General features: G+C 33.5%; 3 protein-coding genes across 5 annotated transcripts; 1 reads left to right on the top strand and 2 right to left on the bottom strand.

The window, feature by feature from the left end:
* Positions 1 to 120: 120 nt before the first annotated feature.
* On the bottom strand, positions 121 to 13,255 carry LOC134238088 (tRNA (adenine(58)-N(1))-methyltransferase non-catalytic subunit TRM6-like). Of its 2 annotated transcripts, none has more exons than XM_062720212.1 (12): positions 13,097 to 13,255; positions 12,039 to 12,169; positions 11,418 to 11,524; positions 10,938 to 11,029; positions 10,075 to 10,158; positions 9,775 to 9,899; positions 2,783 to 2,828; positions 1,943 to 2,258; positions 1,751 to 1,836; positions 1,319 to 1,421; positions 939 to 1,025; positions 121 to 268 (listed from the first exon to the last, which is right to left on the bottom strand). In XM_062720212.1, exons 1-12 carry the CDS (start codon positions 13,228 to 13,230, stop codon positions 158 to 160), a joined length of 1,422 nt encoding a protein of 473 aa, XP_062576196.1. In that variant the 5' UTR covers positions 13,231 to 13,255; the 3' UTR covers positions 121 to 157. The 2 variants fall into 2 exon arrangements, with proteins under 2 accessions (XP_062576196.1, XP_062576198.1); XM_062720214.1 differs by lacking the exon at positions 121 to 268 and adding an exon at positions 409 to 533.
* A 1,384-nt stretch (positions 13,256 to 14,639) lies between these two features.
* LOC134238087 (peroxisomal ATPase PEX6-like) lies at positions 14,640 to 31,334 on the bottom strand. Of its 2 annotated transcripts, XM_062720210.1 has the most exons (20): positions 30,052 to 31,334; positions 28,352 to 28,527; positions 28,109 to 28,149; positions 27,835 to 27,974; positions 26,252 to 26,403; positions 22,471 to 22,591; positions 21,737 to 21,809; positions 21,449 to 21,526; positions 21,079 to 21,096; positions 19,956 to 20,107; positions 19,071 to 19,172; positions 18,412 to 18,488; positions 18,152 to 18,290; positions 17,845 to 17,965; positions 17,637 to 17,721; positions 17,116 to 17,177; positions 16,798 to 17,023; positions 16,121 to 16,198; positions 15,339 to 15,478; positions 14,640 to 14,936 (listed from the first exon to the last, which is right to left on the bottom strand). In XM_062720210.1, exons 1-20 carry the CDS (start codon positions 31,288 to 31,290, stop codon positions 14,737 to 14,739), a joined length of 3,420 nt encoding a protein of 1,139 aa, XP_062576194.1. In that variant the 5' UTR covers positions 31,291 to 31,334; the 3' UTR covers positions 14,640 to 14,736. The 2 variants fall into 2 exon arrangements, with proteins under 2 accessions (XP_062576194.1, XP_062576195.1); XM_062720211.1 differs by lacking the exon at positions 21,079 to 21,096.
* Positions 31,335 to 63,460: 32,126 nt separating this feature from the next.
* Positions 63,461 to 69,546, top strand: LOC134238094 (uncharacterized). The gene is made up of 4 exons (XM_062720220.1): positions 63,461 to 63,595; positions 65,991 to 66,135; positions 66,394 to 66,464; positions 69,206 to 69,546. Exons 1-4 carry the CDS (start codon positions 63,466 to 63,468, stop codon positions 69,445 to 69,447), a joined length of 588 nt encoding a protein of 195 aa, XP_062576204.1. The 5' UTR covers positions 63,461 to 63,465; the 3' UTR covers positions 69,448 to 69,546.
* Positions 69,547 to 72,089: the final 2,543 nt, after the last annotated feature.

Genomic DNA, 72,089 nt, shown 5'->3' with positions numbered 1-72,089 from the left:
ATAAGCTTTTCTGGTCTCTGACCAGTAGAGCAAAGATTGTTGGAAATTCAATGCTAAATTCTGAAAATGAAATGCAAGGGTTATCCCACTGTTTAATACTAAAACTTAACATTTTGTGCTTAATTATTAGATTTATTATAAAATTGCTAACAACTGATCATGACATTGTGGCAGCTGCGGTTGGTTTCTTCACTGTCGTGGTGGCTGTGAGAAGATATCCACCTCCAGCACTCATCTGTATCACAGGGTGTGTCCTCATTGGTAGGATCTGTAATATAGAAAAATCATAAACAGACTGATATCTGATAGAGATATCTGATAGACACAAATATCTGTATCACAGGGTGTGTCCTTATTGGTAAGATCTGTAATATAGAAAAATCACGTAGAGACTGATATCTGATAGACACACATATCTGTATCACAGGGTGTGTCCTCATTGGTAGGATCTGTTACATGGAAAAATCACATAGAGACTGATATCTGATTGACACACATATCTGTATCACAGGGTGTGTCCTCATTGGTAGGATCTGTTATATAGAAAAAAAATCAACATACAGACAGATACAAGTATCTGATAGATACTAATATCTGTATCACAGGATGTTTCCTCATCGGTAGGATTTGTTATTAAAAAAATCCCAAATGGACATTTATCTGATAGAGATATCTGATAGACAAATAACTGTATCACAGGTGTGTTTTAATTGGCAGGATTTGTTATATTTAAAGAAAAACTCACATAGACGAATTTCAGATAGAAAGACACACATATCTGGATATTATAAAGGGAACTAGAAACCCACTGGCATTAACTTGGAAAAATTCAATTTAAGAGAATTTCATGGATTTATAGATTTGAACTTCAATACTTTGTGTGCAGCCTAGATCTAGGACATAGTCACAGTTTCCCTGAGACGGTCTGTGGAGGTTACCTGATATTCCCTGAGCCAGGTTTCTGAGACCCTGTAATTCACCAGACACCCCATCTCTCTCAGATAGGCATAGGCATCCATTACAGCCTGTTGGAAAATAATAGATATAGATACATGTAGAAAACATGACATTTTTTAAAATGATACATGTGTGATATAAAGGACAATTATTTTATCAAAAAGAGTTTTAATTAGAGAGATGAGATATCACACTGTAATCAGCAGCAACCTCTTTATCCAACTCAGGATGTCCATCTCTACCTACATGTATATTCTGTTGTCTATTACCTTGGGCATAAATTCTAATACGTTTTTATTTTCTAATTAGCCCAATCTGGAAGGTCTGATAGAGATACCATATAGAGAAGTAAATAGCCTACCTCCTGATACTGACTGTATACAACAACAGGTCTGGATGTGGCCACATATTCTATCAGGGTAGTAACCAGTGGAGTCGGGTTATATTTGCTGGCTACGATCAAACTAATAAAGACATTGATGTAAATCAACAAGGAAGTGTAACTATTAGAGCTGGCAAGGTAAGAAAAAAATAATAAAAACAATGTCGGAGAGAGAGAGAGGGGTGGTAAATAAGGGATGTTCTGAAATCAGCAAAATTGAATTCTCAATGTTTCTCAAAACTGTTTTTCTTTATACTTATTATATAGAGACCATAATATATTGGATTAAACATGTGTAAATACATTATTTATTTATATTTCTTAATTGAGGGGGTGACCACTTCACTTGCAAATCTGCTTTGTTGTCTATTTTATCACTCTGTGATCAAACAAAATATTTTGTCCACTCACCAGTCAATATTGCATTTCAGCAGCAGATCTCTGGCCTCAGATAACCTTTTACTATTCAAAACTTTGTTTGCTTCTCTCCCTGACAACTATTTTAGAAAATACACAAAAATAATAATCCATCCAAATATTTTGAATTCTTTAAAAGCAAGAGAAAATCGGGGGGAAGATTTTACAATATTACAAATGACTTACCTCTGTTTTCATCTTTTTAGCTGCTGGACTTGCACTATCTCTATCTTCATCCTCTGTGGTTGCACTTCTCTTTGACTTCAATCTTTCATCAAATACATCTGTCATCTTACTATCCCCATTGTTTTTTACATTTGTATCTGAAGAATTATCTCCCTTTTGAACACTCTGTACTGATTCTTCAGATAAGTTTTTACTTTGAGTATCACTGTTTGTTTCTTCAGAACTTTCAGATTTTAAAGAGTCAATTTCACAAAAGGGAAAGTTATACAAGTTGTCCAGGAACTCCTCTGGAAAATCTAGATTATCCAAAATGGGTCTGTAAAGACAAAAAGTTTTATACCGAATACATGTAAGTGGAAATTTTAGCGAGACGCAAATTTAGCGATTTGTCTTTAAAATAGGGTATTTTATTTTTAGCGAGATGTAATTTTAGCGATTTGAAAATACTCATTAATAAAGCTATTGCAAATTAAATACAGTTTATTTTTAGTGAAATTTAATTTTAGCGATCTCAGAACCATCGCTAATAATGCCAAAATTAAATCCCCGCTACAAATTCTACTTATACGGTATTCAATATTGAGAAACTTACAAAATCTTCAGAGCAGATAGGAATGTACTGTTAATCACTTTTTATTCGCGAGAACTTTTTTGCATAGGTAATTACGTGAGACAATGTGCTCTCGAAATTTTAATTCTTGCATATAATAGTATTCATTTAGATTAAATATAGCAATTACCACAATTTGAGAAAATTTTGTCTCGCCAATCAAGAGTCAATGACTATCTAACGAAAATACAGTAACCTGAAACACATGAAGTATACAAAGATCTACAAACCTTACTGGTCTGTCACCAGGGTGGAAGTGTATTACTTTTCCGTACCCTAAATCACATTGAAGAGAAAGATTTATAATTATTAACAACTACCAACAAACTAGACAGTTGATTCCTTATATCTAATTCAGATGTGAAATAAAATTTAAGTATAAATTTTAATAATGCTGTCTACTTAAAGTACATGAGGAAATGCATATCCCCGACCACTGATGTTTTGTGGAAGATTAACCAGTATATTTAGCATTTAACCTTTCACTTGACTGAATTTACATTCAATTATAAATATCAAGAAATCAGCACACTTACAGTCCCTGAAACTTTCTACTTTCCCATATTTCCGTTCGCTCACCGTTCGTTCAGCGTTCGTTCAACGTTTGTTCAGCGTGTGTTCACCATTCGCTCTTTGTTCACAGTATTGCATTCACCGTTCACCGTGTGCTCGCGTTCACCGTTCACAAAACGTTCACCGTTCGCTCTTCGTTCCGTTTACTTTGCGTTCACCTTGCGTTCACCGTTCACTTATTAGAGAAGGAAAATCCCTTCCTTCGCCGTACCTAAACATATGTTTAAATATATGATTGCCATTCAGTATAATTATCGTTCAGCGTGTGTTCACCGTTCGCTCTTCGTTCACAGTATTGCATTCACCGTTTACCGTGCGCTCGCGTTCACCGTTCACAAAAAGTTCACCGTTCGCTCTTCGTTCTGTTTACTTTGCGTTCACTTATCGTTCAGTCTTCATTGTCATTCGGAACTCCGAAGTGAAAGGACTTATCTTTTTGATAGACTAAGTAAGGATTTACAAGTTAATCAAATAACTTTGATATTGTGTTTGAAGAATAATTATTTCATTGTAAAAATTATCTATGATATTTATATTTCTATTATTATAACTAAGCTGTTACTTATTTCATGAAATTTCCCTGTAAAATAATACATTAAGTACCTACATATATCTAGAACGATGCTAAAATATTAATTTTTAAAAAGGGCAATGTACAAATGCATCACGCATTTTTTGTAATTTTAAAGACGACAAATCTTTAATGGATGTATAATAATTAATCCAAGTCTTTCACAAGAAAAGAATACACAAAAAATTATTTCTACAGTAACCCGTATTTTAAACTACACGTAGGTCTGAGAATTATGAACAGTACTGCAAATATTCAGTTACTTAAATATCTTTAGAGCTAATTGAATTGATAGTGTGATTCTGAATTTTAGAAAAGACCAACTGTTTAAAATAGTCTATTATTAGAGAAGGAAAATCCCTTCCTTCGCCATACCTATTACCTAAACATATGTTTAAATATATGTTTGCCATTCAGTATAATTAAGACACCCCCCCCCCCCCCCCGGTGCCTTTTTCTCCCGAAATAAAATTTTTAGTGAGTATTTTCAGTATATTTTAATAAATATTGTATGGTAACACAAGAAAATCAGTCTTAAAACCAACATCAAACAGTCATTAAACAACAGTATTTTAGAATACACTTGTGCCGACAGTAGTATTTTAAATTGGCAGGGAATATGTTTCAAATTCAATTTAAAACTTACTCCTTCCAAGTATATATTCCCATTCTTTATTTATTTTTTTCTGCAGGAATGCAAAAATCAGATCTAGAAATGATAGGGAAAAATATTCAAACTCCTTGGAAATACTAAGTGACTCTTTGCCTTTGGCATGTTCGGTGAAACGCGATTTCCACACCTCCACTGTGTCGAATTATTTTGATTGACAGGACAAGCTTGCTACCTGCACGTGGACTTCCTGTGAACCTTGTGAACTTGATGATGGAAAATAAAAGCCAATGATTACTGTCTGTCAAATGGATCTATTAATCTAAAAGAAATTGATTACCTTTACTGTTTGGAATATTTAGGAAGAATAATAAGAATTTTTATTTGATACAACAGATATCTGAGAATTTAGGGGATGTATCTCTCTCTCTCTCTCTCATACATTTCTCTGTTCAATAAAAAATATGACAGCACATTACTTATTTAGTTTTGAAAATTTAATCTATTACAAATAATTTCAATGTCTCTTTCCATCATCTAATGACCGAGTTTAATCACAGCCGGTGTAGCATAATATTTTGATACCGCGATATATTGAGTCCGGGTTCAAAATATCGCATAATATTTTGAACCCGGGTTCACTTTTTCACTGCGATATATTGAACCCCCTTATAAAATATTGAACCCCTACCTTTTTCATTTTAGAGGGAGGGGGTTCAAAATATTATGGCCATAAAATATCGAGTCCCAATGCCCTTTTAATTCCACAGGGAAGGGGGTTCAAAATATTATGGCCATAAAATATCGAGTCCCCCTGCCCATTTAATTTTACAGGGAGGGGGGTTCAAAATATTATGGCCTTAAAATATCGAGTCCCCCTGCCCTTTTAATTCTACAGGGAGGGGGGTTCAAAATATTATGGCCATAAAATATCGAGTCCTCTGCCCATTTAATTTTACAGGGAGGGGGGTTCAAAATATTATGGCCATAAAATATTGAACCTCCCTGTCCTTTTTATTTAAGAGGGAAGGGGTTCAAAATATTATGGCTATAAAATATTGAGTCCCTCTGCCCATTTAATTTTACTGGGAGGGGATTCAAAATATTATGGCCATAAAATATCGAGTCCCCCTGCCCTTTTAATTTTACAGGGAGGGGGGTTCAAAATATTATGGCCATAAAATATTGAACCTCCCTGTCCTTTTTATTTAAGAGGGAAGGGGTTCAAAATATTATGGCTATAAAATATTGAGTCCCTCTGCCCATTTAATTTTACTGGGAGGGGATTCAAAATATTATGGCCATAAAATATCGAGTCCCCCTGCCCTTTTAATTTTACAGGGAGGGGGGTTCAAAATATTATGGCCATAAAATATTGAACCTCCCTGTCCTTTTTATTTAAGAGGGAAGGGGTTCAAAATATTATGGCTATAAAATATTGAGTCCCTCTGCCCATTTAATTTTACTGGGAGGGGATTCAAAATATTATGGCCATAAAATATTGAGTCCCCCTACCCTTTAAATTTCAGAGGGAGGGGGGTTCAAAATATTATGGCCATAAAATATTGAGTCCCCCTACCCTTTAAATTTCAGAGGGAGGGGGGTTCAAAATATTATGGCCATAAAATATCGAGTCCCCCTGCCCTTTTAATTTTAAAGGGAGGGGGTTCAAAATATTATGGCCATAAAATATTTAACCTCCCTGTCCTTTTAATTGAAGAGGGAGGGGGTTCAAAATATTATGGCCATAAAATATTGAGTCCCCCTGTCCATTTAATTTTACAGAGAGGGGGGTTCAAAATATTATGGCCATAGAATATTTAAAAATAGGAATTCTATTTTTTTTTTTTTTTTTTAGCAATTTATTGTATGTGGGTGAATTTAAAAAATAATGACTAACTAGTAAATTTAATTTTTTTCGGACTACCCATAACTTTTTTTTCACTAATTCTATATCATCATATAGTATACAGCAAAACTCGGTTATAACGAAGTCACTGGGACCTATGAAATTACTTCGTTACATGTATATCCGTAATTCGTTATAACTGTATAAGAAATTCATTAAATTTATATAGCTGGGGATCCAAGATGACTTCGCTATATCCGTAAATTCACAATATCCGTGTTCGTACTAAACGAGTTTTGCTGTATGTATTCTAGTTAAAATTTCTGTAGTGGCAATATGACCATTGAATAAAAAAGATTCAGAGTTTTTTTTAATCTTAATTAGTGCACCTTTTTCTGAAAAAAGAAAATAAGAGCTATAAGTCCTTAAAGATTTTCTAAAATATGCAATCTAAAGAAATGTAATTTTTATGCTCCAAAATTGTAATTAGACAGCAATAGAAATTATAAATTCTAAACGTTTATTAATTAGTTTCTTCTCTTGTATAATGTATATTTTTTAAAAATGATTTTAAAATTTTGATTGTTGTTTTTTAATAACATTATTTTTTCCAATTCTGAGTTTTAATATAAAACCATGAAACTTTTTTTGACATACAATTTTCTTTATTTTATCAACAACAGGCCCACGGGCCTTATAGGTCACCTGAGTATCACGTAACAACTTTCCAACAATTGAATTTGGTTCGTGTTTTAACCAGAAGCCATGAAATTCACAATTTTGAAAGAGGCACCATTGCTTATCATAATTATAAATTTAGCATGCTTACTTTATTTACTTAATACCAAGAGGCAGATCAGAGTAACAAAGAGAAAATGCACTTCCACTTTATAACTAGTTGTGCACCCCACCCCAAAGGAAGTACTGACCCTGGAGCCACATATTTCAAAATTTTGGAAATTTTATCATAGATTTTATTTCATCATAAATGGTTGATTGACACCAAAGAGCAGATTTCAAAGCATTAATTTATTTTCAGACTATGTAACACCCCCCCCCCGCCCTTTGATACCCCTGACCCAGGGGGCATGAAATTAACTATTTTGCTAGATGCACCTTTCTTCCTCATAAATATATAAACTTGGATCATAGACATAATACCCAGTAGCAAAGGACTTTCAAAGAATTAATGTATTTTTCACTACATAATCAAAAGAGCCCCCCCTCCCCTTCCTCCTTACACCGAATCGCAAAACCCCTGACACATTGGCCATGAAATTCACAAATCTGGTTGAGGCATTAAATGGGCAGAGGACTTGGTATTTTATGGCCATAATATTTTGAACCCCCTCCCTCTTAAATTAAAAGGACAGGGGGGTTCGATATTTATGGCCATAATATTTTGAACCCCCCTCCCTTTAAAATGAAATGGGCAGGGGACTTGATATTTTAAGGCCATAATATTTTGAACCCCCCCTCCCTCTTAAATTAAAAGGGCGGGGGGACTCGATATATTATGGCCATAATATTTTGAACCCCCCTCCTTGTAAAATTAAATGGGCAGGGGGACTCGATTTTTTATGGCCATAATATTTTGAACCCCCCTCCCTGTAAAATTATAAGGGCAGGTGGACTCAATATTTTATGGCCATAATATTTTGAAACCCCCTCCCTGTAAAATTAAATGGGCAGGGGACTCGATACTTTATGGCCATAATATTTTGAACCCCCTCCCTCTTAAATTAAAAGGACAGGGGGGTTTGATATTTTATGGCCATAATAATTTGAACCCCCCTCCCTGTAAAATTAAATGGGCACGGGGACTCGATATTTTATGGCCATAATATTTTGAACCCCCTCCCTCTTAAATTAAAAGGACAGGGGGGTTCAATATTTTATGGCCATAATATATTGAACCCCCTCCCTCTTAAATTAAAAGGACAGAGGGGTTCGATATTTTATGGCCATAATATTTTGAACCCCCCTCCCTGTAAAATTAAATGGGCAGGGGACTCGATATTTTATGGCCATAATATTTTGAACCCCCTCCCTCTTAAATTAAAAGTACAGGGGGGGTCAATATTTTATGGCCATAATATTTTGAACCCCCTCCCTCTTAAATTAAAAGGACAGGGGGGTTCAATATTTTATGGCCATAATATTTTGAACCCCCTCCCTCTTAAATTAAAAGGACAGAGGGGTTCGATATTTTATGGCCATAATATTTTGAACCCCCCTCCCTGTAAAATTAAATGGGCAGGGGACTCGATATTTTATGGCCATAATATTTTGAACCCCCTCCCTCTTAAATTAAAAGGACAGGGGGGTTTAATATTTTATGGCCATAATATTTTGAACCCCCTCCCTCTTAAATTAAAAGGACAGAGGGGTTTGATATTTTATGGCCATAATATTTTGAACCCCCCTCCCTCTGAAATTTAAAGGGTAGGGGGACTCAATATTTTATGGCCATAATATTTTGAACCCCTACCTCCCTCTTAAATTAAAAGGATGGGGGGACTAAATATTCTATGGCCATAATATTTTGAACCCCCCTCCCTCTGAAATTTAAAGGGTAGGGGGACTCAATATTTTATGGCCATAATATTTTGAACCCAATTACCTCCCTCTTAAATTAAAAGGGCAGGGGGACTAAATATTTTATGGCCATAATATTTTGAACCCCGGGTTCAATATTTTATAGGGGGGTTCAATATTTCGCAGCGATATTTTGAACCCGGGTTCAAAATATCGCGGGGTTCAATATATTATATGACACCGGGAAATGTTTACAGATATATGTAGAAGTTAGCTGAAATAATCATCATAAAAGAATACAAAAGACACACAAATATGGAATATTTTTGCATTAGAATTTAAAACAAACGAGAATTTTTATGCAATATGTCAACAGACAATTGTGAATGAAAAAAAATCCGTTATTTTACTCAGAATCGCCTTGGCACGGAAATACATGAATAGTTGTTTCAACCGCGTACAGTGTAATTAATTCATTCTATAAGTAGTAGTTTTATCTTCAGAAGTCCACATTATTTTATTAGTGAAAAGAATAAGCATATTTTCTATATAAATAGATTAATTTTATATCTAATCTACACACGTTCAGTAACAAATACACATGTTTTACGGCAATTAAAATTGTGTTATAAAAATATGGATTTAAAACATATATGTACAGAAAAAATGTTTATTTATTTATTTATTTATTTATGTATTGTTTATTTATATTAAAGCACCTGGAATTAGAATTATAGAATAATCTCAATGCAAGGAAAAGATCGGAGGCATTCCGAATAAATCGTTCATCTTGCGTTCACCGTTCGTTCACTGTTCACTTTGCGCTCGCGTTCGCGCTCCGTTCACGCTCCGTTCACGTTCTGCGTTCACTCACTGTTCACACATCGTTCACCAAATTGCGTTCAGCGTTCGCACATCGTTCACTCACCGTTTGCTCTGCGTTCATTCACCGTTCGTTCACCGTTCAGGTGGGAAAGTAGACTGTAAATTTCTAAAGTATTTGAACACATTAGGAATTTGAATGACCTGCATTATCAGTATTTGAGAGTTATAAGTTTTCATGCACACCTAAATTGTTTACCTCCCAATCTTTCCATGACAGCCCCCACTACGAGTCCCGAGCATGTGTCCACCACAGCTACATTTGTATAGGCATGGACATTTCCATAGGTCAGAATCTGTGCCAGTGTGTCCATTCTAATGTTACTGCAATAACGTGTATATTAATGGTTTATTAATATCATAAAGACACAATACTGACAGATACCTAGGTAGATGTTTAATGATGGTTTTGTGAGATTAGGTTTACAAATTCTGATACTTAGTATCATAAAGCTTCTTTCATTGATTGTCCTGAAGTACAAATGAAAACTATATTTACAGAATCTTTGCTGGTGACTTTTCATGGTACATCTGGCACATTAACCTGGTGTTTGGTTTTAGCACTGTAAACTCTGCCACATGTCTGAAACAATGAATATCATTTTTTTGCATTTTGCCTAACACAGGCCCCAAAACCATAAACTTAGAATTAACTTAAGTCAAATATTCTATTTTCAATATCTTAAGTTATGCTATGAATTTTTCTTAAAAGTTTTGAATAGCACACCTATGATGGAATTTTTGCTTTATATAAATAAATCCATTTTTTTTTTCAAAATTTCTTTTGGTTTGAAATTTTGACTAGTCTGACTTTAGTCATCCTTGCAATGCCAGTGGTCTTAAGTCAACATGTTGCCTTTTACAGATACTAATCATTAAATCAATAAAGTTTCATGACAAATGTCCAAGGAACCAGAGAGAACACTCTCGGACAAAATTCGTCACTTCTTGCAGGTTTCCATGGCAACTGTAGCCATTTTGAAAATGAATGATCACAAAACACAAATACAACCTGTGATCGTCCTTTGTGGAAAGTTTCAGAAAGATTGTCCCAGCAATCTTCGAGAAACAGCCTGGAGAAAAAAAATATGCCCCCACTTCGTTAGGGGCGACATAATCAAGATGTATAATGTTTCCAATAAATGTTGCTTCAGTCAGCCCACAACTATTGAATGAAATACGCCAGGGGTCCAACAGCCACATGTTGACTTAAGACCACTGGCATTGCAAGGATGGTTCTTAGTTTACGGTATTTGGCCAGATCTAGAATATAACTGTGTCACATTTCCAAACTTAAACGAGAGCTTTCATGTGACACTTTTTCGAGGATATGTTTTCAGATTTTTAAATTACAGCCCTTACTTTTGCTTTTTCTTTTTGACCCATTTCTCTTGAGCAAACTCTGTCTTTCCTTTAAAAGTTGTACTGTTTTCTATAAGCTGCCCAATGATTTCCTGTATATTCAAAGAAAGAACCATTATTTATATCAAGCAAATACCAAGCAAGTCTATTTTATAATATAGGCACAGTATTTCATGTATAGAAATGCCATACCACACCATTCAGATTTTTCTGTATATATTGTAAGATAATTGTGATAATACATATGTATTAAGCTAAGCAATAAAGAATAATACTATTATATGAGCTGTAGTACCCCCTACCCCCAAACACACATGTAAATGAGCAAATTAATTACCTACTAACATGTATAACAGACTTCATAAGTACTGATATAAATTAAAAACAATGATCTTCAAACTCTGCTTTCATTAATATTGGAAAACATATCATATGCATGTTCTCTAAAATTCAAATTAAATACGAATCATTCAGCTCTACCTCTCCTTTAGCTCCTTCTTTTTTCATCTTTTCGATGTCTTCCCGTGATAACTTCTGATTGCTGTCCAGATCATGCAAGTTCCTGTTATCTGTTCCTTTCTCAGAACCTGCACAAGTAAACAATTTTGAAATGCAAAAAGTTTTTTTTTTCAGTAATACATGTAAAAAAAATTTTCTCAAAACAGCTTTTCAAATACTTAGTTTGATGAACATTAATATTAATACCATGAATCTGCATTCAAAGTTCTCAAAACAAATAGAAACATATATGAAATACTTTAAACTGACTAAATTGATTATTTCTATTCTTTTGCACTAGCAAACAATTTTGTCCCATTTTATATGTGCCAACTGCCAAGACTCAGCTGTTGTTTAATTAAGAGTTAATGCTGTCTTTTATGATTCAATCAGTTCTAAATTCACCCACTTGGGATCACCCGATGAAAGCAAAAATGAAACGGGGGTGAAAAAATTCCCTGTATTACCTGTATAAAAATCTAACTATTTCCTCTGTAGTAAAAAATAATGACCAATTAACAGGAGATAATGAATTATAGATTATGTAAGCTTCTCCCAGTTAATACCCTTGTGCCAGATATCAGAATATTTGGTCTACATTACCTAAAACTTCTGATTCTTTAAATGTTTTCTGTATCTTATGCATCTGTCCACTCTTGACCTCAAAGTTTGATCCATAGACATGACCAATAGCTCCATCAAGGGTAAACTTCATCTTGTCAAGCCATATATCTCTGTACATGATACGACATCAACGTAACACATAACAGAAATGAAAACTAAATAAATGTTTCATTAAGAAAAAGTGGTATCAAAAGAAATCAAGTGATATAGCACTGCAGATTGGAAAAAAAGACTCCAATAATGGCCTGGAATTATATTGCATAGTGCAAAATAAAATAATGTGTTTATATTGCATAGCGCAAAATAAAATAATGTGTAAGAAGATATACTCATATGCCAATAAATATTTGTATTTGTATTTGTGTGCCCATTACTTGGCCAGGTCTGGTACAATCACTAGATTTAGCTACGTAGCTTGATTTACCTACTTAGCTTTATTTACCTACCTGAGGTAGCTTTATTTAGCTACCAGATCAATTTATATCTATAAAAAAAACATTTTTCTCAGGACGTGCAAAAAATCCTAATTTGATGCAGTGATCATTTTCAACTTTGAACTCATCTGAAAACAATTCATGAAAAAATCACTCTTGAAGAAATGTCTTTTTCTGCGCAATTGCAATCAAAGTTCTGAAAGTTTTGAGGCTATGTATGACAGTTAGAACAGTTACTCTTGGAATGAAATGACAAAGAAATCCAGTTCCAAACAATGGAATTACACGTTTTGCTCTAAATTGTCCAAATGCAGTAATGTATAAACTATCTCTGCTTTGGGTTGTTTTCTAAAACCTCCCTAGTATAAATATTACTAGTCATTGAATTGCGACTTTTTGTCTCTTTTTAACAAAAAGAAAAACTTTGAAAAGTTGCATTGAAATAGCTAAATAAAGCTACCTCAGGTAGATAAATAAAGCTATGTAGGTAATTCTACCTACGTAGCTAAATCCAGTGATTGTACTGGACCTGTTGGCCTGTGTTCCGTGAGTATGACTAAGCCCATTTACAAAATTTTATATTTGATAAAGTATAGTCTGTACCGTTTCTTTCGGATCTGGAAAACTCGAACTGTCTTTCCTTTCTTTAAAATCACATGGTCTCCTTCTTTAATCGTTACATCTGACGATTTCTTTTTCCCCTCACACATGGATTGACTAGAAGTCGCCATAGTCATCAATGTTAGACAAATGCTTTATGAAGATTGAAACAGACATTTTTTAAAACACTCGATTGATTATGACTCTGTAAAGCGACATCTGTAAATAAACACACGTGCGAACATTCGAAAATGAAAGTAAGACGATGTCTTACGAGACCGTTAGAAAAACAGATAAGTACAAGAAAAGAGCTTCTAAATTTGTAAAAGTCATCTGTAAACGTTTACAACCTTTCCAGGGAATATTCAAGGAAAAATCTGAACAAATTTCAAAAAGTGTGGTTTCCTTTAAAAATCACAAAATCAACAATTTGTTCGATTCGCAGTTCATCCGATTCCGACAAAATCTTGTAACTGTATTCAGTATTGATGACATTGAACATAACCAAATTGAACTTTTAACGAAATATGTTTGTTTTGTAAAATCTCCGTTTGTAGGTGAGCAAATCATTTTCAAACTTTCAAAAGACTGTGAAAGCAATTCCCAATCTCTTGTGCTCATATTTTTCCCCCTCCAAGACACGACTCTGGATTTGGAGATGGCTCAACTCAGAAATTCCACCTCAGAGTTGAAAAGAAATCAGCCTCGAGAAAAGTACTTTGTCAAGTCATACCCAAAATACTTGCCAATGACATTAAGTGCTGGTACATCTGATTCAACATATTTAAGAACAGAAGTGGACATAAAAGCTCCAATGTGCTGGTTAGATATTCAAGCATGGTATGTCAAACAAAAACAGCTGGATGAATGTGAAATCAATAATGGAGTTTTTAAATCCAAAAGTGATTCTGTTATAGCATGTAACAATACCAGTGATGCAGGAAACGGAGTTCGCACTACTGAAATAACCAATAAAGCAAGATTGCAAAGAAAATTTAAATACTCTGCCACTGTAGAATACATAGAAAATGCCACAAAGGTCTTTGAAGATTCTGTAATTGAAATGGTTCTTCAAATGACAAAGGAATTCAATGTCTATCGATATAAACTACGAACAGAATTACTGGTGGACTGTCTGAAATTTTTCTGTGTTCCCCATGAAACACCCATTGTGAAAATTCATTGGGTTCCATCCATTTCTGAATATCTTGCTGCTGATGACAGAGAAATTAAAAACTGTCAGTGTGTTGTTAAAATTGATGGTCCAGCATCTATTCTACTGAAGAACAGAGAGTTAGCAGTATGGGACACTCTTGGGTTCATCATTGGTGTAAATCCTAAACATATAACACTGTTATAGATCATTCACAGCGGCATTAGTAGAATGACTGTGAATAAAATGTGTTATTGTTTTTGAACTGTTTTCATTTTTTCTTAATGTACACATACAGTTTTAAATTTGATGTTTTGGTATAACTATAAGCAGTATGGTCAAAATACAATGTGTGTTTTTGCTTAAGAAGTGTTATAAACTGATATAAATCTATTGGTATTACATCTTATTTATTATTTACGGCTGAAAACATACATATTTGAAATTATATATTAATATATCACAGTCACAAAACATAAGTTCTGTAGCTCTATGAGGCTACATTGTCAGGTAGTAATTGACCAGTGACTAGTTTATCATGAATCTGACGATCTTTGTCGTTGGAGAATGAATCTCTCAGCTGACGATATCTCTGGATTTCAGCATCCGTCAAAGATGGACTTAAATTTTCTAAAGCTTCATCAAAGTCCTCCTGTGACACTAGTATCACGGTCTCATCAACACTCTCTCCTGCAAGGTAAACAAAAAAAAATAAATGATGAATAATTCGCCATAACCTTCAGGTATAGAGATAAGTAACACTAGCATTTTGCCATTGTGTCATACAAAGAGCTTGCATTTCAAATGCTGTTTTTATTTTTCAAGAAATAAATGTGCTTGTATTATTTCCCCATCTAGAATGTAATTGGGTGCTAGCTCGCTAATTTTTTCAATGGATAACCTTGTAAGACTACTTCAGGATTATCATAGGTTTTTTAAGATAGAACTTTACATCTTCCAGGAAGCAAGGGAAATACCCCAGGTAATCTGAAGGAACCTTAACCTTGATTTGCAAAGAAGAGACACCAGACATAACGGTGAATTGCAGAGAAAATTAATGCATCTTTTTTGTTTTAATTTTCAATAGTTTACCTGCTTCTAACTGCTGGATTTTGCGCTTCATTGTATTCAGCATCGCATCTGAACAGAGTGCATAAAAATCTGCCCCTGTTAGATTTGATGGACATCTTTCTGCAAAATCATCCAAATTTACATCCTCAGCCAGTTGAAATCTATAGAAATATAAACAACTTTGATCAGATAATTTGTTCCTTTTTGCTACTAAAACTTCTTATATATACATGTACATGTGTTCCACACTTAAAGCCATATATGGCATATGTATAATGAAAATTATTAGACTAAAATTATAAAAACTTATTATTTGTGTCATTACTTTATATAAAGATAGAACTTTTCCGTAAATTACAAAATCTAAGTCTAAGTTATAAAGATATCACAATTTAATTTGGATTTTAGCACATTTTCTAGAACTCTTGTCCTCTGAAAATACAAAAGATTTAAATAACTCATTACAGAGAAGATAAAATCGTATTATTAGTTGAAACGAGGTGTTCTCCGTGCTCAGAATTGTATGAAAAGTTTTAATTTAAATGTATTAACTATATTTCTTTACTTAATTTTGTATTTTTCAAAAATTTATTTTTTGATCAGTTACGCCATATATGGCTTTAAATTATTGAAATGATCAATTAATCATTCCAACAATTTTTATATCCAAAACTATTTTTATGATAAAATTAAGATTATGAATATGTTAATAACTCGTGTCTTTAATGCAATATACAGTTCAGATATCACAGATGAAAAGATGCCTAGGTAATACACTATATCACACAGCTGTATATACATACTTCCTTGTCAGGGCTTTTAGCACATTAAGTTTAGAACTCTTGTCCTCTGGAATCCCCAGATATAACATCTTGTCAAATCTAAAACAGAAAATATTAATATTGTCATAAAGAAAGACAAACTTCCATGTTCTCCAAAACAGCTAATAAAAAAAAAATTCCAGGAAGGAAAAACTGAAACTGTTAAAATTTCCTCAAAAGCTCATAATTAATGTAAATTAAGCTAAATATAAATATATTATACTCAAATAATTTGGCCCAGAATTAGAGTCATACCTTATAATTTAATTTTAAAATTATTAAATGAACAACTGGGGGGGGGGGATTTCATTGATTTTTATGAATTCATATATTCCACTCAATAATACAATAATAGTATCAGGAGTGAGGGAGATAAAAACTGATGCATAGGCCTAGCAGCCATGTTTGTTTACATGTGGTAAGATCGAGATATTGTTTGATATTAAAGGTAGATTTATTAAATCTGGAATTTTCCATGAACCCCTAAGATTGGAATTAGAGGATTGCATGGATGCAGATGATGCAGTTGGTTTTCAGGGAGTGTGTCCCCATAGATAAATTTGTGTTCCTATTTGGATATTAACCAATCAGAGGCTAGAATACAAACAAAATTATACTATTGATAATATTATACAAGTAAATATTGCTGTGACATTTACCTGCCTGGTCTGAGCAATGCTGGATCTAGTAGATCTGGGCGATTAGTAGCACCAATCACAAAAACATCACATGACTTATTGAGACCATCTAATTCAGCTAGAAGCTGGGAAACCACACGATCCATGACACCCCCAGAGTCCCCAGCCCTCCCTCGATTTGGGGCAAGGGAATCCAGCTCATCAAAGAAAATGACACAAGGTGTGGCACTTCTGGCTCTCTCAAATACTACAATAAAATGCAAAAACAAATTTTTTTTATTCAGCATGTTTATTAAATTAATAGAAATTTCCAAAAAAAAAAAAGTAATCTGTACTGACCATCTCTTACATTCTGTTCACTCTGACCCACATACATGTTAATTAGCTCTGGTCCCTTAACACTGTTTAATTAAAAGAGAGTATTAATGTTATAATATTTACATCCACTGAATATTTTCTCCTTTATTTCTTAAGAAAACCCATTGCGTTAATCACTGCATGAACTACATTAGGCATATCCCCTGTACAGATTTCTTGATCAGTGGCAGTTCCATCAATGAAATGTATAAAGACGTTCGCATCATTAATAAAATAATTTATCTTTTTAATTCACTTTAAATGATTATTTAAACAGATATAAATATAAACAATAAAATGTCTTTCTTTGTTTGTTATTACTGGAATTAATGGTCGCAGCTATTGCAGAAAAATTACATGCAGGTTATGTATTTTTTCTGCAACAGCTGCTTCCGTTAATTCCAGTAATAACAAACAAATAAAGCATTTTATTGTTTAAAATAATTTAGTATACATGGGGTATATGAATCATAAAAGTAAGACAAAACATCATCAAGAACTACCTCAGAAAATTCAAGGAACATTCTGTTGCAATGGCTTTAGCCAGAAGTGTTTTCCCTGTTCCAGGTGGACCATAAAACAAAATACCTGTAGAATAGCAATCAGTATTGAAGAGATCTCTAAAGAAACAGGTTTATCTTAAAAGTTTATGAATATTCAATTTTTTTTTACAATAAGTGTCCTTTAGACCCTTATCCAATACAATCCTACCAGATCGTCTCAGTCCTGCAGCTAAGAGTTCAGGGTACTGTAATGGTAGCTGTATCGTATCAAGAATTTCTGACTTCACATCTGCCAGTCCTCCAACATCATCCCATGAAACATCTGGAATCTAAATAAAACAAGTTGATCTTTAAATATTTTTTAGCCTTAAAATCTTTTTTTTAGCTCATGACATAAAGTAATTTTCCTTTATCTCCAGTGATCTAAGGAGTTTCATAAACTGTTAGAAATCAATGGGTGCTTAAGGTTATGCCTTGTCTGTGGGGTTCTAATTGTGTCTGAGGTCATGCCCTACCTTAGGGGCTCCAATGGTGTCTGAGTGAGCCTCCTGAAGTTGGTCTAGAGCTTTGACAAAGTGATCTTGTTGTACCACTGTTCCAACACTGGCAATGTCTTCCTCTTCTTCCCATGGCAACAAATTCCTGTCTCCCATACTAGAAAACATCATAATCTTGTTAACATTCATCATACTAGATAGGTATAATTGATTTGTTTATATACTGTTCTCATTCCTATTATTTACTGAAACTTTACTGAAACTGATTATTGCCTTACCAGTGTTTTAATACTGATCTGTAAGCCTCCCTCTTGGCATGAGCTACAAGTGCAACTAAGTCACCCAGCACAAATCCCTGAAAAATTACACAGGGTAAATCTGGATGTTGTTTTCAAACTTCAAAACAATGTATGCTTCAAGAAAATAAAGTATCTACTGTATACAGGGCTATTTTTGCCATGCTTTATTTTCGCCCTTTAACACTTGCAAACAATTTTTATCGATCTTAAATTCGCCCAATCACAGTTCTGTTTAAGAAATTATACTATATTCTTTGAATTTGCCCAACCAAGGCTAGGGCAAAAGGAGCGAAAATCAAACGGGCGAAAATTTCCCTGTATACTTTATTTTCTAAACAAGTGTTACAAAAGTACTGACATCCATACTGTATATTTTTTTCTTAAGTACATGTACTTGTATACTATATTGGAACTCCTTACCAAATTTTCAGTCATAACTTTAACCTCAATATCATGAATACATGTATTTGAACATCTTTAATTTTTTCTCAGCCCCATTAAGAATGAGAGAATAAGGTTTGACCAAATACTAATTGATTATTTTTAAAAGTTTTATCTTATTATTTAACCACATTTTTTTAATTAAAAGTAACCAGCTGTTTTGTTTAAATTTTCTGTTTTAACCTCTGCGTACTTACAGCGGTCCTCTGAGCCAGATACTGTCCCGAGAGATCGCCAGAATAAGACACGTTCTGTAGCAGACCGTCCATAATCTCCCCTCTCTCATCCTCATTGGGAACCTGTAAAAAAAATAAAATTATATTAAAAAAGAACTTCAAAACTATGAAAATTTATGATCATATTAGGTTTAATATTCCTGTCTAGAAATGTCAAGTCTACCTCTATGTTGACTTTGTGTAGGAATGTCATGCCTACCTTATGTTGACTATATATAGGAATGTCTACCTCTATGTTGACTTTATGTAGGAATGTCAAGCCTGCCTCTATGTTGACTTTATGTAGGAATGTCAAGCCTACCTCTATGTTGACTTTATGTAGGAATGCCTACCTCTATGTTGACTTCATGTAGGAATGTCAAACCTACCTCTATGTTGACTTTATGTAGGAATGTCAAGCCTACCTCTATGTTGACTTTATGTAGGAATGTCAAGCCTACCTCTGTGTTGACTTTATGTAGGAATGCCTACCTCTATGTTGACTTCATGTAGGAATGTCAAACCTACCTCTATGTTGACTTTATGTATGTTGACTTTATGTAGGAATGTCCAGCCTACCTCTATGTTGACTTTATGTAGGAATGTCAAGCCTACCTCTATGTTGACTTTATGTAGGAATGTCAAGCCTACCTCTATGTTGACTTTATATAGGAATGTCATGCCTAATTCTATGCTTACTTTATGTAGGAATGTCAAGCCTACCTCTATGTTGACTTAACGTAGGAATGTCAAGCCTACCTCTATGTTGACTTTATGTAGGAATGTCAAGCCTAGCTCTATGTTGACTTTACGTAGGAATGTCAAGCCTACCTCTATGTTGACTTCATGTAGGAATGTCAAGCCTACCTCTATGTTGACTTTATGTAGGAATGCCTCATGGATGTCAGCTGCCAGTTGACCTGGGGAGTGAGTCGTTCCTATGACAACCACAGGATACTCTATGTATTCCTTCCGCAACTTGACCACACAGGACTTGAAGGTACCTGCCACTCTGGGGTCTTCAATGACAATAATCTGTTACTTTACTTATTTACTATCATTTACAAAAACATGGCAAGTATACAATGCATTTCTAAAGATACAAACTTTAAAAATATCCTTCTGAAAGTTTAGCTGGCAATGGAGCAAACTATTTCCTCTCTTGACACTTTCCTTAAGTTTCTAATATAAAACACTATTTTAAACCAACTGCAAATGCTTGACATATAAAAGAAGGTTTAATTTATGAATGCTTTATCAGCAAAAAGCAAAAAAGGCAAAAATTGATTCCTCGGCTTGTATAAAATGAAAAAAAGGTCTTCTAAAAAAACATTTGGATACTGTAGAAGCACAAATGTCTGTGGGGGAATAAATTTCATTTATTTCGTTGTTAACAATTATGAACAAAATTAAATCCCACATGAAATTTTATATGTCTATATATTGAATAGAGTAACTTTCAAAACAACGAAATTAAATGCCCAAGAAAATTTTTTTATGACAAATCAAAGAAATTTGATCACCATGAAAATTTGTGCTTCTACAGTATTTCACATGAAAAAAAGTATACAAAACAATTTTCATTTATTCTTTGACCAAACACCCATATTATGTGAAGGGACACATGCATCCAATTGTAGAGTTAAAATACAATTAAAATTGGTGCTAATTACATGTAAATAAAGTATATCAACCAAGTGAAAAAACACATAATAAAATTGGCCTTTTTCAAAGTTGGTAATCATTTTGTATACTTAACTTTAAGCCAAAACCACTGACCATTAAAAAAAATGTGACCTGCTCTACTGAACATACACCCCCCCCCCCCAAAAAAAAGAAAAGAAAAGTAAGTATACAACACACAAAAATAATTATTTTTAGCCCATGTAGCCATTTATTTTCCTTTACCCTGATAAAAATTGTTAAAGTGTACTATCATAGATAAATAAATGTATTATGTAGCTTGTATATTGTAACAGTGAATGCATACCAGCTAGACTACCAATACCTGTTAAACAAAGAGATGAAAATTCAGATACTTTATTATACATGAAGAAACAATAAACATTTAATTTAATTAGCAATCTGAACTTTTGTGTTCATGCTATTGAGTCAAGTCTTGAGTCTCATACGCTCACATTGCTATGTACATATTTTTCATACCAGGAACAAATAAATACATATACTGCTAGTCATACATATTATGCATATCATCTTCGTTAGCCAAGGGTTAATTGATGCTCTCCTCACAAAACTCAGAGATAATGAGGGGATAAACTACCTCGATAATATTAACTGGCAGTCAGAAAGGTTCGATACAGGACTAGAGATAGTCCTTTATGTCTTATTAGTAACCTTACCTTCTACATTCCTTTCCTTATCCTTCCCTAATGCATGGATACTGTGTAACAACAGAATGCATGGGGAAAATGTACTGGCTGAAAATAAAATATGCAAAACAGGTGAAAAAATTTGGTTGCAGAAATAGAGGTCATTACAATATCTGAATTTAAAAAGTCATACATTGTATTTGTTCACGTGCTTTTCTAGTCCATCAACATTAACTCAATTGGCTGATGATATAGTTGTGATAATTATGGTATGATCCTGGAAACAGTTGTCAGTATTGACTTTAATTTACAGATTACCTGCATTGAAAACATTTCTGATTCTTGCTTCAATGGAGCCTGATGATTCCCCATACAGACTGTGACAGTTCACCTGAAACAATTAAAATATGCTGCAGTGTCAATCCATAAATTCTTATGGTACTTAAAAAACAGAAATATCCATGGATTTTAGATATTGGGGTTCAAATGCATGAAAAAGGGGGTTTGGTCGTTATGTCTTTTATAGCATTATTTTTTGCAAAGCTATATGTATCCTCAGAATAATTGTAACTGAAATTTTCAATAGAAAATATGTTTTAACTTTGTTAAACACCAATGCTCCATATGGTATCTCATTGCCTAGATTAATTTTTCTCAAATGCAAGTCAAATTCAAAGGTCAAGAGATCAAAAATGGTACCCATTGGAAGTTCATGTGACAGCCAATACACATAGGAAATATAAGATCCCTTACAGTCCTTCCAAAAACCATTCAGAAATGATTCAGAAGCTATGGTCAGGGTTGATTTTTTTAAAGTACGTCAAAGTCAATTAAAGGTCAAGATACATATACATATAAAAATACTGGTCTTAAGATAGAATTTTGTTTCAAGGTCGAATTGTCTTGTCAGCATTAATTCCAATGTTATGACCAAGGTTAAGTTTTTCAAAGGTAGGACAAAATTCAAAGTCAAGGTAGAGTAACAGTTTTAATAAGCAATCTTCTTTCATTGGTATATAGCTACTGGTACCCTGAGGTTAGTAAGATCTTACTTTATGGACATTCATATTGAGTCGCCTGGCAACAATCATGGCAACCGTGGTTTTGCCACACCCACTGGGTCCTGTCAGCATTACAGAAGGAAGGACATCCCTCAAATTCACAGACTCCATTCTGTAGGAAAATAAACACATAGCATTCAAATACTAATCATATGGCAGGTATATATATACATGTAATACAGGACTATAATATATAGAACTATTTAATAAGATTCATCATATCTGCATGTCATATTATTATATTTACAACTTAATTTTAACATTACAAGGTATACTCCAACATAAAATTACATGTACTCTGTATAACTAAATCTATATTAATAATTGAACAAGTTTAAATCCTGTAAAGCATGTACATGTATATATACTAGTTCTGGACCTACATGTATCTGTATATAACAGAAGTCATCTCGAAATAATGTGAAGATTTGTTAAATGGAGCAAACAATTTCAAACAGAAAACTGAATAACAATATGACACCTCAGATTCGAATCCAGTCATTCACTGTCCAAAATAAACTTAAAAGTGAAGGAAAACAACACTGCTCTCAACTTTACTCTTATCTAGATTTATAGTGGACTTATTTATTCATTTCTGTCTTCATAGGTATCATAAAATATTCTTGAGAGGATTTTTTGAAACTAAGCTACAGGTAAACACAATTTTTTGAAAAGTCAGGTCAAGTTAAAAGAAAAAGTTGATGCAGTTCAACAGCTCTCTTCAATCTGCAAAAAATATCTTGAATGAAACCCGAGTTAGGCACAAAGTGGATGGATGAACAGAAGGATGGAAGGACAGAAGAAGGACATAACAAACACTATATGCCCCAGTCATATTCATCATGGGCATAAAAGTATAGTTTCAAGATCAATATTGATTTTTATTTTTTAAACTTTTGCTTTGCTTTTTATTTACTGTTGATCCAGAGTATATCAGCTTACAGTTAAAATGTGTTTTCATTCCTTTTTTGCAAAACCCATCAAATGATTCTGTGTCATATGTGTAATACAGCTGTACTTTGGTATCGCGAACTCTGATATCTCGAATACCATGGATATGTTGATGTGGAAGTCCCAACAATATATTCTTTAAGTATTTTTAATACCCTTGAAATCTCAAATTCTCCAATATCTTCTAGTTTCTTTTCAGCCCCATCAGGTTCGAGACAATGAAGTTTGACTGTATGTGTTTATCTTAAAAACGTTTTATATGATTTCTCAGAATGGGATGTGAAGACGATAACAGGTTTGTTTTAAATATAAATTTTGTTACACCTCAGCAACAATAAACTGTATCCACTGAAAACTGCCATCTGGTGGTAAGGAAGGAGAACTCTTGTCCTCAACTAAACTTTCAACCAGAAAAACAGCTCAACTGATATTCGCCTTTTGTCATCACCGGTGTATACCTGTCTCTCAGGATTGAGCCATTATAATCAGCCTATCAAAGCTGTGTGATGGAGATTTATTCTTTTTCTTTCATACATTAAGTATGCTCAAAACAGTCAGTAATTCTCCAGGGTTATTTTTGCCCCATATTATTTTTGCCCTTTACACATGCTAACAATTTTGCCCCATTTCAAATTCGCCCAGTCACAGTTCTGTTTAAGAAATTATACTGTGTTCTTTGAATTCGCCCCGTTTTAGATTGTGACAAGGGCGAAAGGGGCCAAAATAAAATGGGAGTGAAAATTTCCCTGAATACAGTATTTCCAATGAACAAAACTTTGAAAAAATTATTGAATTCCAAGAAAAACATAGGTAATCAGAGATTACAGAGCTCACCTCAACGAATGTTGTCTTTAAGTAAGGCAAAGTCACACAATTAACCAAAAAAAAAGTGTACATTCCAAAAATGAAAATATTTAAGCAATTTTGATCTGATACTTTGAAATAGACCTACATAAAAAATTTAAACTAGTTCTTCTTAATGAAAATGTAATCAAAATCCAGCATCTGAAGCAAATTTGAGATTTTCATCTCTTGATGCAACATTTGTGCAAGTTCGGTTTATACTATGTTATATGAGCCTTATAGGTTTTTGGTTAATAGACCTGCAACCATAACTTTTACCAGGTCTATTATCTGAAAAATGTATGTCAAATTCAGCATCCGAAGCAAGTCCATTAGTGTGCATCCTAAGATGTATCGACCATGCAAGTTTGCTCATTATAGGGCTCATAGTTAATTGGAAATGAAACATGTATTAAAAACTAACATTTTCAGTCATCCACAAAAAGTAGGTCAGATTCAGCATCTGAAGCAAGCCTGGTAGTATGCATCCTTAGATGTATCATCCATGCAAGATTGGTCAACATAGGACTTATAGTTACTTGGAAATGAAATCTGCACCAAAAACTTTAACCTGTTCACTCAACCAGAAAATGTAGGTCAGATTCAGCATCCAAAGCAAGCCCAGTAGTGTGCATCCTTAGATGTATCATCCATGCAAGTTTGGTCAACATAGGGCTTAAAGTTACTTGCAAATGAAACCTGCACCAAAAACTTTAACCTGTTCATTCAACTGGAAAATGTAGGTCAGATGCAGCATCCGAAGCAAGCCCAGTAATATTCATCCTTAGATGTATCATGCATGCAAGTTTGGTCAACATAGGGCTTAAAGTTACTTGCAAATGAAACCTGCACCAAAAACTTTAACCTGTTCACTCAACTGGAAAATGTAGGTCAGATTAAGCATCCGAAGCAAGCCTGGTAGTATCCATCCTTAGATGTATCATCCATGCAAGTTTGGTCAACATAGGACTTATAGTTACTTGGAAATAAAACCTGCACCAAAAACTTTAACCTGTTCACTCAACCGGAAAATGTAGGTCAGGTCCAGCATCCGAAGCAAGCCCGGTAGTATGCATCCTTAGATGTATCATCCATGCAAGTTTGGTCAACATAGGGCATATAGTAACTTGGAAATGAAATCTACACCAAAAACTGCACCAAAAATGTTAACCTGCTCCAAAAACATTAACCTGGTCATTCCTTTGCTGAAACTGCAGCATCTGAAACTTTGAATGGTACAATGAAACACAGTAGAACCATCTTCCATGCATGTCTAATCAATATAGGACATAAAAGTACTTAAAAAGAAAACTGCTCCAAAAAACTTAACCTTAACCTGGGACGCCGACACCGACGCCGAGGGTATTACATAAGCTCCCCCAACTTCGTTGAGGTGAGCTAAAAATTGAGGAAGATTTGATTTTTATAAGGACGAAAGTGTTAAACATACATGTATAACTTTATAAACCAAAGTATCAACTGGTCTATTACTTAATTTATAAATGATGAGAATTGAAATGTATCTTTAACAAAGTTGGTTGGTACATGCAAATGTGTATATTAATGTGCTTGAACTATGCTCTAGCTGCAATACATTTGTGCTTCCTAGAGATGTTATGGGTTAAGTGTATAACACGTTTGCTACCTTGTGTTAATATTCTTTGTTCTTGAAGCACAGCAAATATATGTAAGAAAGAATAGTTAATAATGATGTACTAGTGTAAACAATAAACAAATTGTGAAGAATCAAATTTAGAACTCTTGTGATTTAAGACTACAAGTATTAATTCATAAATTTTACTTGAAAATCAATTACATGTGTCAATGTACTTACTTTTTTCTTTACTATTTATACTCACACTCTTTTTTATACTTAACAGGCCAATATTGTTGGAAAATTGAAAGAAATTTACGTAAGGAAATATATATTAGATATTTTTTTTTTCAATCAGACCTGAGACTCATTGACCCTAGATACCTGTGCTGTAGGTAGGGTCTTATCAGCGTCTCTAGTTGGTCGGCGTGTCTGTTCATTCCGTGGACGTGGTAGGACTGGTCCCAGTAGGAGAGCGGCCGAACAGAGAGATAAGTGTTCATGATCAGGGGCACATAACTGTGGACCGAGCCAACCTAAAAATCCAGGAAAAAATGCTCAGGGCTTAACTTACCAAAAGTGTAAACATGGTTTGTTCTTTAAAATGGCATGAACGCATGAATTTGCACCATGAATCTTCAATTTAAGTAATAACCAGAAGTCTCTGTCAAGACTGTAGCTCTGCTGGTTTGTACTGATCAAAAACCGATGCACAGAATTATGTATCTTAGTGTAGTCTACTTGTGTGATAAGTTATATTGAAATCAGACCAAAACTGTAGAAGGAGTAGCATTTTAAAGGAATTCCACAGAAAATTCTACTTTTAGTAACCATGGCAACACCGTTCATTGAAATCAAAAACCGATGCACTATTATATGTAAATTAGTGTAGTCTACTTGTGTGCCACGTGATAATGAAATCAGACCAAAACTGTAGAAGGAGTAGCGTTTTAAAGGAATTTCTCAGAAAATTCTATTTTTAGTAACCATGGCAACATTGTTCATCGAAATCAAAAACCAATGCACTATTTTATGTAAGTGAATTTGTGCCAAGTAATATTGAAATCAGAAAATTTTAAAGGAATTTCTATTTTTTTTAGTAACCATTGCAACATCGTTCATCGAAATCAAAAACCGATGCACTATTTTATGCATCTTAGTGTAGTCTACTTGTGTGCCAAGTGATATTGAAATGAGACTAAAACTGTAGAAGGAGTAGCATTTTAAAGGAATTTCACAGAAAATTCTATTTTTAGTAACCATGGCAACATCGTTCATCAAAATCAAAACCCGATGCACTATTTTATGTATCTTAGTGTAGTCTACTTGTGTGCCAAGTAATATTGAAATCAGACCAAAACTGTAGAAGGAGTAGCATTTTAAAGGAATTTCTCAGAAAATTCTATTTTTAGTAAGCATGGCATCACCGTTCATCGAAATCAAAAACCGATGCATTATTTTATGTATCTTAGTGTAGTCTACTTGTGTGCAGAGTTATATTGAAATCAGACTTAAATTGTAGGAGGAGTAGCGTTTTAAAGGAATTTCTCAGAAAATTCTATTTTTAGTAACCATGGCAACACCGTTCATCGAAATCAAAAATTGATGCACTATTTTATGTATCTTAATTAGTGTAGTCTACTTGTGTGCCAAGTTATATTGAAATCAGACTAAAATTGTAGGAAGAGTAGCGTTTTGAAAAATTGTTTACAGACAGACGGCCGGACGCCGGACGCATTACTATCGCATAAGCTCTTTTGGTCTCTGACCAGTAGAGCTAAAAATAAAGCATTGAATACTAACAGTTCTTAATGTCAAGGCAAATCTATTCTTATGATATAAACCTGTTTCAACTAAAATGGAGTATAAAAGGAATGTTGGTGATCACTAGTATCTGTTAATTATACTTCATCATAATCTTGTATTTGATAGAATAAATAATGAATATCTAAATGATAATATCGTACCTGTACAACTCTTGTTGTCCTGTGATCACAGATAAAACTAGGGAAGAGGGATGGAGGCCCTTCCAACTTCACTACTTTGAAAAACACTGTTGGAAATCTTTGGTCTGAGTCACTAAGGGCTGAGCAGAACTCGGGGTCATCTTTGAAATAAAAATTTTAAAAATAAATGAAAGTTATGATCTTAAAAAAGAAGAAACAATTTTTAAATTTGTTTAGTGAAAGCCAGGCATGTAAGATTATATGCTTAAGTGAATGCAAAATGTTAATAACATACCTTTGCTACGGACAGGTAGAATATCCCCTTTGGTTAATAATCTGTTTAAGAAATAAATCGTATAATAATCAAAAAAGGCTCTCAATTTTCAATGAAAAAGTTTGGAACATGGAGTTGAATATCACCACAGTCAGTTTAATTTCTAAGGAAAATTATTCACCATGTTCACATATCTTATATTTTCTTCAAGAGAACAAAAAGCCATTATTTTAACAGAAACCACTCAATAGTTTGTATTTAGACCTTGGCACTCTGAAATAGGCCTTCACGGCCTCGGACTTGATCTGGCGAGGACTGTAGTAAGGGGAGATAACTATTGAAATGCTGACTTCCTTTGCCATGGGAATCTGTGTGTTCCAGGAGGAACTGATGGATCCATAGTCCACCTCGTGTTCACAGCTCGATGTACACTCATATCTCTGTAATGTCAAGCACAGATTTATGTGTAAATAGTTGTATTTAATTCTTATGAAAGTGCAAGACAAAAATAATCAGTGCACACTAAGTCTACCACACAAATATTTTTTAAAAATCAGAGATAAATTAAGGGGGCCGAGTATAGTTTTATTGTGTGAAAACTACAATAGCGAAACTCATTTTTATACTATATATAACTTACATTAACTTCTGTGTACATGCAAAGTTTGGGGGAAATCTACCATCCAGGTATTTTTGAGGGACCGTCTCAAAATACAGGTACATTTACTATAGGATTATATAGGAAAATGCCCATTTTTAGCACTTTAAAGCAAATTATACAAATACTACAATAGGCATTTTGTTCAAACTATAATATTTGATGAGCAATACTATATTATACAATATATGTAAGAAACACAAAATTCTACCGTCTTGTTACCAGAGGGGGCATCTCAAAATGCAAAAAATTAGCAAATTTTACTACTTTTATAGAGTATGACAAAATATGACGCACACAATGGATTCACATGAAAACATAATAAAAATATTGGAGATATTCTCAAATTTCTATGTTTTAAATTTCAAGAGCGTATTTTTATTACTTTTTCTTTTATAATATTTTTATTACCCCTTTCTTTAAGAGCTACAGATTATCATAACGTCAAAAACACACTGCAACGACGTCAACCTACCTATCAATTGCAAAATCGGTTAAAAAATCAGTTATATCAAATTGTAATTACGTTTTTATACCTATATTTTCTTTATTTTGTTTGATTTTAATAATTAACTGGAAAAAGTTGCATTTAAACCGTAAATAGGGCCTAGAAAAAAAATATGTTTGTTTCCACTTTCAGGCTGAAAAAATATAGGGTAGGTAGGTAGGCAATTTTTTTTTTTTTTTGAAAAAATTTTTTTTGCTTCTTTAATCAAAACGTGTATAGAAGTAACATTAATGACAAAAGAAATGGTGTTTTCAAGCATTACTGTGACTTAACTTATAATAGAAAGGTGACCCAAACTTCTTTCTGTCTTGAAAAGCTTGCAAAGTTGGAGGCTATAATTCCCTGGTTGAAATCTTGCACATCATGGGACAAAAGCATTAATTAAAAAAATATTTAGGGTCAGCACTATAAATTAGGGTCGGTCGGGAAAGCGGAAACAAACATATCTTTTTTCTAGGCCTAGCTTCATTTTACTATGATGCGCGAAATATTGCGCAATGGAAATTATAGTCAGCCCACTTAAATGGCACATTTATTTAGCTTCATATATTATATGAGACCCTAGGCATTAATGTGGCTTCCTTTATTCATACATTGTCTAAAGGCTAACTTATATAGCTTGATAAATCTTTCTAGTTTTTAAGATAGAAATATGAATTATGTGCCATAATGCAAGTCAGCTTATATTATCAATATGGATTATAAAATCAAACATTTATTACATACAATTCTATTTGAACCAGAAAAGTTGTAAAACAGCTTCATTATAAATACGATCATATTTTCTTGATTCTATACCTCTATCTTAAGGTTGCATGGCACTTTCTTTGAAACCATTCCACAAGAGTTCTGCAGATTAAATATCAATAACGGAGACACATACACTTTATTAACACTAGATAATGGAGCGACTCTGTCTGAGAGACACTTGACAAGTGCCAGTCTGTATGACACAACTGTAGAGTTCGACATTTCCAAAGAAACCTTCACCAAAGTCTCTTCAAAGAAACCGCTTTGTAGCATATTGATTTTGGACACTCCTATAATGTACATTGGATCAAAGGTAGTTTTCTTTTGCACCTTGCACAAAAGTTTTCTCCATAAAACATGTTGCTGTACAATTTCAAAACCATACAAATTGTTTATTTTTGAGCGAAAAGAACTTTTCTTTACTCCTATGGTCTTTGCATTCAGGTCTAGTGATGTTGGTTTTAAGGCCTGGCAGAAATCTGACATGAGAAAGTGTTCTAGGGTTTTTACGGCTTTTGACGGACTCTGAAGCACAAAGTCTGAGTCGGGACTGGCTGGCTCTTTCTCCCCGATGTAAGACAAAACCAGCTCTGTGTCAACAGAGAGTACACCCTGACGTAAAGGACAACATTCCAGGACATGCATGTGATAATACATGGCTGGACTAAATTTATCATCATGAAAGAATTGTTCAGGGTAAGGTGCAAGAAAGATGTCATTGACTTTTATAAGAACAGCATGCTTGCAGACTTCATTGACCATTGCAGCACTGAAATCAATCTTCTGCAGCCATTTAAAAGTCATATAGTCTGTCACACCAATAACAACTTTTTGAATGGGAAACAGATGAAGGCCTCGCACGTAAATGTCCTCGTCTCTACCGAGCTGGTAGTGAGAGACAAAGTCCTCTGTGCATTCCACTTGGATTTCCCCAGCATCTTCGTCAATGTCGCATGGCTCATCAATGATCCAACAGAATGCAGTAACGTCGACATATTCAGAGATTGGGTCTGTGAAGTTTTCTAACTGGTCCTGTGTGTATGAAGCTGAGGGAGAGAACGGATATGTATCCCCCAGAATGGGAGTTGACGCGGGGGAGGCGGAATGGAGTGAACTCTCCTCCAGGTGCTCCCTTTTAGCAACAACGGATAAATAACACACATGTTTGTCGTTTGATATCCCAAGTTGAAGTGAATGTAGTCTGTTAAGTCTCACATGCAATGGATGTCGATCAGGAGGATAGGACACTTCGCATAATGACGCTTTTAATCGCTTGTGAGCATACATTTTGACCGAGGAAATTCTAAATATTGTTTTTGGTACATCGATCCCGACGCAAATATATAAAAAATTACCTCCACCCCACCCCCTTTTACAAACCCTTCTAAAAAACTAGTTTCGTGTTGCTGCAAATATCGGAAAAGTATGAATATTCTCTTTGGGTGAATGACTCAGTAAATAGGGACGAAACTTTTTTTTTGAAAGTGAGAGGGCCAGTGCAAAAAAGGTCTAACATTGCCCCCCCCCCCCTCTCTCTCTCTCTCGAGGTCCATCACTAGTAGTCGGGAAAAAATGTAAAACTCGTTGTATAATTGTGCTAAAACAAATATAAATCTGCATTTTTTGAAAAATAAAAATGTTACAGTATAAGATTATTTTCTTTTTTAATTTGTAAATAAATGCATATATTAGTATATATATAAGTGTTAAGTGATTCCAAAGTTAATTCCATATGATAATATTGTAGTTTTATTATATGATTGAATAATGTCCACCTCTCCGATTGGCTGAGATCCAACAAATTGTTTTGAAAGCTACATGTATTTAAACGACTATGTTTTATTTTTTTTTTTCATGTAAACAAATCATATAAGCGATTGCATAGTTTTGAGTGCGGGTGGTGAGAGGGGATGGAGGGAACCCCCCCCCCCCCTCTCAACTTTAACTTAACAACAATTTTTACTTTTTTTCGACTGTCAGTTTTCCTCATAATACTCATTCCTTTCAAAGTCTATCCTATATAAAAGACTGACATTATATCTTCTTTCATGGCAACTAAAATAGATAAAAACATTTCATATTGATATGACTGGTAAGGTTTATATATTTATATATTAATTCCGCTTCTCTCTTCTAAATGGCTAGGACTTAATTAAATGCAAACAAGTAACGAGCTGTATCATTTTATCAGTGAATCATATAATAAAACAATTGTTGCTGTTTTTTTTTGGGGGGGGGGTCTGGTCAATACATTGATTTGTATGATATTATTGATTACAATGTTTTTATCAATGTATTATACTGCGATGGCAATCCTGAACTAGTAAAGTCCGTGTAGACATTATTGTAACATTTAGATCAGTTTTGTTGTATAAAGGTTTTATGATTTTTCAAAGTGTAATATTGAAAGGGGGCATTGCTAATGTGTAATTCAAGTACAGAGTTATCTCCCTTTATACAGCGTCTCCGCTAACAGCAGATTGTAATTACCGGCCGCCAGGAGGCGGTCGGTTACTTGATACAAGTAACAGCTTTTCAAAAAGCTTGCCTGACGTAATCAATCAATATCTGTAAGAGAAGTGATAAACCTTTTGAGCAATACTTTTTTTTTGTTTGAAATATGTCTTTTTATTTGAGAACCTTGTAAAAATATTTAATTATTTAACTTGTAAAAATACGATGCCTTTGCTGCATTCTGAAGAGTTGTTAACAGAATGGTTAATGTATGTGGGTTTCCTGCCAATCGCAACTCTTCGGTCCCACTCCTCGGGCCTTATCTAGGGAAGGAGACCACAAATGTATTGTTCATTTATACGCCATGACACCCCCCCCCCACTTTTCACAAACTTTGAAATAAAAGCATGGATGATGTATATAGACCTATTTTCTGTGGAATATGGAGTTAACTTTATTCAATGTAATAATATTATCTAAAATACACTGTATGCCATAGAAGGGACTTCTTACTCCGTTTTTACTATGAACAGGAAATGTATAAATTTTTAACATCCGATGATGTGGATACATTCAATTTGTTTTTCGACCTCTGACGAAAAGACCGAGATGATGCGATTGACTTTTCTGCAAGTAGATTGATCTACCCCTGGATCTAAATTTAAAGCTACACCTATTCTGAAATCTGTTGTCAAATCATTCATTGTGAACATTTTAGAGAATGGATATAACTAAATACATATGTTGTAGGAAAGCATTTTCTCCAATGAAGTAAACAGTAGTAGTTTGTGTTCAATTGATCCTTTTTTTCTGAAACGTGGGTACTATAATTTTTTGAGAACGAAATAGGTAAAACCAACATTTAGGCTTTTGTGGAAAAGAAATCCAAGATTTCACACAGGTAATTTCTTTCGTCAAATCGTCTGGAACCTGGTTGAACTGCGTCGATCGTTAACGTTTGTGGTGATTGGACTAGTCCATTAAAATATGGAATAAACCAACAGAGGGGGAACAAATTAGAGAAATCATTTCTTTTGTTTTGCATGCCCATGTTCTGATACATGCGATTCATATGTTGTTTTAAGGAATAAGATATAATTTGTTGATAGAATTTCTGAATCATAAGAGGATAGAGGTTACAATAACAAACTTTATTTAATTTCATGGAAGTTAGCACCCCCATTCATACAATAGAACAATCCAAGAAAAGGCGCGAAGATCGCTTACTCGTGACATTTGGCGCGAAAAAGAAATTCACCCCTTTTGTAGAACATAAGTGGACTGATCCAGTAGTATAGAAATGCAGAAAAAAAGATACACGGACACGTTGAACGGTAAATCACATGGAATAATCTGTTTCATGCAAACAGAGTAAACAAAGTAAATACTGCATTATTTTGCATCAGTAAAATCATTGTTTCCCTGAAAATATTTCTTATAAAATGCAGGTAAAAGATTTCCAATGTAAATCAGCTTGCACAAAATCTAGCTCTCTGGGTATGATCTATTAGTTTCGGATCAAGCGATTATCAATCCTTATACAGCCTGACGCCGTGACGTCAGGCAATGAAAGTTTGAAGTCGACGTGCGTTTCTGCGGAGTTAGAACAATTTAAATAAAAATATTTAACGTTCATATTATAGAATGTTGAAACAAAGATATTTTAAAGTGTTTAACAAAAAGCACAATAATCATAAAATTAAAATCTTATAAATAATGGGGGTAAGTGTTTCATCCAATCCTGATTGACATACTCCGACATGATTGAAGTGCGGCGAAGTTATATGTAGGCATAGTCTAAAACAAAGACCGCGTTGTAAATTAACAATGAACAATTCTCTTTTTAAATAGCCTAAACGGGATTTGTTGTATTCATTTTGAATTGACGTGTATATTTATACATTTACTATGGAAAATTTTCAAAAATTTGATGAAGTATTTATTTCTTAAAAGCAAAGAATCTTACAACTTTTTGGTCCAAGAGACTAGGATAAAGCGCGTTTTACAATGTGCCATGCGTTTTCCCGCCACATCTCAACACCAAAACAAAGAGACTGAAAGAGAAGAAATGTAGTGGTGGATCTAGAGGGAGTTGGGGATGTTAATATCCTCTAATAGAGATCGAGGAGCCCCACATATTACATATTTGTTGCGTTTTTATTAATCTAAAACTAAAGCTTAGTTTAAATTTTAGTTCTGTGCTTTTATGTAAAAACTACTTAAACATCAAACTTCCACCAGAGCGGTTCGTTTACAATTATTTAATAAGTACCAAACTTGAGTGCAGAGACGCAGAGGTCTATAGACAGTTTGCTTATACATATTTAAGAAATAAACAACAATGTTAAAAAGTTCTCTGGGAAATGAACTTTTAGTTGGTCACGTGATCAAATTCTGTGAAGCCCGAAGGGCTTCTCAGTAGATTTGATCACGTACCAACTAAAAGTTCATTTCCCAGTGAACTTTTTTACATTGTTGTTTATTACTTATATTTACATTTGAAACAAATATATTTCGAGTTGAATTGTATTTATTACACGATCGGGCCTACGTATTGCTATGTAGTGACGCGCAATAACCTAGAAGTTGTTTGGTCAAAATATCACATCGCTCTGTGATCCAGTCGCGCTATGACTTCTGACCCCGAAATGAAATTCACACAGAATTGAACGTATTTTCTCTTCAATAGGTTCATCTAAGAAAGATATTTGCAAATGTAAATATATAATATTGTACATGCATTATACATGAAGAAAATCGGCAATGTCGCATGCAAGTGTTTCATGTCACGAGGACATTTTAATAGATAAATATAAGAAATTTTAAAAACAGGTCATGCAAATTTCATTTTCTAATTACTTTATCAATGGAACAATTAATTGGTTTGCGGCCGATTTTTGACGCTTGCGTCAATATATGTTTCTTGTTATTATGTTGATACGGGTACCGGTATATTAGAATAGTTTATGCTACCGGTGTCATATAGTGAGACTTCCGCCATAGTGAGACTTCCCCCCGGAAGTCTGGCTACATGTATATAGTGAGTCTTCCCCCTGGGGGGAAATATGGCTATATAGTGAGACTTCCCCCCATAATGACAATAGTGAGTCTTCCCCCTTCGGTTTTCGGTTTGGATTTTATATACATTGACATAATTAAATATTTATTGTATGCTTTAGGGACCTTTTAACTTTTATGAATTTTATGAAGTATTTTTAGGATTTGTATTTCATTTTGAAATTAAATTTGCGTGATATGAATGAAATTAAATCACTATAAAATCAAATAAGATGGATTTGAGTTCTAATACACTTTAAATCAAATTCTGACTGTCATGCATATTTTAGCAAAGGCACCGGATGCACGGATTGGGCTTAATCCCCCCCTTTTTTTTTAATTTATGACCGGAAAAATTGAATGAAAGTGTGTGCATCCCCTGCTCATCACACCCATACATCAATTCATACAATTATTTTTTCATTTTGGTCGTGTTTGAAAAATTATTTATTTAAAAATATTTTATTAAACTGGGTTTGGACGATTGGATGTTTGAATACACGTATAAAAAATACGTAAAATTAAAAAAAATATATATACTGCATTGCAATTGTCAGCTAATGTTTGTACACAAACAGAAAAACAAACAAACAAAACTATGCTATCAATTTTTTTTATTCAAATGCTGAAAACAATCAGAACATTTCATACAAGTGACTCGTGAAGTAATAAAATTATTCGTTATCAATACATGTAAAGGAAAGGGTATACATATCATATATATTATATCATCTCAATGTACATGCATATGTTATAATGGATATCAAACAGTTAAAACGATATTCAAACTGTTCATGCATATAAAATAAATATATAAATACATGTATATATATGGAAGATAATTTCGTCATAAATTAACACTGTTAGAATTTTTTTAAATAATAAAACAATGTTCCGGAAACTATAATAAGAGGGGGAAGTCTCGCTATGAATGGGGGAAGGCTGGCTATAAAGTGAGCCTTCCCCCCGGAAGAACGGCTATATAGTGAAACTTCCGTGGGGGAAGTCTCACTATATAGCCATTCTTCCGGGGGGAAGGCTCACTATATAGCCAGCCTTCCGGGGGGAAGACTCACTATATAGTGAGCCTTCCAGGGGATAGTCTTATTGCTCTTTTACTACTCTTTGTGTTCATATATGTGCGTAATAAATGTAGACGATCTTTAAACCCCGAAACGGACTCACTGACATTTTTATTACACCGTTTCAAACCAAAAAAAAAAAAAAAAAAAAAAATTAAAAAAACATCAATTTCAAATTAAAAATTCTATGTTGATTGAAATATTGAACTTTAATAAAAAAAATGAGTAAATTACTCGTATGATAATACAATATACAAAAAAGTGTCTATGAATTCCGATAAAAATTGGTCTCTCTTTAAAGTACAAATTTGTTTAACTTTTTTACATTTATTGAAAGCAGAAATGACCTCACCATAGAAAAGTGGTATTCTTATCATCTTAAAAAAAGCAGTATTTTCAAAGTTACATACACTTGTTTTAACAATATCATTAACTGATAGGTTTTTAAGATTAAGAATATTGTTCAACATCTTACATATTATATTTTCTTTATTTAATAATCGTTTTATCCAAGAGGCTTTTGCTGCAGTAAATTTACTCTCTATATCAACAATACCTATTCCACCTTGGTCAATTTTACCGATTAGTGTATTTCTTTTTATCCTATCTTTTTTCTTCCATATAAAATTAAATACAAGTTTTGATACTTTTTTAAAGAATTCTTTTTTTGGATTTGACAAAATAAAAGCATTATATACCAATTTAGATAATGAGCACTAGTGTATTAATTATAGTACATTTTCCGAAGATTGTTAAGTTTCGCCTTCTCCTTCTACATTCATAGCATGTTGACTAACCCAAGATGATAATCTTTTAAAAAATGCAATTCAATTTATTTGTCCAGTTCATATCAAAACAAAAGTCCTTATCATGACCGAGATATATACCTAATGATTTTACATGACTTTTAGCAATTTTTACACCAAAAATATGATTTTCATTTAAATACCTTTCAATAAATTTTCCTGTTGATAAACATTCTATTTTGTCCAAATTCAATTTCGGGCCTGCGACTTTGCTAAATTCACGTATTTTTTCTAAAGCTTTTTTCATTGAATTAGTGTCTTTCAATAGATTAGTGCAATCATCTGCATGTTGAACGATTTTTAAATTTCCATTATCACCTGGCGATAGACCGATTATTTCTTCATTATTTTTAAGCTGAACTGCTAGTATTTCTAGCACAAAAATAAATAAAAGCGCTGATACAGGACATCCTTGTCTAACCCCTCTTTGCATTTCACATGATTTTGACATCCAGCCATTATTTTTAACTTTGAAAGTTGGTTTGAAGTATAATGTCTTTATCATCTTGATAAAGTTTTCTCCAAAATTAAATTTTTCTAGAGTTTTGTACATGAAATTATATTCAACAGAATCAAAAGCTTTTTCAAAATCGAGGAAGAGCAAAATACCATCAATATCATTATTTGTACAATATTCAAATATGTCTAATATTATTCTTGCGTTCTTCCCAATGTATCTACCTTTAATATAAGCACTCTGTTCACTACTAATTATTCTACTAGCAATTTTTTGCAAACGATTAGCTAAAACGTGAGCAAACATTTTATAATCAACGTTTGTAAGACTAATTGGTCTATAATTCTTAAGATTTTCTTTGCGAAAAGGGCAAAATACCATCATCAATACTTTTAAGTAAAGAGGGAAAAAATATTTCCTTTATATCATGCCAAAATCTTTTATAGAATTCTGCCGTTAGGCCATCTTGTCCAGGGGATTTGTTATTTTTCATTTTAAGAACAGCTTCTTCACATTCTAATTTTGTAGGTAACATGTCGCATAACTCTTTCTCGACCTTTGTGACCTTTTCGCAGTTAACATTCTTAAAATAGTTTTCAACTTCATTATCAGAAATATTTTTACTACTGTATAATGAGCTATAAAAAGTAAACAAGCTTTTCATAATATTATCATTGTCATAAACGACAGTCTCATTTTCATCCTTTATTTTAGTTATTGCATTATTAACTTGCTGCTTTTTTTCGAGACTTAAAAAATAAGAATTACTTTTCTCCCCTTTTTCTATCCACAAAGCTCTAGATCGTACATAAGCTCCATTACATTTCTGGGCATAATAATTATCTCTTTCTTCTTCAAGCTGTCGTTTGTATCTCATATTTATTTCAGTATAATGTTTTAAATCGATTAGTTTTAATTGAGTTTCTATAAATTTGATTCGCTTTTTTTGATTACTAGCTTTATTTTTTGAAAAAGATATGCAGAAGTCTTTTATTGATATTTTCATTCGTTCCCATCTAACTTTAGGATCGTTCAATTGCTTTAATTCTTCTTTTTCATCATTTATATGTTTTCTTAGTTTTTCACAAAAATTTTCGTCGTCTAGTAATGAGTTATTTAGCTTCCAATAACCACTTCCTCGTAAAATTTCAGAAGTATTGAGATCAAAACCTAATGCTAAATGATCGCTCATACGTGTCCCTTCAACACTGGGTGCTCTACGTACAGTAATACATGTATTACAAAGTGGGAAAAACATATTATCATGCATAAAAACATAATCTATTCTACTTTTAGGAATGTCCTCTCCATCACACCACGTTAAACCATTTATACTTGTTTTTCCACTGGAAAGCCAGTAGTCATTTAGATCAAAGTATTTCAAAAAATTTCTTAAATTCTTAACATTCACAATTGTAATAATTTTTTCATTATATTTTAAGTTAACTAAATATCTTCTTCCATCAAGAGACTGGTGATAATTTAATATTTCAACAGAAAGGTTTTGCTTAAAAAGAAGCGATACACCCTTACTGTAAACAGAGTCGGAAAAACAATGAAGTTTGTTTCCAAACCATCTAGAATTGTATATAAATTCATGTTCTTTAACAAAATGGGTTTCTTGTAAGATAATTATATCGAAATCTGAATCTTTCAACCACTCAAAAAGTGTTACTCTCTTTTTATAGGTATTTAGACCTCTCACATTTAAGGAGAGGAATGATAAAGAGTTTTTATTCATGTGATCGTGGAAATTGTTAATTCACATTATTTTGCAGCAGAGTCATCTTCATTTTTATTTTTATTTTTTTTCAAATCTCGGATAAAAGTGTCGAGTTTCTTTTGACTAGCCTCGCTTTGAGAGCCTTTCCTAGGTACGGAGGCGCTCCTGAGTTTTCTAGTATAATTGGCAGCAATTTTTTGTACGATAGTTCCAAGTTTGTTTTCACCTGGCCATTTTGATGGTTCTGTTTGAGTTGTGCCGATGGTATCCAGGCCTGTACCCAAGTACACGTCAACAGTAGATTCGGCAAAGATCGTATTAGCATTGGATGTTTCGAGTTTTTCTCGCATTGGAGTTACATGTGTATTTGTTCGGCTTTTGCTGTCACGATTTCCTCCATTATAGCTAGTTTTTGTTCGCCCCACCCCACCGGGTCCTTTATGGAATTTCCTATCTTTTTAGCATCGAGTGCTGTGGGAGCGTGTCTTCACCTTCTCAGTTGCGTCTAAGTTGCCTGCACGTATCGCTTTTGTCAACTGATAAGCATGCTCAGCTGACTGATGGTGCTCGCCAAAGACTTTAATGTCGCAAGGAAAGAAGTTTGAGATGGGATTTTCTTTTCCTTGGAAAGCAACAACATTTTCAGTCTCTTTGTAGTGTTCACAGTCCGTAGATCCTGGTTCATGACCAGGCTTGCGATATACTCTGCAGGCCTTTTCACTGTTGCATTGCTGAGCTCGGTGTCCAAATTCCCAGCAATTATAGCACTGAAGCTTTGGGGAGTTGGTAGCTGCAATAATGTAGCCCTCTCCGATTTTTTTTTATCTGATGTTTTCTGGAGAGGGCTACAATTCCACAGCATCTCTGTAATGGTGCAAAAATATTTTTTAAATACGGGCGACGGCAGGCAGAAAAAACAGTTTTTACATTCAACTTACATCTAATAAGACGAGATTTTTATTCACTGTCGACAACATAACACGTTAAACGCGAAAAACATGTAAAATAAATCTTCGCCAAGTTCGTGTTTATCTTCAACAGCCATGACAGTTCACGCGTGACGTACCGAGACTTGCGCTTGAAATTTAGAATAACTAAATAAAGCAGGTTTCGGTGTTTATAAGTAATTGTGATGAATAGTATCACTAAACATCGATAAATAAAATCATTCCATGTTTTATTTTTTCGTAAACGGCTATATTTAGGCTCAAAATAAGGTAATTCCAAAGAAATCCGCTCCCTATAGATCCTTAATCTCATTGGCTGTCCCAGAATAAAATCTGTCAAGGTCAGTAAACATGGCGGATAAATTTAAGTTGTGATGTTGACATACACGAAAAATAATTGATATATGGATTGTTCTATTAATTTTTGGATTGATTTATGTCTTGGAACACCAAAGAAATGTTAATAAAATAGCCATTTACTAACAATTTGAGCCGACCGCGCTTCCGCAGCTGCACCATTACGGAGATCCTAAAAAAGTACATTATTGCAGCTAGGGAGTTGGTAACTTGACCATAATGGAAAAGACGACATTTTAGACCAGCACATGTAACATTTCTCGGGAGAGATTTGTTATTTAGTGGGGCAATATATAAAAATCTATTGCCGTTGAGAACGCTGGTCATTCGATGGGTTACGGGGTGTCTAATTTTCTCGTATTTGAGATCGCTTTTAATAGTAACACCAAAGTTATTCAGCATCTCAAATACCGCACTGTCGTCAACAATACGGGTTAGAGTCGTAAACTTGGACGGTTATATTTCTAACCTCGAATCCCTCAACTTGAAGCTTCGAACGGCTTTCCATACATGTGAGGTAAACTCGCCATAGGTCTCTTTCCAACTGAATGCAATATATCTTGTCTCCAATTTTTTCACGAATAGCTTCATACAGCTCATAATCAATAATCCTTTCATCCTGGTCTGATTGTAATTCTTTGTTCTTAATATAAACAGGTTTAACCATTGGCTTTTCCTGTTCACCCATAGTGTAAATATAGCAACAGAGTACTACTCACCGATAGCCGTACACCGTAGTTCGATGTAGATCCAAAAATAAACACAAAGAATATCTCAAGCACAAGCTTCACAAGTCTCATATACACATACGTAGATAAGGTGCGATTAAAGAGCTTCAAAAACACCAAATCCAAATTACAGTAGATAGGTATAATCCACTATAATAGTGTCAGAAGACGGAGCAGGTTGTAAACACGTCCATTTACCTTGCCCGTCACGTGACCTAAAAGGTTACCTACTTTTAAGTTGACTTTGTTCAAGGACCCAAAATGCATCAACTGATAGTTTCAGATTTCCAAAATATACCTCATTATTAATTTGAAAACGAAAAATTCAAAACGTAGGTCAAAGTGACATAGTTTTGTTGTAACAATATGTGAAGTTTTAAGATGCATCATTTTAAAATACACAAATTTTATCATAAACTATACATCATATACATGTTCAACCCCCATTATTAAATAGAAGTTGATTTAGTCATGCTCAGTCTTTTATTCACGAAAATCACTGACAAAGCAGTGAAGTAGAATCAAATTTGAAAAAGGGGATTGGAGAGAGAGAGAGAGAGAATTAAACTTACATGAAAAGTATTTCACAAGCGAAAAAATAATGCCCAATAGCAGAGAAGAAGATTTTCAAAGAATTAATGTATTTAAATATATTAAGCATATATTAAGCAAATAATCGAAAGACCACGCCCTTACAAGAGCCCATGAACCAGGTGCCATGAAATTCACAATTTTGGCAAAGGCGTCAATGAATATCATAACCACGCATTTAGTTTGTTTAAATAATACCTAGGAACAGAGAGGTTTTTAAAGAATTTTTACTATATAATCAATAGAGCCCCGCCCCTAACACCAGAACCCCAGGACCCAGGAAATTTTCAATTTTAGAAAAGGCATCTTTGTGCATTATACATGTATCTATACACTTGATTTGTTTAAATAAAACCCATGAGTAGAAAAGAAGATTTTCAAAGAATTGATGCATTTTCACAATATAATAAAAAGAGCCAAGCCCTAACACCAGAACCCCTGACTCAGGAGCCATGAAATTTAAATTTTGGAAAAAGGCATCAATGCTTATCATAACCATGCACTGAATTTAATTAAATAGTATTCAGGAGCATTGATATAATCCTTTTTCGTAAAAAAACTCTTCCATATCAAAGATTCCAAGTCAAATGAACTGAACAAACATGGTACATACACATGCATAAAAATTCTACAATGGAGTCAGTTAACAAAATGATGTTCCTATTGCCTAGATTAATGGTTTTGTGAACACATGGATTCTCTGATGTCCACTCCCTCTGTAGTGTTGTTTCCAGTTAGTGGCGAGATACGGGTATCTTATTTTCCCGTACCGCCTTCCAGCATTGTATCTAATATAGTCTTTTTCATTATCATACATTACTCCTATAGTCAGCGACCCCCTCTCTTTGTAACACACCATGCCCTGGCGATTGCTATGATATCTTCCCAAGGATTATCTACCTAGTCCAGAATGTTCCACAGAACGGAATGTTACCACAGCGTCAAATTTTCCAAGTTTATTGTTTAAAAAAGCCTTGCTAAATTCTCTAGGAGTGAAAGTTTTAATTTTCGGATGTAGGGATTTAATTTCTCCATATTCAAGAGTTACAACTTCTTTCGCGCCAGCCTCCAATGCGCATGCCTCAACCCATGGATTCTCAGACCCTATGACTAAGACACGCCCATCTTTGATGCCAGGAACATGCTGCATTCCATCTCTTAACGCGTTTGTTTCGTAAATTCCGTAATTTCCTCCTAAAGTCCCTCTCTTTGCTAGAGAGACCTTTTGTTCTACGTTTGCTTTTGTCCACACTGGGGTTCTAGCCTTTTGGGCAAAGTATGGATTATTAAAGTAATAATCTGATACTGGCAGCCGAAAATTCATTGTAAAATCCTTGAGAAGTTTTTTGGGAATCTTTTTTGGTGCCACTTTTAAACCATGCCCTTTATCAATGTATTCATTTCTGAAGATTGCTATACAGTTTATTGGTGCTGTAATATGGTTGAAATACGGACCCGGAGTGCCAGGCCGTGACGTATTGCATAGTTGCCCACAGTCGCTTCGTATTACTTCTATTTCGGCATACGGTATACCATCAGGACCTATAGGAAGAGGATTGTATTTCCTGTAGGTTTCTGTTCGTGGAACAGGATCGAAGATTGAAAGGACTTTTATGTACTGATCCCAATGCCTTCCACACGAAAAAAATGAAAGTGGCCACAATAAGAATTCCCAGCAAGTTGCGTTTGTTTCTTGAGCCTACTATGATGGTTGCCATTCTAAAATGGAAAGGAAAATGATTGAAACATGGTTTTAGTTAGGTCTTTTGTGCCTTATTGTGTATAGATTCCATGCTACCTGGTATATCAAAGGTAAATATTCTTGGTTCTTAAATGTACCAGACTATATATAGATCGAAAAGTACATGTTTATTGATATTACATGAAGCTGAGGTTTAAAAATATCTTTTGCTAAATATTAACGTTTCCTACCCTGTTTGCCTTTACTTTTTATTGATTTAATTTAAACAATAAAATGCTTTCTTTGTTTGTTATTACAGGAATTAAAGTTCGCAGCTTTTGCAGAAAAAATACATAACCCGCGTAAGTTTATATTTATACCTGTTTAAATAATCATTCAAAGTAGGATTAAAAAGATTAATTGTTGTATTAATGATGCGAACGTCTTTATACGTTTCATTGATGGAACAGCCGCTGATCAAGAAATCTGTACAGGCGACATGCCTAATGTAGTTCATGCAGTGATTAACGCAATGGGTTTCTTAAGAAATAAAGGAGAAAATATTCAGTGGATGTAAATATATGGTGTTGAATTTTTATTTACAGGTTCTTTTGCTGCTTGAGATTTTAAATCATACTTTGTTGAGGCATGCAGTATGGTGGGATTTATTTATATATGAAACTGATGTTAAATTTATCCGTGCACATACCCATAACATTTATAAACACGATGTTGTATATTCACATCAGGGGCTAGTTTCTCAAAAAGGCCTACGTCCAGTCGTAAGCTTAGTCCGGACTAAATCAGTGACTAAACCCGAGAATCGGACTAAGTAGCGTTTCACAAAAAGGCAGAGACTTAGTCGAGACTAAATTTGGGTTTAAATCTAGGCCTGCTCGTGAGTAGGCGTAAGTGTTTAGTCTGTACACACAGTGGGAAAAAAGGCATGCGTTTTAATCATAAAGAGTTAAAAGAATGATTATTTTATACGTATACGATGTAAAACCTATTCATATACATGTACGAGGGTTGATCCAAAAGTTCGTGGAATTTCTTTCTAAAATTTTAGCGTGATTAAATAAAACCAAACAATAGGCATATTCATAATATAGAGTCATAATGCAACAGTATTGGAAAATTTCACCACTTTCCAATTACCATTAGTCACACCAGCTTTCTGAAAATGGGTTGTTGTGAAACCTGGGGGAGACTTCGACGTAATGTCAAGTTGGTAATGTCACGTCATGTTATAGAAGCATCTCGCTCTTATGTCCAATTCGAATACGTAGTTCTACAAAATGCTGCCCTTCTCTCTATTTTTTTTTCTCAAGAAAAGCCTGGGTATCCTCTCGCACCAACTTATCTTCATTTTTTACCCATATTTCCATATGATGTTCTAATTTCAGTAGCAATGCCAAGAACAGTACGGCAGCCGACAACGTCCATTAGCGCTTTTAATTTGTCTAGGGGGATATACACTTAAAACAGACCCCCAAATAGCGACCACACCGTTAATGATCGTCCATGGAAGTTCTATTTTTCTTTAATTTCTTATGCCACCTGAAAACCAGTAACTAAATGCATTTTTCCCAAGCCTATGTTAATAATATACGCGTTTAAGATAGAGTGATCCCGGGATTTTCACAAAAAGGATGACTTTACCGAACTTTGACGTTGTCTATCAACTTAAAGATGAGCAAAAAATCATCAACTTATAAATAAAATATCCAGTAAAATCAGTAAAACTCTCACACAAAGGTTTATAAAAGATCAAGCAATTGTAATAATGACAAAATTTTCGTTTTATATACCACATAGCGTGGTTTAATTCTTATTTCACGTATTAAGAATTTAAATGAAAATAAACGCGTTTATGTCGCCCCTGCATTTCCAAACAACCGTTTCTATGGCAACTGCCATATAGTTACTATCAGAGATATTTAAAATGTTTTTTAATTTAAAATATTCATCAAGTGTCTATATTTTCCTTTGTAATTTTCAACCAATTCCACTTAAAAATAAGTTAAATTATGAAGAAATTCCACGAACTTTTGGATCAACCCTCGTACATTAATATATATCATGCTAAAATTCGTGAAAATTCTTATAGCATACTGTATTATGAAGGAAAATAGAAAGGTAGTTAAATCCATCGAAGATGCAGACTTTTTCCGCAAAAGGTGGTATGAACTAGAAATTTTTAAGTAAGAATTTTGAATATAAGTTGGGTAAGATTTTATAAAATAGAGCCAGAATTTCTTCGTAGTGGGTTAAGGGGGGGGGGGGGGGGGTCAACCCTACCGTTTTTATTGCAGTTATGTGTTTTCTGCATAAATAAAGCTGTGCAATTTATGGACTGACTTCAACTTTCAACTCTTTTCGGCTGAATATTTTGATCACCAAATTAACTGTACTCACCACCACCCTCATCTCCTTCCCCATTTACTTTTTAAAAACGATGCTACATGCTGTAGGTCCTGTCATATACAAATTTTAATTGAAAAATTCAAATTTTTGTAGAGGACAGGTTATCACGATGAAATTTTATTGATCTAAAAGATTTTTCTAGTTTCTGAAATTAAGCTTATGTTTCATGTTTTTATGTCATATACAAATTTTAATTGAAAAATTCAAATTTTTGTAGAGGACAGTCCAGTAATTTTTTGTTGTTTGAAATGGATAATGTTTCAATAAAATCCTCAAACAATATCCGTTTTTATACTAGTATTTTAAATAACGAAAAAATTTTTCGGTAACTATGCCATCAACCGAGTTTATGTACTTTAACGTAAGTTAATGTATCTTTGATTCTCTCTTTTAATTGCATGTAATTAAATATTATATCAATAGAAAATAATTTAAATTTAAATTTAAATTTGTTAAATGTTCCAGTATTATAATTAAAGTATTCAGTCCATAATACTGTCCATTCCTATTTCACTGGAGTCACTATCGGGAGGTGAGATGTGTAGATGAGTCTATTATTTTGTCGTAAAGAGGTTTTTGATTCATTGTCAATCTATCACGTATCTCGGACGAAGTTTGCCTAAAAAGGGTTTTTTTGATAGATTTTTGAACAGAAAAATAATTTATATTATATTTGAAATAAAACTACTCATATAATAATGGTGATAATAAAGTGTTGTAAAATGTTTTATTGTGAATGTAAATCGCGACTTTTTAATATCTTTAAGTCTAGATTACATCTTCAATAAACATTCTTCATCTATAAAAAAATAATAATGTATGAACATATCCTCAATAGAAATTGAAAAGGAATGGATAGATTTAAGGAAAAGATGGTGATGTTGAAATTAGTACCTTTCCCGATCTAAATGAATCTGATTTGAAAATATTGAAATTTAAAATTCAAATGGAGAAATTTATGAAAATTACTAGATTTCTTGTCTGTAATATGGTTCACAAGAATTATAGATTTAAGACTAATTTAGCTTTTGCAAGCCATCATTGATTCTGCAATTGCTATTTATAGGTACGTATTTTTAAATGGACTATGATAAGATAATTTTATTTCCAATTTTGGGCCCAGAAGGCATAAAGGTTTCTTACAATGACAAGATAGAAAGTTCTAAAAGAAAGGTTATAGTAAACATATACAAACATAAACACACATACACACACATGTATATATCTGATATAATATTACAAGTAACTGGACATGTAGATGCAACAGTTGGGGTTATCAAATTATTAATTAACATGCAATCAAAATCAATATTATCAATATACATATATCCCAGTTTACAAATAAATATGTGTCTATAACATTATTTATGAAAACTCATGGCATTATGCCTTATTTTGAAGGCTTTGACAAGATATTCACTTAGCTTTGTAATAATTAGATTATCTTCATTAGACATTAACCAGAGAAATTTGTCTCCTTTTGATAATAATATGAAATTTTTGTTTAGTAATGAGATATCACGAAAAAAATTATCTCTCTCCTCAGTATATAATGGGCATTCAGTAAGAAAATGATATTCATCTTCTATATTGTTTTGGTTACACATTAAACATATTCTTTTGTTTCTATCTAAGGGGATTCTTTGACCAGCATTATTTTTTACAGATTCATATCTGCCTTTTTCAATTCTTAGGTCATGAGCACTTATTCTAAATCTGCAAATGGATTTTCTTATTTCATGAGATTTAATGTACATATATTTTTCCATTATAAAATTTTCTTTAAACATAAAATAAGTAGTAAGTTTTCCAGATTCCAGTCCCTCTTCACGTTTCATTTTCCAATATTGTAGGAAGTGTTTTTTCAAATGTTTTCTTAACTTGTTTTTTTAAAAATGTGTTTTTGTATGTTTTACATTCTGGTAATGAGAGATTAATTTTCTTACTATAATAAATTACATTTTTGTACCAGCAGTTAATATTGCCTTGATTAAGGTTATATTTTCTGTATATGCTTTATGTAACAGGGAAGATTCTGGACTTGATTGCAACCTATGCCAGTATAATAAGATGTTTTGAATAATTGAAAAATACATAAGGTATCTTTCCAGTTCAGAAATTATCGCAATATTAGTACTTTTCTTCCCAGCTTCCAATAGATATTTACAAAATTTGATATTTAAGCTTTCTGCCTCCCACTCTTTAAAAATATCGTATAAATGTTTGTTTTTATCTTGTATGCGTGCTGTAAGGGTTCCCCAAATGGACTATGTAAATTATTATATCGATATCAATGTAATTCTACGTGTCCAAAATACTAGTATTGTAAATACACACAGTAGGTATATGCATGTATCAACTGAAATGCCAGTATGTCTAATTCGTAATTAATAAATGGACTGATGATTATAAAATTAAGACAACTGATAATTTTTCTTCAAAATTCTCTTATCCATGTTTTAATGATTATCATTATCATATATATGATTTTAAAATTGTTAAATTTTCACAGTCCGCCTATGGGTCGGGGGCTCCGGTCCTTCACTCTCTCTGCGTAAAGTATTTTAACTTCAGAAAAACTTACCTGAGATACTGGTTCCCCCCCCCCCCCACGACTTTCAAATATATTGCTACGAGCCTGTTCCAACCTCATGCCATATAATTTAAGGCTTTTACTCACAAGAAAACTTCTTTTTATTCCAAATTTTGACAAGTACGTATAATACCGGGTATACACGTTTTTATTTTTCTATAGTATATATTTCACTTTTAAAATTAATCTTAGCATACCAAAATACATATAACTATTTAATATAAAAGTTGTGGTTGTAGAGGGGGAGGGGGTTGTTTCCAAAATAATAACAAAAGATTTGCTAAATCAATATTTTTGTGCGAGTGTGGGCCCCTAACCCGACCCCAATCTGCCCCTTTTGTCAAGATTTCTGAATTCGCTAATACTAGCTAGTATGTAAATGCTTTAATCTTGAAAATACAGATAGATTCGCATATTATATTTGTTTGAAAGCCGATGAAAAGCCAGGGAAAATTCGTGCTTTTTGTGCTTCACTTTTTAAAAACAGGTTTAATTGTGATCCGCCGCATGTTATTGTACTCTCTAAACCAAATAAAATACGATCTGCGCATGCTTAGTACCTAGCGGAAAGGTCTTAGTCTTGGGCCAAGTCTTACGCCGTTTTCTGAAACGTGATTTAGGCCCGACTAAATTTTGGCGTAACTTTCTTAGTCGGACTAACTTAGGCCCAAATCTACGACTTTTTGAGAAACGAGCCCCAGAGCGTGGGTATTACTAGACTAAGTGAGCATTGACTCAAATATTGCTTGTTTTGTTCTTGTATATGTATGTGTCTCCTAATAGATCATCTGACAAAAATCTACTGAATTAATTCAACCACTTAATCCGTTTCTAAAAGTCATAGAACAGATCTAGTTATGCAAGTACCCCCCTCCATTATGTTAAATCCCGCTATATAAATACTGAACGGAGATTATAGTCATCTACATTCATTCCTTTTGACAGATGAGAAAGATGAACAGAGTCCTTAAGCTACCAATTGTTTTCACACTGAAATTGACATTTATTAAAAATGAATATACTCGAAGAGATAGTATAAAATAGACTCTAGTTCTCTACCAGTTCTTAAAGTTATTTAAAACAACATCTAGAAAAAAATAGACTCTAGTTTTCTTCTAGTTCCGAAGGCTATTTATTCAGAAAAGAAACTTTCGTTCTTTTTTAGCTCCGAAGGGTATTATCAAAAAAGGTACTGTTTCCTACCAATTTTAGATCCATTCAACCAATGAAAAAAGTATATATATAAATATAACTATAATATACAGAAAGAAAGAAAGCTAGTTCATGATGAAATGTCTTTCGTTATACTTAGTGTCAAATGTCAAGTTAATTTGCCTCTATCGTCTATAGCCGGTAAAAAGCCAGTAAAACATCAAAATATGAAATGGATGTTGCAGACTTTGTGGTCTTTTTTATCAAGTTCATCTAGATTTATCAAGATGGCATGAATGGGTGTAACTTCATTGAAAAGACAGCGTTGTTAAGTGTAGAGGTGAATGCTTTCATTTAAAAATTCTGTCTTAAATTAAATTGCTAATATTTTGGCAGTTTTAAAGTTACTTATTACTAATAAGTATTGGCCCATAGTATAACTGACATTTACTTTGATTTTATTCATATAAGGGATTAATAATGTCATATTTCATTTGTAAAAATATCTATGTAATTAAAACATGACAATCGTTGATTTCGTGAAAATACATGAAATTTATTTCTACAATAAATCAGAGCATTTGATGCTTTAAAAGAAATCTTTCCATTTTTTTTATATACAAAATATATGATTTTGAAAAATGACTCGTGGTAGATGATGAAATGCAAAGTTTAACAATTGATTAAGAACTTGTGGGAATAATAACTGCTAAATTAAAGAACAAAAATTCTTCTTAAATCAAGAATGTGATGTGTGCTAGACCTTAAATATATGGCTACAGATACATGGACGAAAAGGTAAAAAGAATCTGATTGACAGATAATCAAATGCATGATAGTTTTTTTCAGTTTCACTGTCGAAAGAGAACATTTAATAAAGGTATTTGAAACTTTTACATGTAACTAGTATTCGCTAAAATTTGGTTGCTGAATCTTAAAATTATGTAAGATTAATTCCTTTTAGTGTTTAGTAGGTACAAGTTAATGTCATATAAAGGTAACATTAGCATCGTTAGCTTCTTTACCCTCAAAACAAAAGGACTCAATCGTATAAAGAGATGAGAATTGTTCCAAAGTCACATAATTTTTAATAAATAACAGAAATACAAGGAAAATGTATCTAAGTTCAGTGTTGACAAAATAAAAAGAAAAATATGAATAAAAAAACTAAATACTTGATGCTGAAGCATTCATTTCTGCCTCAACTCCAGTTTTAATATTCTGATATTGTTAAATAAAAATACAACCTATATTTTACAATACAAGTTTTGTCAAACGTAAAGCCCGGAAAACGTTAGATAGGTCAGACTAAAGCGACCTCTAAACATGGATTATAGGTCAGAATAAATCCTGCTTTAGAGCACTTACTCGGTTTCACATGGGAAATAGATACCTAAGATCCAGGATCAAAAAAGAAAAAAACAAAACAAAACAAAAACAAACAAACCCTGGAACACGGAAGTGCATACCTACAGGCAACTAGGACTGCAATTATGGATGTACATTTATTTACTAGACCTGCTTCTGAATATTTGACTAAATTTTATCTCTTTAGCTTTGTATACATTCTTATATGCATAATCCATGCTAGAGAGAATTAATGTATTTTCACTATATAATCAATAGAGCACCACCCTAACACCAGAACCCTTGACCAAGGGGCCATGGCATTCATAATTTTGGAAGAGAAATTCTTGTTCATCATAACTTTGTACTTGTTAAGTTTATTAGGTACACAGGAGCAGAGAAGAAGATTTTCAAAGAATTTATAAACTTCACTATATAATCAATAGAGCCCCGCCCTAACACCCAGAACCCTAACAGTTTGACTGCCTGATGTCCAGGAGTAAAGAAGAAGATTTTTACAGATTGCACTCTATTTAGTTATTTGGCCCCACCCCAGGGGGACAGGGGCCATGAAATTCATAATTTTGTTCCCCTTCACCCATAGGTGCTATATGCTAAAATTGGTTAAAATTGGTTCAGTGGTTTCAGAGAAGTGAAAATGTTCAAATGCTAACGCACGACGAACGACGACGGACGAAAACGGATAGCAATAGGTCAACTGAGTTTACTCATGACCATGGAGGAGCATGTTAACTCTACCAGTTTTGTCTGTCTTATACATTTTCCTCACATTCCAATGTCCACATCTGGTTTTGGTTGTCTTCAGGCCTTTCTCATATAAAAAAATATGAAGGCAAAATACCACATAAAAGGCGGTCACTCTGAGGAGACGGGGGTTTTAAAATACCGAAAATGATAAAGAAAATTCAAACAAAGCCTTTTCTTTTTCCAAGGAAAATGATTGGAATATATTGTCGTAAAATTATTTTTCTGGTAACTCTCCTACATTAGGCAGCTAACAAACAAGAAAAACCAGTTCAACATCTCGAAGTTCACTCTCCCAAAACAAAACAAAAAATTAGATGACACATTACCCTCAAAACAAAAGAACTCATTCGTATAAAGAGATGAGAATTGTTCCAAAGTCACATAATTTTTAATAAATAACAGAAATATAAGGAAAATGTATCGAAGGTCAGTGTTGACAAAATAAAAAGAAAAATATGAATAAAAAACTAAATACCTTGATGCTGAAGCATTCATTTCTGCCTCAACTCCAGTTTTAATATTGTTATTTTTAGACAGCAAAGCACCCCTTACAAACCATTGTTCTTTACCATTGGAAGACCAATAACAATAATTTCTACAAATTGATACTTAATATCCTAATGACCTTATTGACCTAGCCTAATTAAAATATTACAAATAATTAATGTTTGGCGTACTTGTCATGGCCATTTATTCACATTTTTTGCAACAAAACAACAAAATATGCGTTTTGTATACACAAACAACTCAAAGCAGTAAACCACCTTGACCCAAGGGACCTGGAAAAAACAGTGCCCCATGGAGGTGGCATTCTCTGCAAAATTCTGCCAAATGAACCACAAAACATATTTTTTGTGGGTCATCCGAAATCTAGGCGGTCAATTTTGCATTCACCAATACAAATACATATTTATCAATTTAACAAACCAATAATTGTATACAATTCAATTTTCAAATATGCAACTTCACAACTTCAATGATTGGCCATGACAAGACTTAACAAGTACATGTGGGAGTAGTAGGATAAAATCTGTCAGTGGTTGACAAAAACACCCCCAGAGCATTTCTTAAAGAATTCACAAACAAGTCATTACCCAAGTCTGACAAGTGTACACCATCTTTGCGAAAAAGGGCTACATGTCTTTTTAAAATATCAGGATGTTTAATGGAGGCCCCACAGATTTTCTTAACAACAAAAGTAGCAAGTGCAGAATTGATTCTTCTTCTCCAATTTTCTCCAATTGTTAAAAGACAAACCAATTACTTCGGGTAAAATATGAGACAAACAATAACTGTCTTTGGCATTAATTGTGAAATATTTACAATGGTAGATTTCATGTACATTTGTAAACCCTTCAACGTATTATGCGCAATATCATTGCCACCACAGTGTATTACTAGGATTGTTGGTGGGTTATTATCTTTTAATTTCTTTTGGATAGTTGGATAAAGCTGTGACATACCCCTTATTCCATGCCAAATTATCCTATGTGATTCAAATCCCAGGTTGTTAAGCATTCTCTGTTGGGCATATTTCTGAGCCCAAAATATCAAAGATGAACCAATGATCCATATGCAATCTGAAATGATTTTGAACAAAATAAATTTGCATCTAACTTATTAAACAATTGGCCTTATATATGACTTGTAGGCAGCAGAATTCCATCAATTTTTGATTTCAATACCATTTAAATACAGATGTGTGGCCCCACCAATTCTAAAAGAATGAATTTAAAAACCGAATATTAAAAAATGATAAACATTTATTGAGCATTGTAGAAAACTGATAAAAGGCTTGGAGTTGAAATGCACAAAAAATTTTGTAGTTGAAATTGTCTGACGCATTGCAAGAAATTTCTGCAGTATTGTAAACAAAATTAATGACTGGGCATGCTTTGGAACTTTAACTGCTGAACCCCTGTGCATTTGATCAAATCAGTAGACTAACATGGTCTTGTAATAACTGAACACTATCAGATTGAAGGTCTACTACTTCACTGACTCTAAGCAATGCAAAAAATGCTACTGAATAGGCACATTGAAATAATGTTGCCTCGTATAAAGAATGTGCAACATATGGCAAGGTATTTATGATACATAATAAGTGCAAGGTAATAGGCCTTCTAATATCACTAGACACAGTAATTTTGTAACCAGTAAGCAGTTTTTTAATTAAAAATGACTACCACCATGAATGTTTATAAAAAAGCAGAGAAGATAACACTTGAAAAAGGCGCATTTTTTCTCTGACATGTGTGCAACAAAATTGATGACATGGTCAACAGGTATACAATTGTGGAAAAGAGTTATCTACTCTAAATCTAATAAAGGTTTGAATGCCCTGCCTATAAACTTTGTTTGTATTGTCCGAAATGCTAGCATCTACCAGGTTCTCTACAGTTGATGAATAATTTGCCAAAATTGCATAGGAACTGGACAGGGATAAGGCCGAGCCCCAGGAGCCAGCTGATGGAGCCTCGAAAACTGAAAACGACATTGCCTTATCATTCTTAATACTTTATGTACATTTGATTTGAATATTATTCTGCAATGTTTTGAGTCAACAAAACCATAACTCTCTTATTTTTTGAAATTATGTGAACAAGTGCTAAATTGTCTACATGTAATAGCAATTTATTAGAAGCTATTTTTCTGCCCAAATAACAATACCTAACAATATTGGAATGAGCTCCAACAAAGTAATATCCTTCTTTATCTCCTGAACCAACTTGCCGGCCAAGCTAACACACTCCATTCATCGCCAAAAACAACACCACACCCAACACCCTGAACTGTCTGTATAAAATTGCAACATATCACTATCTGACCAATCTACTGATGGAAACCGAGTTAGTCCATTAAAATTTTGCAGAAATGCAACCCACATCTGAAGGTCCAACTTAATCTCATTAGATATTCTAATCAAATGAAAAGACCTATCAACACCTTGTAGTGCCCCGTAAATTCTCCTACAAAATGCCCTACCAGCCGGTAGTGCTTTTACAACAAAGGCAAGTGAACCAACAAGCGATTCTAATTCTTTGTTTGTGACTTACTACACTGAACATACTTTATCTTTTCCAACAATTCATCCACTTTTTCTTTTGGAACAAAAATTGTCTCTTCAACAGAATCTATTCCTAACCCTAAAAATGTTAATTTTGTACAAGGACCTTGAGTTTTTTCTGGTGCAATTGGAACTCCTAAAAATTGACTCAGTTCTTGAAAATGATACATTAATTCTCTGCATTCACTAGAATTCGCTGATCCAGCAAAAAAGAAATCATCTAAGTAATGAACAATGCCATCCTTTTGTGACCTTTTCTAATTCCCAATGTAAAAATGATGAAAATTTTTCAAACAGTGAACAAGATACTGAACACCCCATTGGCAAACACTTGTATATAATATGAATTATTAAACTTAAAACCTAGCAGACAAAATTCCTGAGGATTGATTGGTAAAAGCCTAAATGCACTAGAAATATCCATCTTTGCCATAAGGGCCCCTTTTCCTTTGTTTTGAATTATGTTAATTGCATCATCAAACGAAGCATAGCTGACAGTACAATCTTGTTGATCTATGTAATCGTTAACACTTTAACAAAAACCCTTTCTCAAAACTCTGCCCTAATATGTTGGCAACTTTTCTGTCAGGATAATTTATTAATAATTTGTGAAGATTGTTGGTTTTAATTGGAGAATGGCCTAAATCCCATAACTCATTGTGTAGGTCTTGGTGTGGGAATCTTGTGCTGTATTTGTTTGAATTGTTATTCTGGGAAGATCTGCAATGTAAAGAAGGATGTGAACCATTACATTTCACACAAATATGCAAAAACTTGCAATTGTGTTTTTCGCAAACACCCTGAAAATTGTAAAAGTAACATTTAAATTGTTTGGGGGGGATTCTGACTATAATTTTGTACAGTGGGCTGCATATAAAACAACCAAAGTTCAGCATCAACCGAACCCCAGTTAAGATTTGAATCAAATGATTTTTTCATAAACTGGATGTCATAATCCCTCCAACCATAAGACGTAGGTGAACACTATTTTCTATATATAACGAAATAAATTTATAGCTTGTGCAGAGTGCTTGGCCAGTAAATTGAGGCAAAAATTAAAAAGGCATCAGTCCATTGTGAAATAGACATAATTTTTTCATCTTTGTACTTAGGTTTAACCTGAATTAAACCATCAAGATAAACAATATGATGCTGTATATCTGAAACTGGCTCTTTGATCAACAGTTTACTCAAAGCGAATACTCGTTATTCCAAATTTTTTCTTTCAATGTTTGAGAGACATGAGCTCCAAGCATTGATGCTACACTCTGAAAAGGTGTAGGCCTATCTATTTATACCTGTTGTAGTGCTAGTTGTTGGCACAGGCAACTGCGCTCCAATGGGTACAATCATGCACAACAGTTTGTCTGCAGTTGGTAGACAGGCTGTAAGGGTACTGATTGAACAAGCGATTCTTGGCTGAAAGTTCTTGTTGGCACTGACATAGAATAGTGACTGGTGACTGATGTCATTATTTTTATGCTTGGGTGGTCACCGTGGAGGCTACAATACTATGTGCCGCAGAAGTCCTAGATACTGGGCGGGCATATGGGCTTTTGGCCTTCGATGCCCTGGTTTTATTGGCTCGCAACATGGCTCATAAAACAAAAGAAATGTCATTTTAATTCCATTTAAAATTTAACATTTTTTTTTTTTTTTTTTTTTTTAAATTGTAATATTCCTATTATTTATTTAAATATAATGCAAGCACAAATTACAATTCATAGCAACTAAACTAATCTCCGTCATTTTTTTTTTTTTTTTTTTTTTACAACATGGCTGACCTATCAGCAAGGTCCAGAACATTTTCCAAAAATCTAATCTGATAAATCGTGACTAAAACCCTAAATTTTTAAATAAATCATTCAAGTAATTGATCCTAATTAATAACTCATTAATTAAACAAACTTACTTTGACTTTCTCTTCGTGATGCCTTAGATGAAAGTAATTTTCTTCAGTTAAAATTTTTGGTACCAGCAGCTTTGTTGTTCAACAGGAAAAGCAAGTTTACCTTGGTAGTGTATAAATGTGACAAGTAAGAGTTGTCTATCTTTCTATAGTCAATAATTATGTGCTCAAAATAACCTAGTTTATCCAGAGGAGATAAACTTTATTAAATAAAAGTACAACCTATATTTTACAATACAGGTTTTGTCAAACGTAAAGCCCGGAAAACGTCAGATAGTGATCTAAAAGGATTATAAGTCAGAATAAATTAATAATGGGAAATAGATACTTAAGATCCAGGATTAAAAAAACAAACCCTGGAACACGGAAGTGCATACCTAGAGGCAACTAGGACTGCAATTAGGGATGTACATTTATTTACTAGACCTGCTTCTGAATATTTGACTAAATTTTATCTCTTTAGCTTTGTATACATTTTTATAATCCATGCTAAAGAATTGATGTACTTTCACCATAAAATCAATAGAGCCCCGCACTAACACCAGAACCCCTGACCAAGGGGCCATGACATTCATAATTTTGGAAGAGACACTTGCTCATCATAATTTTGTACTTGGTTAGTTTATTAAATACACAGTAGCAGAGAAGAAGATTTTCAAAGACTTTATGCAATTTCACTATATAATCAATAGAGCCCCGCCCTAACATAGAACCCCTGACCAAGGGGCCATGAAATCCACAATATCGAAAGAGACATTCTTGCACATCATAACGTTGTACTTGGTTAGTTTATCTAATATCAACGAGCAAGAGAAGAAGATTTTCAGAATTTATGCAATTCCACTATACAATCAATAGATCTGCCCCGCCCTAACATTAGAACCCTTGACCCTGGGGCCATGAAATTCATAATTTTGGAAGACGCAGCCTTATTCAGCATAACTATATTCTTGGTTAGTTTATTTAATGCCCAGGAGCAGAGAAGAATATTTTTTTTTAAAAATTGTGCAATTCCACTACATGTATATAATCAATAGAGCCCTACCCTAGCACTAGAACCCCTGAACCAGTGGCCATGATTTCACAATTTTGGTAGAGGCAGTCTTATTCAACATAACTATGTACTTGGTTAGTTTATTTAATGCCCAGGAGCAGAGGAGAAGATTTTGAAAGAATTTATGCATTTCACTATATAATCTATTTAGCCCTGCCCTGGCAAGAATACAAAACCAACAGTTTGACAGCTTGATGTTCATTGCATTATTTTTAGTGGTTTTGGCCCCACCCTCAGGCCCCAGTGGGGCAGGGACCATGTTTACTCAGTTTACTCAGGTGATCTAAAAATACAGCTGATAATGTGAATTGATAAAAACTGGTATGTTTTGGCAAAAAAAATTCTTTAATTCCATGTATACGAGGAGTGATCTAAAAGTTCGCTTAATAATTGGATTACTTACAGAAAAGAAATAAAATTAGGTTCCATTGTTCATTATTATTCAAAAGTAGTCCTCTTTGATTTAAATGCCCATCTAATCCCCTTCCCCACCTCACCCCACCTTCTCGGACCTTTCCAACAAGCGAAAAAACAACCTCTGACGGAAATACCGATATACGGTACATACAAAACAGGCAGAAGTACAGATAAAAACAATACCATTTAAAAAAAAATTCTTTAATCGTTAAAAATAACTTACTCAAAGTGAAAACTTGATTTCCAAAATATATATGGAGATAACGAAAGATATTGAAGCTCAAAAGTCCATTACACAATACAAAATTGGAGTATAGCAAACGCGGACATCTAAAACATCAGAGGTGGGATCAGGTGCTTAAAGGAGTGAACATCTCCTGTCGACCGGGTACACCTGCCTCGTGGTCTTTGTCATGATCGGGAAATAACAGGAAGAAACCGGGGACAATACCTCTGTTTAAATAATGACCTTACAATTAGTATTTTTAAAGAAGCCAGTCAGCATTTGACACAATGATAAATTGTATTTGCTGATGATTCCTTATGTAGACCATAGAACTTATGGAATGATTACTTCAAACGAGACTGCTTATATTCTTACTTTTTCAAATTATTTGTCAATAACTTACCTCGATTTAGAAATTGTTCCTACGTAGAGCATGATCCCGGGTATCAAATAAACCGAGATATGCGAGTGATGAAGGTATATTGCTGCGTAAGTACATGCAACTTGAAAAGAAAATTGACGAGTGAAAAGTTGAAGTTATCACGTTAATCATAAATATTGGTTGTTGGATTACCATTAACGTCCTTTTCAAGTGAAATATCCAAATATGAAACAGATGTGTCAGACTCTGTGATATCTTTATTTCAGGCTCACAGGATATATCACACCGACATAAGAATCGAAATAACCGTCGTAAATTGTCAATATGTCCTCGATATACCGGTATATAAATGTCGAGCTGAAGGCCACAGCAAGTGTTTTCTTCTTTTCACGTATTTCATAAGATAATGGAAAATATAAATACGAAAATAGGTCTGCCAATAACGAGACACAATTGGTACCCAAGGGAATTCCAATACTAATAGATTGTTGGAAGTCTGGGAGACCTGGTCTCAAAAAACCACATAGATATTGTCAATCAGACACCCGACCATCAGTCTTTTGATCTCAACTGCAGAGTACTTGTGTGTACAATCAAAATTATTTAAATCAAAATAATTTTGCAAATGACCAATGACAAGGTAAAAAACAAATAATTTCATAATGTGGGGAATGGCTGTGTAAAAAGTTGAAAAGTCGTTTTAAATCTTTTTATCTGGGTAATTTCTTGTGATTTTAAATTTTACAGAAGTTTCTTGGAATTTATAAGTATTTACAGCTTAATTACAACACTTCTCGAATATATTGTTGCAAAGTACTTATGAAGTTTTTTCCTTCACTATTGTTAATATTTTAATGAGGAGTAAAGAAAGAGGTTTGGTAGAACATTAACTGGAACCAGCTTTGTATCTTTGCTTGTAATGATTTTTATGAAGTTTCGGAATCATATATAGATATGGTAATTCAAATTCATGTTGGTTGTTTAAAATATAAAAATATTCAAAACTGTCATTTGATTTTGAAAAAAATACCTCCTTAGAAAAGAAGCTATGGGTATAACATGGATTAGTCTACTACTAGAATTAAACCCCAGTTCCACGAAAATACAATTTAAACTAGAAATACTGTGAGCAGTGTGCTCACTAAATGATACTCCCCCACCTTCCATATGGTTATAATGTCAATGTTTTGCCATGGGAAAAACGAAATACATGTCCAATCAAAAAGTAAAATAGGAGGTGCAACTGCTTTTTTATCGGAAACATATTTTGGGCTTCAAGAAGGATTTGGAGATAACGAACAGTATTCAATATCAAAGTCCATAAAACAATACAAAATAGGAGCAGAGCAAACACAGACCTTCGAAACATCAGAGGTGGGATCAGGTGCCATGGAGGAGTAAGCATCCCCTGCTTACCGGTCACACCCGCCGTGTGATCCTTGTCATGATCGGAAAATAACGGAAAAATCCGTCGTCAATTCAGTGTATAAATAATGGATAACAATCTGTATGAAAAACGTCAGTCAGCATTTGACTCAATGATAAATTGTATTTGCTGACAAGGTCATAGTATCGAGCATAAAATTTACGAAATGATGACTTTTAACGAGACTGTTGATATTCTTGTTTCATCAACTTGCATGTCAATGATTTACCTCGTTTTAGAAAATGTTCATACGTAGAGAATGCTCTTGCGTATCGAATCAACTGAGATATATACACTCCGTATGCAGGTGATGAAGGTATATTGCTGCATAAGTATGAGAAGTTCACAATAGAAAAGTTAAAGTCATCACGTTTATCATATAGCTTGGTTGTTAGATAACCATTAACGTCTTTTTCAAATAAAATATCCAAGTATGAAACAGATGTGTCAGACCCTGTGGTATCTTTTATCTCAAGCTCACCAGGATATATCGTATCGTCGTAGGAATGGAAATGACCATTGTTAATTGACAATACGTCGTCGATATATCTAAATGTCGAGTTGAAGGCCACAGCAAGTGTTTTCTTCTTTTCACGCATAAGAATTTGCATAAATTCTGCTTCATATGAATATAAAGCTGCCATTTTTTGTGTAAAATTAAGGTATCCATCTCATATCAGCAACTCTATCACTGAATAAAATTGAATGATACTTTCACAGATTCTTTGTTAGATAATGCCACGGTGCACATGCTATCCGGATATTTACTTTTTGAGCTAACACTTAATACTTCGGTTCTCCCAGAGCGAACTAGATGTATTCTGAGCAGTGAGCTTACTAAATGATACCCCCGCCTCCCATATGATTAATAGGAAAGACAATGTTTTGCTGGGGGGGGGGGGGGGGCGAAATACGTGTCAAATAAAAAAGTAAAATAGCACATGTACAACGGCATCATATGGCAAAGAATTGTGAAAGTATCATTAAATTTTCATGTAGTGGTATAGGAAGTGTTGCGGATAAGAGATAAGTACACTTCAATATTATAGAAAGAATGCAGTGAACATATGTTTGCTATGCGAAACCCAAAATAAGTGTTGCACAACGGCATTATGTTATACAGAACCTGTGAAAGTATCAGCAAATTTTAGTCAGTTGTATTGGAAGAATTGTGGATGAAAATTGGGTGCTCTTTAATACATGTATTATAGATATTATAGTGTTAAGTGCACCTCTTCTTTTACTTTTTAAGCTGACACTTACTTCGGGTCTCCCAGAGCAAACTAGAGGTGTTGTGAGCAGTAAGCTAACTAAATGATACCCCCGTCTCCAATATGGCTATAAAAGTCCATGTTTTTCTCATGGAGACCCGAAATATGTGACAAATCAAAAAGCAAACTAGGAGGTGTACAATGGCATTATGAAACAAAGAATCTATGAAACTGTCCTTAAATTTTATTCAGTAGTAAACATGTAGGAGGAGATGCAGATAAGAGATGGGTACCCTCCAGTATTATAGAAAAATGGCAGTGTGTATGTTTTGCTGTGGGAAACCCAAAATATGTTTCCGAACAAAAAATTGAAATAGGAGGTACACAATGGCACTGCGTAACAAAGAATCTGTGAAAGTCTCATTACATTTCATTCAGTAGTATAAGAGGAGTTGCGGATAAGAGATTAGTACCCCAAAGCGTGACGGACGGACGGACAACCCGATCACTATATATACCCTCCCACTATTCAAGCGGGAGGTATAATGAAATTATGACGCCAGTTAAAAGATCGAGGTTCCCTAAATTTGCCCCCATTAAAATCAATGATTTAAGGTCCTCATTATACCCCTGCTTGAAAAGTGGGAGGTAATACGGTACACTATATAGTGATCGGGATGTCTGTCCGTAACGTCCGTCCACCCGTCCGTCCGTTACGCTTTGGGGGGTACCAATCGTGTCATTGTTCACCTTCTATTTTACTTTTTGATCTGAAACTTATTTCGGGTCTCCCAAAGAAAAAAAAATGAACTTTGTTTTTTTAATCATATGGGAGGCAGGGGTATCATTTGAGGTCTCCCGTGCAAAACATGAACTATGCCATTGTAACATTATGGGAGGCGGGGGTATCATTTAGTGAGCTCACTGCTCATAGAACTTCTAGTTTAATATTGGGTTAGTGGGAGGACACTTTACTGACTTGTCCCCTGTATGGTGTTTTCCTTAACCCTTCATATCGACCACATGGCCACCACATGATTAAATTGCAGAAGCAAACATCATTGATTAATTTTAGTCAATAATTCCTACTGCACTTATTATTTTGGTTTAACGTTAAACAAAGCTTTCAATAAACAAATCATACAAACAAACTTCCTTGCGGAAGGCTGAAAAGATATTTCTTAAATTTCCTGTTGTTCACCTAAATTGCAGAGGCAAAAGCAAACATCATTGATTAATTTTAATCAATGATTCATGCTGCACATATTATTTTGGTTCGCCATTAAACAAAGCTTTCAATAAATACATCAAATACAAATCAAACAATATTTCCTTACGGAAGGCTGAGAAGATAGTTTTTAAACTTCCTGTTGTGTTAAAAAGTACTTGTGTTTTCCCAAGGCTTTAAAGGTACATCGACATGTGTTCACAGCAAATCAGTGTTAAGGGCGACTTTAAATTGTAACACTTAGCTTAATTGAGGCCAGCAGGATCAGGAGATGGTATAATTAATGGTGGTTTAAATGGAGGAATTGAAAAGAGTCTCTATACCTCTTACTAGGATTTTGTCTTCTCAAATTGCACAAAACAGAGGTTCTAAATGCTCTTGTTCCGAGTCATATTATGGGTGATCTTTGTTAGAACAATAATGGAGCAGCGATTGTTTACGAAGTTATTGAAACAAAATTGGTTGGTTTTCCTCTGTGTTGCGTGTGTTGTGAATTTTACTAGTAAGTAAACACATATATTGAAATTATGTTCTTTTTAGAGCATTTAGATACATGTATTTCACTATTTATTAAAGAAAGATGAATACTAGAATTTAGATTAATTTCCAATTCTATCGAGTAAATTTAAGAATGAGATCTACCTGCTTTAACTGCTTCAATTAAATTACGATTTTCTGACAATTTTTTTTCGGTATAGATGACATGCTTTAATATACATGACATGTCATGTATATAGCTTTCCTTCATTATAACATTCTTTGACATAAATAATCCAAACATTTCAGTATCGCACTTAAAAACTAAGATTTCAGTGAAAATCAGAGTATTGAAAAGCTTTGTTTTGAACATATTTTATTGACAATATGTCAGAGGAATTGGACACAAGTTCCAAAAACTTAGATAGGCCTCTCCCATACATAAAATCTGGATAGCCATACATTTACAAAGTTTTACAATAAAATATACATGTACATGGAAAAACAAAAACAATTGTCTTATGAATAATGAAATAATATCAGTTAATAATAATGGTGATGATAAATACAGTGTTGATATTATAAAAATATAATAATTTCAATAGAGATAATACGAGGGGTGTTAGAAAAGTTCGCGGACAAGTTCTATCGTGAGCGCGCTATTTCCACGAAACCGGTCAACCTTTCCAGATATAATCTTGAGCTTTTTTCCAATAAATATACAAGAAAGTGGTGCTCTCTGATGATTATTGAAAAATATACAGCATTTTTATTTTGATAAATCTTGCTTCACGGAGCATGCTTCATTTTGGCACGTTTATATCACAAAGACTCTTTATTAGAAATAAAAATTGCACAATTGTAGTGCCAAGAGATTTATGATATTTCACCTGCCGCTAACGTATGCAGGAAACGTCATTGGGAGAAATTTTGAACTAAATTGGAGGGTATATGGCCGTTTTATAGCCGTTTAAAAATGATGATTGCGTAAAAACACAGCCAAAAATCAGAACGTCATTGAGCGTCATGGAGCACTGCACTACGTAAAACTTATGTGTGCAGACAGGAAAATGTCTAAAAAGATATTAAAATGTTCAAAATGCTGCCGGGAATATCCTACACATACAAAGAACAAGTTTTCAAATGGTTGTAGCTTCATAAGAATGGAGGGAGTAACATTTTGGATGATTAACTACATCGATACTTCAATAACCCCCCTATCGCATGGACTTTGCGTTGCGCCTATATGATTTTGCTTAGTTTCCATACCTGATTGATTGACTGCATAGACTTTTTTTATTTTTGAAGATCTCAATAATATCCGGAACAATACAAAAGACATTATAGTTGAAAAGTAATATGTCTTGATATAGAAATTCAATTTAAAAGTAGAAAAAAGATAAGAAAAATATGAAGAAATCAAAGATTTATAGAACTGCGACAAAGCTTAAAGGGTTGAAATCTGGTTGTCACGTCGCCTTACGTCAAGTGATTGCTCCGTGAATCCCATAACCCCATAGTAAAAATAGTTGTAAAATTTTAAGATTTTATTATATGGACCTGATTTTTTACATACCAATAAACAAAATGTAGGAATTCATTCAGACATAGGTCATACTTCACAGTACACAATTGATTTTCTGTAATTCAATATGTCCGCGAACTTTTCTAACAACCCTCGTACAATTAAGTGTTAACTAAAACGACCTGATTCCTGAATAAATTTTTGCACAATACCAAATATTTTTTTTCATTTTCCTGCGAAGATACATCTCCCCATAGCAATTTATGCACATTAATCATTTTTACATTATGACTTAAAAGTAATGCATTCATCATTAAGCGTCTAGGTTCAAAATATTTTCTACAAACAACGAAAACATGATGACTATCCTCTTTCATACCACAAGAACAATTTGGATTCCTTATGATATTACATCTATGCAGATCATAATTTAAAACACAATTGTGTCTTAGTTTTGTATGTAAAATATTCAGATACCTTCTGCCATATGAAAAATACTTGGGAGGCTTATCATTATTGAAAAGTACATATACCAGGTTTTAAATTAAATAATACATTATATAGCTGTTTCTGATAAATATCTTGATCTTAAAATTGATCTAAATATCTGATCCGACATGATAATAAATGTCTTTTAATCGTCCTTAAATAGCCCATTGTTTTTGAATCGATTGTTCTATTTTCATGAAAACATGTGTAAATATACTGCAGACTGATGTATTTCTGCTTATTTGAATAGATTTCAGTGTAAATTTCGTTTAATTCCCCTAGTATCCGAGTTAAAAATGATTAAATTTAAGAAGCTGTATCAACACAATTTTTCTTACAAAGGATCTATTTTGTTAGTAACTTTATTTTAATACGTAATCCATTGTCAATGTTCTGATAATTTTAGACGGAAATGGCGAGGCTTGCGGAACTATTGACAGTGGAACTCAGTTATTCTGCCCCAACAGCTACCACTGCTGTAGCGCGGCGCTACACTCCTGTTGTCAGGAAGGGTACAGTTGTCACGGCTCCAACTGTATCAGCTTCATCGCGTAAGTTTTACTAGTTCATGCTCAGTATTTTTATAACTTTTCTTAGTTATAGAACCGCAATATGTTTTACCCAGTATTTTTATGCCTATATCCGCGATTAAGTTATTATCCAGTATTAGTATAATGTACATATCTGATATTATTATTAATTTTATTCATAAAGCATGTCATTTTTTATCGGTAAGGTAGCTGATGAATGTTTACTGATTTTTTTGCTTGTGAAATAAAGTGATTTAATAAGCGTGTTATTCCTTTCAGTGTATTTGTGATACCTAGTGTTGTCTCATTTGTAATTATAGTCACAGTCATCGCTAAACTCATCAAGAAAAGTAAGTATGAATAATTTATATTTACTTTATTTACCTAAACATGCATACTGGTATTATTAATATCACTTATTATATGATTGAATAATTTCCATCTCTCTGATTGGCTGAGATCCTACTATGTTAGAAAAATACTACGTTGTATTGACCTGCACGCGACGTTCCAGGTCAATACAAGGATTTATTTACTCTACATTGATCTAAAAATAGATTGGGAAATTCCAAATTGATACAAGTTGTTTTGGAAAGCTATTTAAACGACTATGATTTTTTTGTTGTGAACAAAACATAAGCAAATATATATTTTAGGGTGAGGGTGGTAAGAGGGGATGCAGGGACCCCCCTACAACACTTTTACTGAACAACATTTTTTTTTTTTACATTTTGGCAGTCAGTTTTCTCTGAAATACACCTTCCTTTCAAAATCTATCCTATAAAAAGACTGACATTATATATTTTTTCATGGCAACTAAAATTGATAAAAAAAACATTTCAAATTGATACGACTGGTACGGTTTATTCACATTTTAATTCTGCTTCTCTCTTGTATTTGGCTAGGACTTAATTAGTTTAGTTTTATATATATTTTATTCATAAAAATGGATTGAACAGCAGGCATAAATGCCTATGATCGTTCTCTCCATAGGACTTAATTAAATGCAAACAAGTAATGAGCTGTATCATTTTATCAGTGAATCATATAATAAAACAATTATTGCTGTTTTTTCGGTGAATACAATGATTTAGCCATCTTCGAAGTATAATATTCACCTCGCCCTTCGGGCTCGGTGAATACTGTACTCCTCAGATGGCTAAATCATTGTATTGACCTCGAAAAACAGCAATAATTGTATATTATTTAAGTTTTTAAATATGAATATTGCATGCATTGTTACAACGCACTTTGAAAAATTACGCACTTTGAAAAAAAAATTCAAAGTGCGTTAAATTTGGGACCAAATCAACGCACTTTGAAAAAATAAAATTTCTTTTCAAAGTGCGTTGATATCGACCATTTTAACGCACTTTGAGAAAATTGTGTATGGCTTGGTCAATATTCTTGAAAATCTTAGGTATGAAAAATAATTGATTCTATTGGAAAAATTTTTGGTGATAAGGTTACTTCAGGATGTGAAAGTTAGTGATTTTGATTGTGAAAGTGAGTGATTTTTATTTTTCCATACTTCGAAAATTATTTCTCTCTTAAATGTTTTACTGTACTTTATTCTTTTTCCAGTTTGCATTCATTTAATGTAAACTGAAATTTATTGAAAGTTTTCAACGTCACACTGGTTATGCAAATACATCTGTTTGGGTGTAGCATAGGCATCGGTACCCGCGGGGGGGGGGGGGGTTAGTCACACAAATGTTTTGCAAATACATCGTTGGGGGGGGGGGGGCGGTTCCACTTTCAATTCGCTTCTGACGGCTATGAATAAGAAAAAAAAGAGTTGGACTGAGCGAACTTCTATATACTCATCTTCTCCTTGTTTTCAATGAGGGTGAATCAATACATGTAAATTAAAACGTTTTTCGAACGATATATTTATTACAAATTGATTCTCTCTATTACTAAAATCTTAGTCTAGAATTTTGTTTTTATACATATTTTTTCAAAGTGCGTTGAGTGTCCACATGGTAAAAAATGTTGATGTACACTCTTAACGCTCTTTGAAAAAAAATTTCAAAGTGCGTTGAGTGTGTCCCAAATTTAACGCACTTTGAAAAAAAATTTTCAAAGTGCGTTGATTTTGTCCCAATTTTAAAGCACTTTGAAAATTTTTTTCAAAGTGCGTAATTTTTTCAAAGTGCGTTGCCACAATGCATATATAATTTTAAAAATTTCATCCCTTTAAAATCTTTGTCAATTTGCTGCGTCTCGGTTGACAATTCTTTTTCTCGGGGTGAAAAATTTCAATGATAATTCTTAAGTAACATTACTTTTTACTGTAGTCACACAAACCGTGAAGCGTTAGGGCATGCATTTTACAGCTTGTAAAATATCTTTGAAACATTCCCCCTCATTAAGTAAAGTTTCCCAGTCTAGATAAAATCTCACTGGAGGAGATGACGGGTAATGTAATTTTTTTTCAGTGGTGTCTCTTTCAATTAGACTTATCTAAAGTGCATGGAAGTTTAATAAAGACACAAATAAGTAATAATTCTAAAAGCCACCTCTCTCATTTTTTCCGGCAGTATCTCTGGAGAATCGCTAAACAACTTGATACCCTGATAAATTAAGTATTTTAAATGTAACTCAGAATATTTAAACTACATAAAATAATGTCAATATTGATAATGTATAGTTTTATTACAGAAAATAAATACATTAAATTGTAACGGTTGGAAGAGCTTGTGTTTTGAATGGCCATATACATACGTTGGTTGATATTGGTGTAGAGTTACCTTTTTTCCTCTTTAAAGTACCGAGTGTACACTGTAGTGCAAATGTAAACGAAACGCCCGTATAAGAAAATGGTAATCTTAAAAAGTACAGTTTAAAACAAATGACGAGTACAAAAAGTACTTCTAATATTTCTTCAGTAAACAACCATTCTTCCTGTCATTCTTGAACATTATCGAATGCAGGAAGATACCTTGAGATAACTATAGATATTGCTACTGCTAGTGTCCGTATTCTGATTGTCATATTTATTGTGTACTAGTATTAAAATGATATTCAACTGAATGAAACACTGAGAGTAATATAGTCATGTACATTAATGATATCTCTTTTATTGTAGGAAATGTATTAAATACACGTGTCTGTCGACCAGGACTCACGTCAGTGGAGTATCCGGAAAATCTCCCTGCTTGTAACTATTGCCAACCAGAGTCGTGTTCTTTTCTTCAGTATTTTTACTCAGCAGTAAAAACAGGAATTATGAATTGTAGAATAAAAAATATTTTTGGAAAATATACAAAACGAGTGTTAAACAAAGCCAGATGGATAAATGCAAACATCGAACAGTGTCAAATTAATTAAAGAGGATTTGTTTGACCTGATTGTGGCAGTTTTCCTTAGATCTTACATTATTTTACTGTCAAAGTATAGTTTACTTTAATACATATATTTCGAAATAAATCTACTGCTCTTGTTGTATATATACATGCATATATATAAGTTATTATGAACATTACGTAATTATATTATATGATTATGAATATATGTTTCAACTTTTAATCTTGAACCATCAAGTACATGTAAGTATAATAAGAGATTATCTGTACAATGCTATATCAACATAACTCTGTCATCCCTTCTATGAACCAGTACCCAGTAGATGTAAAATTTTTATATAACTCCATGAACCTAAATGCCAACTTCAGTAGTAAAAAACATTTAAAACTGGTTACAAAAGTACATTTAAAATGGTTTGTAAAAAAACCAAACTACATTATGCATACATGAATCTATTTGTACATGTGAATATTGTGATATTATGTTAGTGTGAAAATACCGAAAGTAGTTAATCATGAATTCCTGTGTAGACTCTAAACCTTTCCTTTAAAGGTAACAGAGAATATAAGAAACCCATTCAAATATTTCAAATGTAACGTCTATATTACGTGATTATTGTTTTTATAAACAGATGTAATTGTCAGTAAATTTATTTGTTGAGAGTGTTCTACATGACATATATTTTTTACATTGTAAAAAGGAAATATATTAGCTCGGAATAAATGTATACAGTTTCCACTTCCCTTTTTAAAAGTGTTTATTATATTAAAGTGATTTTTTTTTACATCTCCTTGCTTCCATAGCAACACCAAACAACCAAACCATCAAACATACAATCATAGTAAAACCCTAATATTTAAGATGTACAAGAACATTACATCCAAATATATTTGAGCATTTAAATAAAGAAAAAACCCTCATAAAAACGTCAACACGAACTAATTCATTGAATATAGACACGAAACTGTTATGTGTGACACTCCGATACTAATGAAATAAATTTTCCCTTTAAAAGAATTTGAAATCTATTTGAATGAAACTAAATGTTATTAAACTGCTAAAGGTAAATAAAAATGTCATTGTAAAACTTATGGTATGCAAGAAGAAAGTTATTGTAAATTGCTTAGCCGCCGAAAACTTGAAGGTTTGTACATGTGCGCACATAATTTGCAGCTCGAAAGGAAAGTGCGTATAACACTGTGTTTGCCATTGCGAAAGCCAGTTGGGAAATATGTATTCACTTTAATTTCATAATAAATCAGCAACACCCATCTCTTATCCACAACTCCTCTTTTACCACTGAATTTTAATGAGACTTTCACAGAATCTTTGTTTCATAGTGCCATTGTTACCTCCTATTTTACTTTTTGATCGGACACATATTTTGCGTTTCCCAGAGCAAAACATGAGCACGGCCATTTTTTTCTATAATATTGAAGGTTACCATCTCTTATCGCAACTCATCTTATTCATGTACCACTGAATAAAATGATACTTTTAAGGATTCTTTATTTCAAAATGCCATTGTGCACCTCTAATTTTACTTTTTGATCTGACACTTATTTTGGGTCCCCAGTGAAAAACATGGACTTTGCCATTGTAACCATATTGGAGGCGGGGGTATAATTTAGTGAGCACATTGCTCACAATACCTCTAGTTTATTCTGCAATATCAATATTATCATTATTATTATTTGTTTATTTTTTCAATCTCATGCAGTCTCCATGTATGCGCAGGCTAACAAATTCAGAAATGCATTAATAATAAATTTAAACAAACGCCCGGACTACCGGGTATAAGACATATATGGCACAGTAAACAGAAAATAGTTTACAAGTATCAAGTAATTTTTTTTCTGGTTTATAACAAAAGCTGTCTGTGTATAAGCTAAATGCAAGTGTTTTACGTTTTGTGGATGGAAATTTGATTAAGAGAAATTAACAACTGTTTGAGAAATGGGACCCTTACACTAGCTTGCATCTAAAATAGAAAGAACATTGCCGATAACCCCCTCCCCCCCCCCCCCCCCCCCCCCGATCCCCTTTCCCAATTTCCTCAGTATTGCGATTTTTTTCCTCACCATTTTCAACTGATCAAATTCATGTGTTATGCATGGTTGTCGCTGCATATTATTTCTAATGCACGAGCAATTCTTTTACAGTTAAATACCGTTCATTCTGACTTTATGATTATAATGGCGAAGTTCAATTTTTGGGAGACCGAAATAAGTGTCAGATCAAAAAGTAACATAGAAAGTGCACAATGGCATTTTGTAATAAAGAATCTATGAAGTTATCATTAAATTTTACATATAGTTAATGGTATAGGAGGTGTTGTGGATAAGAGATGGGTACCCTTCGTTATTATAGAAAGAATGGCAATGTTAATTTTTGCTATGGGAAACCCAAAATATGTGTCGGATCAAAAGTAAAAAAGCAGGTGAACAATGGCACTATGTAACAAAATGTCTGTGAAAATCTCATTAAATTTCATTAAGTGTTATAAGATGAATTGCAGATAAGAAATACCTTGAAGCGTAACAGACAGACGGAGATCCCGATCACTATATACCCTCACGCTTTTCAAGCTGTGGGTATAATAAGTTGCTGGTCATCCTAACATGTTTCCGCAATAAGTAAAATTATGAATAAAATGACATTCTGCA

The sequence above is a fragment of the Saccostrea cucullata genome, unplaced genomic scaffold (assembly GCF_032062105.1).
Source record: "Saccostrea cucullata isolate Sc308-1 unplaced genomic scaffold, CSIRO_AGI_Scuc_v1 ctg568, whole genome shotgun sequence".
NCBI classification, from domain to species: domain Eukaryota; kingdom Metazoa; phylum Mollusca; class Bivalvia; order Ostreida; family Ostreidae; genus Saccostrea; species Saccostrea cuccullata.
This window is presented reverse-complemented; position numbering and strand designations above follow the sequence as displayed.

What these genes read in the sequence shown, in the direction of transcription:
- LOC134238088 (XM_062720212.1), bottom strand. Translation starts at nt 13,230, where the DNA reads ATGACTATGGCGACTTCTAGTCAATCCATGTGTGAGGGGAAAAAGAAA. An exon ending in GTCAAAAAGAAAAAGCAAAA is followed by an intron (nt 10,159 to 10,937) that starts GTAAGGGCTGTA and finishes TCATTGTTTCAG; the next exon opens with ACATGTGGCAGAGTTTACAG. An exon ending in TATACAGTCAGTATCAGGAG is followed by an intron (nt 1,026 to 1,318) that starts GTAGGCTATTTA and finishes ATTTTCCAACAG; the next exon opens with GCTGTAATGGATGCCTATGC.
- LOC134238087 (XM_062720210.1), bottom strand. Translation starts at nt 31,290, where the DNA reads ATGTATGCTCACAAGCGATTAAAAGCGTCATTATGCGAAGTGTCCTAT. An exon ending in TCTACCTGTCCGTAGCAAAG is followed by an intron (nt 27,975 to 28,108) that starts GTATGTTATTAA and finishes TTTATTTCAAAG; the next exon opens with ATGACCCCGAGTTCTGCTCA. An exon ending in TGCAGGACTGAGACGATCTG is followed by an intron (nt 17,722 to 17,844) that starts GTAGGATTGTAT and finishes GCTATTCTACAG; the next exon opens with GTATTTTGTTTTATGGTCCA.
- LOC134238094 (XM_062720220.1), top strand. Translation starts at nt 63,466, where the DNA reads ATGCTCTTGTTCCGAGTCATATTATGGGTGATCTTTGTTAGAACAATA. An exon ending in GTGTGTTGTGAATTTTACTA is followed by an intron (nt 63,596 to 65,990) that starts GTAAGTAAACAC and finishes TGATAATTTTAG; the next exon opens with ACGGAAATGGCGAGGCTTGC. An exon ending in AACTGTATCAGCTTCATCGC is followed by an intron (nt 66,136 to 66,393) that starts GTAAGTTTTACT and finishes TATTCCTTTCAG; the next exon opens with TGTATTTGTGATACCTAGTG.